General features: G+C 43.4%; 2 protein-coding genes across 2 annotated transcripts; both read right to left on the reverse strand.

Annotated features, from left to right (window-relative positions):
- Positions 1 to 5,073: 5,073 nt before the first annotated feature.
- gh1 (growth hormone 1) lies at positions 5,074 to 6,554 on the reverse strand. The gene is made up of 6 exons (XM_076083420.1): positions 6,545 to 6,554; positions 6,286 to 6,416; positions 6,030 to 6,146; positions 5,490 to 5,633; positions 5,261 to 5,407; positions 5,074 to 5,136 (listed from the first exon to the last, which is right to left on the reverse strand). Exons 1-6 carry the CDS (start codon positions 6,552 to 6,554, stop codon positions 5,074 to 5,076), a joined length of 612 nt encoding a protein of 203 aa, XP_075939535.1.
- A 3,623-nt stretch (positions 6,555 to 10,177) lies between these two features.
- On the reverse strand, positions 10,178 to 54,362 carry scn4ab (sodium channel, voltage-gated, type IV, alpha, b). Its single transcript, XM_076083406.1, has 31 exons — positions 53,484 to 54,362; positions 43,482 to 43,665; positions 42,809 to 42,946; positions 42,372 to 42,490; positions 42,166 to 42,255; positions 40,851 to 40,979; positions 40,359 to 40,450; positions 39,929 to 40,204; positions 39,168 to 39,231; positions 38,945 to 39,086; positions 38,364 to 38,564; positions 38,194 to 38,287; positions 37,550 to 37,788; positions 27,111 to 27,182; positions 26,806 to 26,907; positions 26,359 to 26,715; positions 24,793 to 24,991; positions 24,333 to 24,577; positions 22,726 to 22,831; positions 20,445 to 20,599; positions 18,853 to 19,026; positions 18,178 to 18,300; positions 17,622 to 17,906; positions 17,077 to 17,130; positions 13,818 to 13,955; positions 13,629 to 13,733; positions 13,266 to 13,536; positions 12,410 to 13,031; positions 12,190 to 12,334; positions 12,006 to 12,083; positions 10,178 to 11,892 (listed from the first exon to the last, which is right to left on the reverse strand). The coding sequence occupies exons 2-31, from the start codon at positions 43,611 to 43,613 to the stop codon at positions 11,548 to 11,550; spliced, it is 5,292 nt and encodes a 1,763-aa protein (XP_075939521.1). The 5' UTR covers positions 43,614 to 43,665; positions 53,484 to 54,362; the 3' UTR covers positions 10,178 to 11,547.
- Between the last annotated feature and the right edge of the window lie 17,727 nt (positions 54,363 to 72,089).

The raw sequence follows: 72,089 nt of genomic DNA on the forward strand, positions 1-72,089 counted from the left end.
TTCCTCTAATGTTTCCTCTAATGTTTCCTATCAATGTTTCCTCTAATGTTTCCTATCAATGTTTCCTCTAATGTTTCCTCTAATGTTTCCTCTAATGTTTCCTATCAATAATTCCTCTAATGTTTCCTCAAATGTTTCCTATCAATGTTTCCTATCAATGTTTACTCTCAATGTTTCCTATAATGTTTCCTACCAATGTTTCCTATAATGTTTCCTATCAATGTTTCCTATCAATGTTTCCTACAAATGTTTCCTATCAATGTTTCCTATCAATGTTTCCTATAATGTTTCCTACCAATGTTTCCTATCAATTTTTCTATCAATGTTCCCCATCAATGTTTCCTATAATGTTCCCTATCAATGTTTCCTACCAATGTTTCCTGACAATGTTTCCTATCAATGTTTCCTATCAATGTTTACTATTAATGTTTCCTATAATGTTTCATATCAATGTTTCCTACCAATGTTTCCTATCAATTTTTCTATCAATGTTCCCCATCAATGTTCCCCATCAATGTTTCCTATAATGTTCCCTATCAATGTTTCCTACCAATGTTTCCTGCCAATGTTTCCTATCAATGTTTCCTATAATGTTTCCTATCAATGTTTTATATAATGTTTCCTGTCAGTGTTTCCTATAATGTTTCCTATAATGTCTCCTACCAATGTTTCGTACCAATGTTTTCTATCAGTGTTTCCTATAATGTTTTCTACCAATGTTTCGTACCAATGTTTCCTATCAGTGTTTCCTATAATGTTTCCTATCAATGTTTCCTATCAATGTTTACTATTAATGTTTCCTATGTTTCCTATCAATGTTTCCTATAATGTTTCCTATCAATGTTTCCTATCAATGTTTACTATTAATGTTTCCTATAATGTTTCCTATCAATGTTTCCTATAATGTTTCATATCAATTTTTCCTACCAATGTTTCCTATCAATTTTTCTATCAATGTTCCCCATCAATGTTTCCTATAATGTTCCCTGTCAATGTTTCCTACCAATGTTTCCTACCAATGTTTCCTATCAATTTTTCTATCAATGTTCCCCATCAATGTTTCCTATAATGTTCCCTATCAATGTTTCCAACCAATGTTTCCTACCAATGTTTCCTATCAATGTTTCCTATCAATGTTTTATATAATGTTTCCTGTCAGTGTTTCCTATAATGTTTCCTATAATGTCTCCTACCAATGTTTCGTACCAATGTTTTCTATCAGTGTTTCCTATAATGTTTTCTACCAATGTTTCGTACCAATGTTTCATATCAGTGTTTCCTATAATGTTTCCTATCAATGTTTACTATTAATGTTTCCTATAATGTTTCCTACCAATGTTTCCTATCAATGTTTCCTCTAATGTTTCCTCTAATGTTTCCTCTAATGTTTACTCTCAATGTTTACTCTCAATGTTTCCTATCAATGTTTCCTATAATGTTTCCTACCAATGTTTCCTATCAATGTTTCCTCTAATGTTTCCTCTAATGTTTCCTATCAATGTTTCCTCTAATGTTTCCTATCAATGTTTCCTCTAATGTTTCCTCTAATGTTTCCTATCAATATTTCCTCTAATGTTTCCTCAAATGTTTCCTATCAATGTTTCCTTTCAATGTTTACTCTCAATGTTTACTATCAATGTTTCCTATAATGTTTCCTACCAATGTTTCCTATAATGTTTCCTATCAATGTTTCCTATCAATGTTTCCTACAAATGTTTCCTATCAATGTTTCCTATCAATGTTTCCTATAATGTTTCCTACCAATGTTTCCTACCAATTTTTCCTATAAATTTTTCTATCAATGTTCCCCATCAATGTTTCCTATAATGTTTCCTACCAATGTTTCCTATCAATTTTTCTATCAATGTTCCCCATCAATGTTTCCTATAATGTTCCCTATCAATGTTTCCTACCAATGTTTCCTGACAATGTTTCCTATCAATGTTTACTATTAATGTTTCCTATAATGTTTCCTATCAATGTTTCCTATAATGTTTCCTATCAATGTTTCCTATCAATGTTTACTATTAATGTTTCCTATAATGTTTCATATCAATGTTTCCTACCAATGTTTTCTATCAATTTTTCTATCAATGTTCCCCATCAATGTTTCCTATAATGTTCCCTATCAATGTTTCCTACCAATGTTTCCTATCAATTTTTCTATCAATGTTCCCCATCAATGTTTCCCATCAATGTTTCCTATAATGTTTCCTATCAATGTTTTATATAATGTTTCCTGTCAGTGTTTCCTATAATGTTTCCTATAATGTCTCCTACCAATGTTTCGTACCAATGTTTTCTATCAGTGTTTCCTATAATGTTTTCTACCAATGTTTCGTACCAATGTTTCCTATCAGTGTTTCCTATAATGTTTCCTATCAATATTTCGTACCAACGTTTCCTATCAGTGTTTCCTATAATGTTTCCTTTCAAATTTTCCTATCAATGTTTCCTATAATGTTCCCTACAATGTTTCCCTACAATGTTTCCTATCAGTGATTCCTATCAATGTTTCCTATCAATGTTTCCTACATGATTTCCAACAGCTTATTTTAGTTTTTGTCCTCTCTGCAGCTTTAGGACTTTACATTTCTCATCTCTGGAACGATTAATTTATCTTAAACATGAAAAAATATGACAAAGGTTTATATGACAAATATTAAGTTAAATGTTTGAAGTATGGAGAAATGTCTATGTGATGTATATTATTTACTGTTATTTATTAATGTTGATAATGTATTGTGTTTATTAGCAGTTTTCTATATTTGCCATTAATCTTATATGTTATTCTTTTTTTGTTTTTTACTTATTTGTTTCAAAGTAAATAAATATGAAGACAATAATACCAGATGGTTGTCAGTGTCAGTCGATGACTATGAAAAAAATTGCTAAATCTGAGCAAGGAATTGTGGGTATTATATTGTCTCCTCCTTTCCTTAAGGATCGTCCAGTGTTTCTGTTAGGGCCGAACTTTTGAACACAGAGAGAAATCGCCCCCCCTCCTGCAGCCATGTGCTCTCAATCGCCTCCAAAACACTACAGCAAGTTTAAGTCAAAATCAAATGGATTTATTATCCATACAAACATAAAAACAGTTACAAACCGAATCACACTATTAATAACAAAACAAACATATATATATATAATGAAAGTGAGTCCCCATCCGGGCCACACGACAGACAGTTGTGTCTGCCCCATGGTCAGGAGTTGGTCTGAGGATCTCCTGCAATTCGAAGATCCTTTGTCCCTCCAAAGTTACATCTCTCAGCTCATCGATCAGCTCATTGATTGGCTGAAGTCCAACAAGCCCCTCCTTGACTCTTGACCTGTTGACACCTCTAACACCTCACACAGCCACTTTCGCCCAACCCCCGCTCTCAGCACATTCCTTAACCTGATGACACAGACACTCAAACACACTCCTTGGTTTAAAACTTCCTAAGTAAATATACTGTTTCACATAACATCCATAATTAGGAGCGCTTTAAAACTTAAATTCCTCACATTTCCTAAGCTAAAGGAGATAAGAAAGGCAGCATTGAAGCACCTTTCCTTTCACTCCGTTAGGAACCCAATGAGCAAACGGTGTCACATGATGTCATCCAACAATACTTTCCCCATAGACTTAGAATGGGAAAGATCATTTGATGTGAATGAACTTCCTGTATGAACACTTGAATATCTCTTATTTAAATTATCAGCTCCTAAGAAAGAACGACCGGGTTTAGAGGAACATCTGGCTCATTTTACACTCTGGAGTCAAACTGTCTTGTTTTTAAGTCTCTGAGCATCTTTCATAGGAATCAATGGGGAGCTGCCTCAAGGCGTCATCCAGTTTCACAAAGAAACAAAGATAATATTCACTTTTTCACTATTTCCTCATTCTAAAATGTTATCCACATTTTATAGCTGATATTACATTTTTATTTTCATTTTCAAATTAATTGAGTCTCAATAAAAAGTATATAACCATAAATACTGTTGTCCAGTTCAGCTGATATCTTTATTCTTGTTTTTTTTTCTTGAGTTATTGAAAAGGTCTAAAATTACTCATTCAACCTGTACTTGTGTCGATACCCTGAAGGACAGCTGGTGCTAGCTTTGGTGCTATGAAAGGATGCTAGCTCTGGTGCTATGGAGGATACTAGCTCTGGTGCTATGGAGGATACTAGCTCTGGTGCTATGGAGGATGCTAGCTCTGGTGCTATGGAGGATGCTAGCTCTGGTGCTATGGAGGATGCTAGCTCTGGTGCTATGGAGGATACCAATTCTGGTGCTATGGAGGATACTAGCTCTGGTGCTATGGAGGATACTAGCTCTGGTGCTATGGAGGATACTAGCTCTGGTGATATGGAGGATACTAGCTCTGGTGATATGGAGGATACTAGCTCTGGTGCTATGGAGGATACTAGCTCTGGTGATATGGAGGATACTAGCTCTGGTGATATGGAGGATGCTAGCTCTGGTGCTATGGAGGATACTAGCTCTGGTGCTATGGAGGATACTAGCTCTGGTGATATGGAGGATACTAGCTCTGGTGCTATGAAAGGATGCTAGCTCTGGTGCTTTGGAGGATGCTAGCTCTGGTGTTATGGAGGATGCTAGCTCTGGTGCTATTAATATTACCTATTAATTCATGCTTATTACAGGGACCTTAATGTTTTTAGTGGTGTTTGTCATGAGGAGGAACTGTTCCCTCTTTAAAGTGCAGTTTAATTATCATGAGGAAAAACAACCACATAAACCTGAAGACACATGAAAAAGATACCGTGAACATCAGTGAGTTTACGAATCATCGACACGCATCTGAATGCAACAAAACACTTTATTTCACATGCTGATGGTATGACATCACTTCCTGTTTACAACTGTCAATATAATAACATCAGAAAACATTTCATCATCAGCACAGAGACACTCAATCTGCATCAACAAACCACTGAACTGAGGCCAACACTAATGCTAATGCTAACGCTTGTTAACAGAGTGATATGACATGGAGGCTGAGCTACAAAAAACACAGGATTACATTATCCACAAGGGGTGTGGCCTCACAGTAGAGAGGCGGGGCTACAGGGTGCAGTTGGCTTCTGGAGAGAGTCGACATTTAGCCACCGTCAGGTAGGTCTCCACCTGTAAACACAAACTTCATCTTTATTACATCATTATGACATCATTATCATCATCATCACATCATCATGACATCATCATCATCATGACATCATCATCATGACACCAAACCTCCCCTTTTCCTCACCTTGTGCATGTCTTTCTTGAAACAGGCCAGTAGTTCGTAGGTTCTTCTCAGCGACTCGTCGGCTCCCAGACTTTGATAGTAGTTTCCATACGGAGCCAGCTGGAGGGCGGAGCTATCAGGGAAGAGCTCTGCTCCATCCTGATTGGCCTGCAGGGTCAGGTGGTTAGTCATACTGGTACACTGTTTTCATTAGATTAGTGTTCACGATATCATTTATGTGTGTTCTTACCTTGATCAGCAACAGGATTCCCGTCTTCAGTTCGGACAGTTTGGGGGAAATCTGGATTCTAGGAGCAGAACCTCCAGACAGGGAAAGACTGGGAAACTCCCAAGACTCAACCAATCGATAGGAGATAGATAACAGCTTCAACACCTAGAACCAATCAGATGATAGGAGATAGATAACAGCTCCAAAAGGGAATCAATGTTAAAATAAACAACTTCTCAGCAGAGATAAACATGTTTAAAGTTTGGTAGAAAACCGGCTAGCTAATATCTTCGTTCATGACAACTGCTTAAATTAAGTCTTAGTCTGACACAAGTATAGTGCAGTATTGTGTAGTAGTATAGTGCAGTATTAGTCCTGTAATGTGTAGCAAAGTGCAGTTTAGTGTAGTATAGTATAGTGCAGTATAGTGTAGTATAGTATAGTGCAGTGTAGTATAGTATAGTGCAGTGCAGTATTGTGTAGTATTGTGCAGTATAGTGTAGTGCAGTGCAGTATAGTGTAGTATATTATAGTACAGTGTAGTAGTGATAGTACTCTCACAGAGCTGCGTTGGGTCTCATGCTTGTCGATTGGGGTGATGATGTAATCAGAGTTGCAGAAATCTTGCAGGAAGATTTTGTTGAGTTGACGTTGCTCCTCGGTTTGCAGAGAACTCTCCTAACAAACACAAATACACCCAGTAATACCCCCAGTAATACACACAGTAATACACACAGTAGTACACACAGTAATACACACAGTAATACACACAGTGATGGTTCATATTTCCGTCTCTGTTGAGCTGCTGTTGACTTACAAAGTCGGAGAAGAGTCTCTGAGCGAGCAGGTGGAGGTGTTGAACTCTGCCAACAGCGATGGAGAACAGACGGCTGTCTGTGATTGGCTGAGAGGAGACGCCAAGACACACCACCGACAGCAGGAGGACAACTGAGAGACAGACAGGTAAGAGACAGACGGGTGAGACTTATAATAAAGTAAAAGAAAACATTACAAAATAAAAGAAAATGAGTTCTGTCTCAACAGCTCTATTCAAACCACTGATCTTCATGTCTTACCTCGGTCCATGGCTGGTCTGGGATCAGTTCTGGTTCAGGTTCTGCTAAATTTGATCTAAGGTCAGTTGTTCTGTGTGTTCTGTTTTCAGCTCAGAGTTTAGTGGTTTTATAGAAGAAAACTTGATGATTATATTCATCAACAGAAACATGAAACGAACAAACAACACTGTGTGTGTGTGTGTGTGTGTGTGTCTGTGTGTGTGTTGACCTCTAATAACATTAACGCCCTAATAATAATATTTATTGAACATGAAAAACTGGGTGGTGACGTTCAATTGATTTTAAGGTGAAAATATTTCAATATGAAGAAAAAATCGAAGTGACGTTACAAGGAAACTAAATAATAATAATTATTATTATTATTATCATCATTAAAATAATAATAATAATTACAATATTCTTTATATTATTATTATTATTATATATTTTATGAATGGAAATCAAGATGTTTTTTGTAAGGGTTAGGTCAAAAAGAGGCCGAAATGATCGTGGAGCTACCAGAAAAAAACTATTCACATACTGGTTCTAATTTTCTGAAACAATGTAAAAAAAAAAAAAGAAACGTCCCTGAAAATGAAATAGCAGTTGCTACTGAGACTAATACCTGAAGGACTGAGAGTAATAATAATAATAATAATGCATTTTATTTGTGACGCACTTTTCATTTAAAAAATCTCAGAGTGCTCAGAGTAATACCTGAAGGACTGAGAGTAATCCCTGAAGGATTGAGAGTAATCCCTGAAGGACAGAGTAATACCTGAAGGACTGAGAGTAATCCCTGAAGGACTGAGAGTAATCCCTGCAGGACTGAGAGTAATATCTGCAGTACTGAGAGTAATATCTGGAGTACTGAGAGTAATACCTGAAGGACTGAGAGTAATATCTGCAGTACTGAGATTAATACCTGAAGGACTGAGAGTAATACCTGAAGGACTGAGAGTAATCCCTGCAGTACTGAGAGTAATACCTGAAGGACTGAGAGATGAAAAAGTACAATACAGTACGTTAGAGTACAGGAGAGATCAATAAAGGTAGGTAAAGTACAATAGAGTACATTAGAAATCAGACGAAATTGATAAAGTACAATGGAGCACAGTAGAGATCAGTAGAGTACAATAGAGATTGTGTTATTTAAGAGGAATCATTTCAGTATTATATATATTATAAGTTCTTTATCTCGGCTGATTTACAGAAACTAGTTGCTGATGTAAACATTTAAAAATGTTCTGTTCTTTCAGAAAACAAAATCAGATGTTTGATGTTTTTGTCCTCAGAGATGTGAATTTATTCACAGGTGTCACTGATCTGAGGTCAGACATTCAGCAGAGAGGAGTGACATCACACTGGAAACTGAGTTTATTCAACGCTCCGTGAAACTGATCCGACCAGAGAGTTCAGCTCAGATACATGAAACAGGAGAAGTGACACAACAAAGATAACAGTTTCATCTTGTTATCCTCGTTCACGAACAGCTCGATAACAAACAGCTCGTTAAATAACAGCTCGTTAACAGACAGCTCGTTACCTAACAGCTTGTTGATAAACAGCTCGTTAACAAACATCTTGTTAACAAACATTTAGTTAACAAACAGTTTATTATAAAAGTGTTTCTGTATAAAGGTGTACACGTATAAATGTGTACAGGTATGAATCTGTTTAGGAATACAGGTGTACAGCAATAAAGGTGTACAGGTATGAGTGTGTTTAGGCATAAAGGTGTACAGGTACAAAAATGTTTAGGTATTAAGGTTTACAGGTATAAAAGTGTACAGGTATGAAGGTGTACGGGTGTAAAGGTGTACGGGTATAAATTTGGTTAGGTATAAAGGTGTACAGGTATAAACGTTTTTATGTATTAAGGTGTATTGGTATAAAGGTGTACAGGTATAAAAGTGTACAGGTATGAAGGTGTTATGTCACAGCTCTGCCCCTTCTCTCCTGTCTCTTTATTTCTCACCCACCTCACTCACCTATCAGCTCATTCAGTGCACTTGTCAGCCTCCCTCATCATCAGCCTAACTCCCTTCACCTGCCTCTATCCAGCCACTATTTAAACTCCTGTCTCTCAGTCACTCCTTGCCAGATCATTGCCATGTCTACCCGCCCGTTTGGCTCGTCTTGTTCCCGGTTTCCCCGTCTGCCTGCCCTGCCTCGTCCTGCTGGATTTCCCCCCTCATCTCTTGTCTCGTCCGTGGATTCCCTGTTGTGTTCCTGTAAGTTTCCTGTTCTGATTTCATTATTCATTAAATACCTGCTTCACTCTACTTCTGGTCTTGTCTGCCTTTGAGTCCTCCACCACACCCCGTGACAGTTTAGGTATAAAGGTGTACAGGTATAAATTTGGTTAGGTATAAAGGTGCAGGTATTAAAATGTTTAGGTATTAAGTGTAGCCCACCTTCTCAATTCCAATTTTAGTTCAGGATCTTCAGAATATACCCCTGTTGCATGAGAGGTGAATTGGAGAGGGTCTATGAAATGATAGAATTTAGGAATGTGCCTACAATAGCCAAATTTAAACGAATATACTCTGACTAAGGTGCAGAGAGGCCTGGTTATCTTAATACAGCTATACTGTCCTGTGCGTTCAAACTCCCATGCATTCATATGTAGCCCTGTTTAGCCCTTACTTGCTACATTGACATACATCACTTCAACAAATTAATATTTAAACGATCAACATTTATTATAACATCAACATTGTGACCCACAGAAAAATACAATATAACACACAATAATGATACCCAAAGATGTGATAGTCAGTGTGACGGTACCAGGATGTTGGCGCGCTTGTTGGAGCTCAGTTGAAATCCTGAAGGAACATTTGTGGTGTACTCACTGTTCCTCGGTTACCCAGAGAGCGGCACGTCTAGTCTCCACAGATCCAACATCTTAGCTAATAGACTCAACAATTCAGACTTGATGTCTTAACCTTGCAAACAGGCTACTGCTTTGAAATCCTCTTTTGCTCCGTCAGTTGAAATCACGAGCAGAAAACTACCATGAAAACAGCCCACTTTATTCCTCTTCAGAGCCGCACCGTTACTCCACGAACATCCGTTTTGATCCCTCGACGGACTGTCCTGTCAGCCTTTGTGTCTCCCCGAAAGAAAAACTCACCTCTAAAGTTAGAGCGTCGTGTTAAACAACTTCTATATTATCCTTTCAGTTCTCCTCGGTGCATTAACATTGTCTAGTGTCCGTGTTTCTGAAGTTAAAACAGTGCCCTCTGTCATTCCTCTCGGCTCCCCTTTGTCCACTTCCCGCTTTCCGGTCCTTAGTCCCGCCCCTCTAAAAACCTGGCAGGCCACCAAAAACTCCCATCAGACTCTTCTGATTGGCTGGCAACACAACGACACCTGACCAACCAATACGACAAGGACACGGGAGGTTCAAGGGCAACTCGAACCGTAGCACACATAAGCACTTCTCCAAACCATGAACACAAATGCAAAAGTACTGTTTTACAGACATAAAAAAAAAAAAAAACACACATGTAAACAAATTAGCAGGGCGCTACATAAGGTTTACAGGTATAAAGTTGTACTGGTATAAAAGTGTTTTGTTATAAAGGTGTGCACGCTCAAACATTCAGAATCGACCAATCAGCAGGATGATGACAACACACCAATCCATTAAGTTTAGTTTTTTTATTAACGACAAGCCACAGTTTGACAGTCTCTAATTGAATTATTTAAAGAAAGAAAAGATGGACAAAGATTACTGCACAGATTAATACAAATAAATAATATAATAAACACTGAAATTCCACAAATAATACATGAAATAGTAAAGAAATAAAAAAAAAGATCAAAGTAAAAGAAAACAGAAAAGAAGGCTGCAGATTAATTCGATCATTAATGGTCAATATTTATTTCAACTTTTCTCAACGTACGTCCTTGATCTGATACGAAGTATCGATCTGATACCAGTGCATCATAATTCATCTCTATGTAACAACTGCATTCATTCAAGATTCTGACCAAAAACTACATTTTAAAAGATTCAATTTGAACACATGATAATAACGTTATTAACCCTCGCCCAATCCTCAATTTTACTAAATGGACTTTGAACGCCTCATAATGTAACTCAATGGAAGCCCCATTAATAGCTGTTAGCTTCGTTATTTAGCCGAAATAACGACAATCAGGACTGTGCTGCTAGCAGCTAACGCTAACTAGCTCTTCTCCCGATTTCAACACAGATCTGTTGTTCACAATGTAGCATAATCAAAGTAAACAAAAGCTTGCAGGTCTGTATTTCCTGCAGGAGAGACGTCATAGACAACAGTTACATGATGTCATCGTCATAAGGAAGTACTTCTGTCTTCACAGTCACGTCCGTGTATGGCGGGGGCCTCACTTACTGATCTTTCAGTTTTATTTCAGACTGCAGCAGAAGGTTCACAAAATGTAGCTTGATTCTGAAAATGTAGATACACTCTACACTACTGCCAACACTGATAACATCATAACTGTTACTAATAACCTCAAGTTGACCTCAAACCTCAAAGTGTAGGTAGCACTTTATTTCTACTAGATTATGATGTATTTCAGATGATTAACGGATCATCTTTGATCTAATTTGTTTGTTATATTATGATGAAGTACATGTTAAGCTAATAATTATATTTTAAAGACCATATTTCAGTTACCTTTAATGGAAATAATTTGGCGTGATTTGAAGGCTGACTTTATGATTTAAACAAGATGTTGTAATCTCTTTCTTTCTTTGTGTAGAACCATAGCAATCAGAAGCAATCACCTTCCAACCAACGTCTTGGCTAAATAAACGGCACAAGTGATTGTAACCTTGTTTCCTGGTGGTGTGTGGCTCCAGTTTGAACATTAAATCCGTAACAAACACAGTGATAAAACATTTGGTGAAGAGCCATCTATTGTTCAGGATCCGTCATCAGTTTTTATAGAAGCTAACAGAGAGATTAGTCCACTGCTCCTCCAACGAAGGAAAACAGGAAGAAACAGGAGACACGTGGTAAACATCAGACAATAGACTCCCTCAGGTTCTCATCCAGCAGGAAGTTGGAGGTGTTGAGAGGAGGAGCAGCGTGGAGTAGAAAGTCTCTCTGAAGCTCCACCCGGGTGGGTGAGACAGGCTCCTCTGTGTCCTCGCTGTCTCCGTACAGCTGATTGATGCGTTTACAGAGAAGTCCTTCTGTCTCAGGTGACAGCTCGTCTCGCCGTCCCTCCGTCTTCTCTCTGTATTTGTAGGAGGCCAATCTGACCGTCCGCTTTAGGAGGTGTTTCCTGTACACTCTCTGGATCACCGTCGCCGCCACCTCTTCCTGTTTCCTCCGCAGAGTGCTGCTGATTGGTTCATACGACACCTGTAGGTAACAATGGTTATCTGTGACTTCAGTATACTTTGATAAAGGAAACAATATCCGACCCTTTTAGAATATGACAATCGTTCAAACTGTCTAAAATAACAGAGTGAAACCTTGGAGGGATTGTTGGCCATGAACTTCTCCTCCATGCTGGCTTTGAGAGCGTCCATCTCTCCTGAATCACCCAAAACCTACACACATATAATACTAATAATGTGATTTAATATAACACAACATCCAACGAGACAAAACATGAAATAATGTAACATGACATAACATGTGAGCAGGTCATCTGACCTGTGCAGTGAGAGCCAGCAGGATGTCCAAACAGTGGATCTTGTCCCCAGGAACCAGAGGCAAATCCATGTGGATCAGTTTAATGGTGTTTGGTTTGGAGATCCTCAGAGGATCCTTCAGAGTGTCGCAGAAATCTGACAGCTTACTGTGGAACACAGGAGAGTCTATCAGAGCTCCGTAGAGTCCGATTAGGATCCATCACTACCAGTTGAAGACTCACCTGTACTGAATGAATTGAGAAGCATCGGGGTCAAACTTCTCCCAGGTTTCATAGAACATCTCAAAGTCGTCCTCACACAGTGGGTCAGCGCTCTCCTCTGTAGCCACGTTGAAGTTCTCCAGGATGATGGCGATGTACATGTTGACCACCACTAGAAAGGACATGATGATGTAGGTGGTGAAGAAGACGATGCCCAATGCCGGGCTGCCACAGTCCCCCCTCACCATGGATCCGGGGTTCTCTCTGTCGGGGTCGCAGTCCGGCGGCGTGTTCATAATGGGGTTCAGCAGACCGTCCCATCCGGCTGACGTGGTGATCATAAACAAACAGATCATGCTGTTCCCAAATGTCTCAAAGTTAAACATGTCGTCGATCATGGCCTCCTTCCTCACGTACGCAAAGTTAGACATGCCGAAGATGGAGAATATAAACATGATGAGGAAGAGGAGGAGGCCGATGTTGAAGAGGGCAGGAAGTGACATCATCAAGGCGAACAGCAGCGTCCGGATCCCCTTGGCTCCACGAATGAGACGAAGGACTCGGCCGATTCTAGCCAATCGGATTACACGGAAGAGCGTGGGAGAAACAAAATATTTCTCAATGATGTCAGCAAGGAGGAGGCCTGAAGGGAACGAAGTAAGGAAACAAGACAAAATGTTTTTCTTCTGGGTTAAAGAGAACATGGTCGCTTCATCTCTGATCATATTCAATACCCCATAAATTACACCAAAACTTTAAGACATTTAAAGACATTTGTTGGCCTTAAATGTAAATAGAAGACACTTCGAGACAGCAATGAATGATGACATCACTTGATGAGACAATGACATCACCAGACACCGATTCACTGACTCACCTACAATAGACAGGATGACGACAACAAAGTCAAAGATGTTCCAGCCAACAGCAAAGTAGTGCTGCCGCAGAGCGATCATCTTCAGAGAGCACTCCGTGGTGAAGACCACGATGAAGACCAGGTTGACCCAGTACAGGATCATCTCTTTGTCCTCGCTCTGCTCGTCCGTCTCCACCATCATGGTCACCATGTTGAGGCAGATTAACACCATGATGAAGATGTCGAAGAGCTGAGTCGTCACCAGGTCAAAAACCAGAGCCTGGAACTTGTTCTGGTGAGACGGAGAGACAAGAAACAGAAGACGGACTGAAAGCTTTTCACACCTGGATTTAACGAAGTCTGGCAGGAAGGACCTGGACTGACCTCCGGCCGTGGAACCGGTTTCTGAGGTTTTTTAGAGCCCAGTTTCTTCATGGCGTTGTAATATTTCTTCTGCTCCTCTGTCATGAAAAGATCTGTTCCTCCCAAGTAAAGACAACAGAACAGAGGAACAGATTAATGTCTGTTATCAGACATCAGAGTTTAAAATAAGGTCAGTGAGTAGAAACATATCTTTGATTTCTGCTGGTTGAAGTTGTCGATGATGACTCCAATGAAGAGGTTCAGGGTGAAGAAGGAGCCGAATATGATGAAGATGACAAAGTAGAGGTACATGTACAAATTGGCCTCGTACAGCGGCTGGAACTCCACCTACACAAGGTATAGTAATCATGGTAACCATGGTAACTAGAGTCAAGTCACTATGAAGGTAGTTTTGTTCCTGTACCTGTTAAACCAGCATCTACACCACTATAGTACCTGTTAGTACCAGTACTAGTACCAGCATCTGTACCACTTTAGTACCTGTTAGTACTAATACCGGTACTAGCACTAGTAGTACCGGGATCAGTATTAGTACTTTTATCACTATCATTAGGAGTACCTGTTATTATCAGTACTAGTACCGGTATTAGTACTTGTTCATGTATCAGCGTCAGGTCCAGTATTAGTATCAGTATTAGTACTAGTATTAGTATCAGTGCCAGGTCCAGTATAAGTATCAGTATTAGTTAGTGGTGTAACGGATCACGGATCGATCCGTGATCCGTTCAGATCAGCCCTCACGGTTCGGATCACTTGTGAACCGCGGATCAATTGAGTATTTTTTTTCTATTTTTTTTTTTTTACAGTTTAATTAAAACCTTTTGGGCCCTAGCCCTATTTTTAGGCCTCTTCGCGGAAATTGCATAGCCATACGCAAAAGAGTCCTGAGCTCTAACTACAAGGTCTATTTTAATAATTTTGATGCTAGAATACTGGTAACACTTGTGAGATGTGTTTAATTGTGTAAATATGGTGTATATGTTACTGGTTAATAACTGATATACTTATGGCACAGCTCAAATTGACAAATTTCTAGGTTCGCCTGGAAAAAAGCACTTGTATTGAACATTTTTTTATTTAAATAATGCAGCTGTAAATCTAAAACCACACAAAAGTCATAGAACAACACGTGTTACATGTCCCCACAACATATTTTACTTCGATTGAGTGAAGAAAGGCCAGCATAAATGGTCATAAAAATCAAAATTATGATTTTCGGAACCAGCTGTTGCATTGCTGTATACTCATTTTATATACTATATAACTACATATTAACTATATATTCACTTTTCTTATCACTAAGAGTGTTCAATAATCCTAATAAATCAGTTTGACACAATTTTGAATAATTTTGAGCAGTTATGATTTTTCATATCTGTCATTCATAACAATAAATGGCTCATAATGTGTGTCATGTGACCCTGGTAAGGCCTATTTACTAGTGTGAGACATTTTTAGATGCGGGATAGTCCAACGGGAGCCATGCAGGGGTGTTTGATCGTATCCGGGTCTGTTTACTGGCTAAAAATCGCAAAATGCTGGGCGAACCCCCCTCTCTACATGGATTGCTCCACCCCACAGAATCGTCTGCCATTTTGTCATTCATTCCGCCAGCGCATTGATCTCACTCACAGGCATGCAGCACAACATGGAGGAAAGAGCTGCACCGAAATCCGCTGGAATAAATCCGTTTTTCGTCGCCAAAACGGTCAAAACGTAAGTTTTTTTTACCCAAATTTTTTTCTCGTGACCTGTGGCTGATGTTGGCATGCATACCCATAACGTTTGAACGGTTTGAAAGAGAGTAATTTGGACGCCGCTGTGCGTTTCCGGGTCGAATCGTGCCCCTGCTGCATGTGTTCAGCCGCCATGTGCGATCATGCTCCGTGATGAGAGAGCCATAGAGTGAGCATAGATCGTCGATTTTTGGCCAAAATTGTGGCAAATCTTCCAGATATCGTCCAGATATGATATTAGTTCATGTATAATTGTGTTTGCAGTGTTTACAATGGCTGGTATGATGATGTTGCTCGGACTTTTCACGTTAATTCGATATGTATTTTGTCTGGAGCAATAATCATATTTCTTTATGAAAAATGCTTTCTACGACACGCTGAATGCTGCACACTCTAAAAAAGCCCCCCACCGGGGGCTCTCGGGTCCAAAGGGTTTTAATCATCACTGCGTGTAATAATGTTTTACTGCTGCTGTTCCTTTTCAAGTAACAAGTCCCCGAATATCAATGCAGAGTGTCAGTGAACAGATATAAAGCAGTAGTGTGTTCATGTGAACGGAGCAGGTTAGAAGCATTTAACGGTGAAAGTCATGGCGAGCAGAGGAACTTGAGAAGCCCCCGGCGTCATTTAAGTGGCAAGTTTGGGAGCATTTTGTCTTCCTTGTAACTTATAATGACGGATAACGGTGGTGGACGAAACCGTTACGGTATGTAGGTGTTATTTAAAGAGAAAGACACACAACACCGGCAATACATCGGCATGTCCACACATATGAAGAGACCATCCCGTCTGTCAGCGACGGGGGACACTCCGGTGTGGAAAACAAAGGATTTCAAAATCTGGTTAAAATGCTTGAGCCACGCTACGAAATCCACTCACGCACCCACTTCAGTATGAAGCTTGTTCCAGGCCTCTATGAAAAGGAAAAGACTGTGACTGCTTTCACCATGGCGGAGTGGAGATTCATAGTCCGGTGCTGCAGACGCTCCCTCTGTGACAGTCACACAGACACACACCTGGGGCAGGTGCTGACAGAAGCAGCAGAGTGGAAGCTAGACGGGCCCAATAGCAATATCACAGTCACCACAGAAAGGTCTCCCCTCACTCCAGACAATGGAGATATTCTCATCTTTTTGAAAATAATGTCACAGTAATGGTAAACATTATTGTGTATTTGAATGACATAACCTGACAGGAAGTAAACATAGACCCAAGTTGTTGCCAAGCAGTTCAGTTCAGTTGAAACAGTGGAAGCTAGCTCACAGGCTGTTTCTTTCTTTGAGTATTGATCAAAGGACGAGGGTATCAACATACCTCATGTTGCACTTAAACTTAACAGAATTGAGTATATTTGAATGTTTTATTTATTTCATTTTGTTTCAAATTGGACATCTTCAATATTTTTGTTTTTATGTAAGATTATAGCCCAAAATTCTTTTCTTTAAGTGTTCTTGAAGTTCTTTAATTAATAAATGGAAAGCAAATATTTGTCTGCTCCCCTTTACTTTGTTGATCTGGAAAATGATCCGAACCGTGACTCAAGAACCGTGATCCGAACCGAACCGTAAGGTTTGTGATCCGTTGCACCCCTAGTATTAGTACTAGTATTAGTATCAGCGCCAGGTCCAGTATAAGTATTAGTACTCGTATCAGGGTCCAGTATTAGTACTAGTAGGAGTGTACATAGTAAAACTACTGGACGGTGCACTGACGTCTCTGGAGTCCACGGCTGCGTACATGATGTCCATCCAGCCCTTAAATGTGGCCTGAAAGAGAAACATTGAGTTCAGCTTTAATCAGACATCTGGATGTAAAACATCCGGTCATCTGCAAACAGTGAAACTAGAAACAACCAGAAAACACCAGTGAACTCAGATTCAAACAGCTGTCATGACTATTATGAGTATGGATATGGCTGTGATGTTATAGTGATGTATAAGCTGTTATAGGGTTGATGGGTATGGATATGACTGTGGTGTTATAGTGATTATTCTATAAACTGTTATAGGGTTGTTGAGTATAGATATGACTGATGTTATAGTGATGTATAAGCTGTTATAGGGTTGTTGAGTACAGATATGACTGGTGTTATAGTGATTATTCTATAAGCTGTCACAGGGTTGATGGGCATTGATATGACTGTGGTGTTATAGTGATTATTCTATAAACTGTCACAGGGTTGATGGGTATGGATATGACTGTGGTGTTATAGGGATTATTCTATAAACTGTCATGTCTGATGATTTTAATGACTCACCACTTGCAGCAGCGACAGGTAGCCCATCCCCACATTGTCGTAGTTGACCTTTATGTTCTTCCAGCGGACCTCGGTGAAATTCACCTTCATCAGAGCGAAACACTCAGTCCTGTTGTTGACGACTTCAGCAGGAAACGTCTCCTCAGACGTCTCGTTGAAACAATAATAAAACTTTCCTGCAAACAGATTCACTCCCATGATGCTGAAGATCAGCCAGAAAATCAGACAAACCAGCAGCACGTTGAAGATGGACGGGATCGCTCCGACCAGGGCGTTCACTACTACCTGCAGACAGACAGACAGGTACAGGGAGAGAGACATGTAGACAGGTAGCCAGGTCAATGCACTGATACAATAATAACTAATACACATTCATGTGGAGCTGCCTTCTATTGATGGGTTCAGGAATTCTGGACCAGTTGAAGCTTGGACAGGTTTTACTGGCTCAGACAGACAGACAGAGTAAGATAGATGGTTAACACCCTCTGGTGACAGAGAGGTTACATATTGATAAACCTGTCTGTCTGTGTGTCAGTGTTTAAAATGCCTGTCTCACCCTCATGCCCTCGAAGCGAGACAGGGCCCTCAGGGGCCTCAGAGCTCTCAGAGTCCTCAGAGACTTGATGGCTCCCAGCTCAGAGTATCCCAGGATGTTTGCTGTCAGAGACACCAGAGACACCTGGAAGACAAGCACACCTGGCGATGACATTACACATCCAAACGCCAGAGACCCGACGGAGACTCCTCTGTAATCTATAATAATAACAACAATAATAATATTAATAATGATATTAGTGGAGCCTGATCTTTATCTGCAACCGTGCACTAATCTGGCTTCAAACACAATTTTTTAAAAAGCCTTTTGAATGTTGATTTACAAATCAAATGTTAACTTTATAAATGAAGCTTCGAACTATTCGGTTCAGTCCAACTTCATTTTGTGTTTACTGATCAGGATGCGTTTAATGTTGCCGTGTCACTCTTTATACTACAGTATAAGTATAAAGTGTATATATATATATATATCTGTAGTATAAAGTCTAGTGATGCGGATGCTTCTCATTGGTTCTTTCATACGATGATAAGAGCTGCGTCATATCAGACGCCACAGACCTAGCGTTGGTCTTTGAACAGGTTATTACAGTGTTCCTCTCATCACTTCCCTGTTAGGTGAGTTCACTTAAGTATCATTACTGTAGCTATGGTTACCGACAGGCATTACTGTTCTTACGTCTACGATGAGGAAGTCGAGCCAGCACCAGGCGTTGGTGAAGTAGGTCTTGAATCCGTAAGCGACCCACTTGAGGATCATCTCCACCACGAACACATAGGTGAACACCTGGTCCGCGAACTCGAGGACCGTCTTTATGACCCGCCGCTGCTCCAGGTAGACGTCCTCAAATGCCTGTTCACACACAGACTAACGTTACCACATGGAGAGTCTACCCTGACCCACACGTCAGAACAGGAACAACTCCCCCAAAAACCCTTTAACGAGGATAAAAACAGAAGAAACCGCAGAGATCATCAGAAGAGGATCTGAAGAGTGATAGATGTTTTATTTATAAAAACTAAAGTCCTGAGTCATAGATTGAAAGTGAGGAGACATGGAGATGAACTTTTGGACAACCATCTCAATATGTACAGCAAGTTCAGAAGTGTGATTTACTCCAACCTCAGTCTGGAGGTTCTTCTCAGGTCTTTGTATCCACTCTAGTCCTAAATCTAAGTAGAGTCAGATACATTAAGTTCAACTCTAACTCAGAGCAGATAGTTTCAGAAGAGCTCTTCTAGTTTACAGGATTATCTCGTAAAGTCAGATAAATTTTATTTATTCTATGATTAAGATCAATCTATTGAGCCAATCAGAGTCAGGGGCAGAATCACATGTAACAGTTAAAATGATGAATTCATTTGTTTCATGTTGGTAAAGTTAAAAACCAGGATCTGTGAACACAAGTGTTCTTTACATAACCATGATGACAAATCATTGCTGTAACAGTCTGAATGGAGACGGTAAAGATCAGCTGATCGATTCCACCGGAGATGAAGACGCAGAGATGAGAGAAATGGAAAGAAGAGCAAAGCAGATTCAAACTCTGCAGGAATGTGAGGTCACTGGAAAATAAGGCGGACGAGCTGAAAGTCGCTAGAATCTTAAAGTGTAGCTTCCTGTGTTTTACTGAGCCGAGGCTCCACAAACAGATACCAGACTCAAAGGTGACCCACAGAGACCTGAGCAGGTGTCAAGGGCTTCACAACACTGCTCTTCTGATCTATTATCTAATTCTCACAATCTTATCACGCTGGCCCGGAGGATTGTACACCGGCAGCTACAACAAACAAAAACAACAACAAAGATCATCGGCGATCAGCAATTCTGATCGAGACATCTGAATTTATGTTATTGTTTACTAAGTCATTATTATTCATCATGATAATACTGTTTATTAATGGTTAATAAACAAAACAAAAAAAAGAATAAAAATGGAATGGGCTAATAAGGGTTAATAGGGGTTATTAAGGGGTGATAAGGGGTTATTAAGGGTTAATACGGGTAAATAAGGGTTAATAATGGTTAATAAGGGTTAAAGATATTCTCACCTGGGTAACATGTGGCGGCCATGTTAGTAGTCCTATGGTCAGTTTATCAGCCTGCTAATGTTGGCCATGTTGTCTCCACAGGTTAGTACTCACACCGCATGCCTTTTTGAGAACCAATCAGATCAGACCTACACGGTCACGTGATCACATTAAACAGACATTATGGGGACATTATTATGTATAAATAAATAACCTATAAAAACATATAAGAACATTTACCAGAGCTCCACTGCTCAGCAGGATCATGAAAATGATGAAGGACTCAAAGTAGTTGTGTTCTACGATGGAGAAACAGGTTCTCCTGATGTTAGACCACACCTTTCCTCTGCTCTGGGACGTGTCTATGTCCAGGAATGGACAGCGTCGGTAACACTCTGAAACGAATCAGACAGTTATATAATAATGTGTACAGACGGGAACAACATGTCACCTGCTGTCTTCTTCTTCTGTTAACCTGACGATATCTTTTCACTCTCTTCTTCTGTACATTCATATCCGGCTCTGACACACTGACCTACAACTTGATTTCTATTCATTTAAATTAAACTTAAATGCTGAATGTACATCTCTTCCTGTTTTTCATGACAATAATCAAACATATTCTGGTTCTGATTGTTACAGGAACGAACAGTTCATTTAAACACTTTGTCCTTGGTCACCGCCAGCTGCGCTTCTTTGAGCTTCAACTTTATTCAACTTCTTCCTGTTTTTGGCCGTACGGAAGCCTCTGTAGGACAAGCCTCTGGCACCATGCGTATATATATATATATATATATATATATAGTGTTGGGCAACGATTACAATTTTTTTTTGCGATCAATCGCATCGCATGACTGTTATGCGCAAAATTCAATAATGAATTCAAAAGTAGTGTATTGTGCACTTTTATTTTGAAAGTACTGCTATATGAACAAAAGGTCAATAACATTTGGTTTGTAAACACTTTAAACACATCAGGTTCTTGTTAGCAGCAGTATTCCCTTTACACAGCAGTTATAACACAGTTATAATGATTCTGATCATAGATATTCAGCCGGTGTTCACAACTTTATCTTCATGTGTGTAAGAGATGCAATTTAAATATACACCTTGAAAACTGCAAACCTATCTACGTCACGTTTTTTTCCTTTTTCTTTATGTTTGATAAATTCTCAGTAGCGATAACTAAATGATGCTTATTATACATATTACAAACAAAACACTTTAAAAACTCTAAAACAATAATTTAAATTAATCATTTATTTTTTTGGTATTGTGGTCAGACACATATGCAACGCTGATTACCGTAATATGTGTGGTATTTGTTATAAATGTACGTTGGTACATAGAGGGTGATAAGAAGCTATGCCTGGAGGGACTTAGGACCCAGGGGAAAGTAGGTGAAGCATGGAACCTGTAGTCTGTACCGGGGCAGTAACCTGCATGAGGAAGTTATGCTCATAAAGAGTTGCAGTTAAGAGCAGTTTGTTCTCACGTGTGTGTGTGTGAGACAGAAGGGACCGACGGTGACGGAGTGACGGGGGGTTCCGGACCTGGCATGTCACCCGGGGGGGGCAGCAGCAGCAGGAAGTGACGCCACACAAACACAGCTGTTCACCGCTTGCTGCCTGGTTCTTGTGTTAAAAATGTCCGCTTAATAATAATAACAAAAACTGCGTTAACGCTCGATAATATAATTGTCGGCATTAATTAATTAATGCGTTAACGCGATAATAACGCATTAACTTGCCCAGCACTAATATATATATATATATATATATATATATAAAGTCAGTGATGGACGTACAAACAGGGACCGCCTCCCAGTGAGAGCTTCTGAATGGCTCCTCAGCAGCTTCATTACGAAGGAAAACTGAGACTCAACAGAGCTTTTTATTGATCATTGATTGGTTCCTTTTCTTCAATACTTTTTTACAAGTTATACAAAGGTGTATTCGTATTAGTTTGTTTCTGCACTACTTCTGCTCTGGTTTATGCTCTTAGATGCTTGTGTAAACAAGGACATGCACTTATGACTTCTGGTGACTAGACCTCAGAGAGGCCGGGTTAGAGTCCCAAGACGGGGTTGGAGTCCCGCGTCTAGACGGGGTTAGAGTCCCGCGTCCAATTGTCCGGGTTAGAGTCCCGAGGCGGGGTTGGAGTCCCACGCTAAATAAGACCTCAGGGAGGCCGGGTTAGAGTCCCGCAATGTGACAAAACTGTATTGATAAAACTGTAGTGATAAAACACAACTTTTCTTTTTTCTTTTTTGTGTTTTAATGACTGTTTTTATTGTTTCAATGTATGTTTTAAATCTCCTTTACTTTTGCCTTATGTTTTGATGCTTTTAATGGTTTTAAATGGCTGAAATGTGCTATACAAATAAACTTGCCTTGCCTTGCCTTACCTAGTAGTTCTCTTGAATACCGATGTTGAATACACTTATTGTAAGTCCCTTTGGATAGAAGCGTCTGCTAAATGACTGATGTAATGTAATGTATGTGTGTGTGTGTTTTCGTACGGTCACTGAAGCAGTCCTCAGGTGTGTTGGCTTCGTGCTCTTCTTCTTCGTCCTCAGGAGCTTCAGGATTTTTCTGTACGGTGCTGCAGACCGACGACTCGTCACACTGAACAAACACATCAGACATCGTTGATATTCATGTTCAGATCTCACAGACAGTCCAGTACTAGTTTCATCTAATTAAGTTTCCTGATCTGGTCAAACTTGTACTGAATGCTGCCTCAGACTAAATGTATTTTATTCTCCAGAATCACCCATAGACTTGAGAATTTAACCTTTTTTTCACTCTTATTAATACCTGAATTCGGCTCTTTGACTTTTTGAACAGCAACTGGCTCTAAACGTCTCAACACTACATCCATCTCTCTTTGATAAACAGCTCACAGTATGTGATGAGAGATGAGTGCATGTGCTCTCACCATGCACTCATCTCTCCTTTAGAACGGTCATGGGTTTGTCTTCACAATACTCACAGTATAAGAGTGTTGTGTTTCAATATGCCTCCTCCAACCTTCACCTTCTTCTAAATACTAATAAAACTAAATAAACTTAAACTTTATTAGAGTCATCATTAAACATGAAATTTGACCTCTGCATTGAACCCATCCCTAGCATATTGTGAGCAGTGGGCTGCTGAGAAGTGCCCGGGGAGCGGTTAGGGGCTCAGTATCTTGCTCAGGGACACTTCGGCACAGGACTCATAGTAGCCGAGGATCGAACCATCAACCATGCGGTTGCCGGTCGACCCTCTCTACCCGTTGAGCCACGGCCACCCCAATGCATGGTCTCCACCTATAACTCACCTTAAGTGGCCTTCTCCCCTCTAAATCTCCTCCCTCGATGGGCCAGAATTATAATTTGTCCTCTCCAATAGATACCTGGGTATCAAACTCTACATTTCACTCTCCTTTCAAACGCTAGTGTCCAAAGTCAGAGAAAGAATTGGTTTCCTGTACTGAAATTGTGGCGACTTAATCTACAGATTTACCAGCAAAAGTCTTCTCAATAAACCGGACGTCATCTTACATCCAGCCATTTGCTTTAACTTTCATTCTCTAGACAACTGGCTATCAGTTATTTAGAAGACTATCATTATCAAAACCCTCCATATCTCCGCTCACTGCTCAACATCTCCAACAGTAACCACAATTTATGTTCTAGTAAAATCCTTAGTATGGTCTTTACTAAAGTCTGTGATCGTCTCTTTCCTTTAATAACTCAGTGTAAGAAATAGTTTATATATATACAGTCCACATCTCTAATGTTGTATGTATTGTGAAGTTTTAATGTTGTCTCATGTTGTTTTATTGCAATAGTTGTATTTATGTTCTCTTCTATTGCTGCTTCTTGGCCAGGTCGTCACTGTAAATGAGAATTGGTTCTCAATTGACTCACCTGGTTAAATAAAGGTTAAAAAAGAATAATAATGAATATAATGCAAGCTGATATTTGGACTATTCAGTCTACCACTAACTGAAGGTTACATCAATATCTGTTTCTGAGTTTCATCTGAACTTGACACTAGAGTTCAATAGAATAGAATAAAGTAGAAAAGAATAGAGTAGAAAAAAATGAAATGAAATGAAATAAAATAGAATAATGTTCACATGGGACTGTGTTTCTTCCTCCTCATCTTCTTCTTCGTCCTCTTCATCATCTTTGTCAGGCGTCTCAAAGTCGGACTCGGCCTCGGCGATCGGGACCCTCGGGCAGGGAACGTTGTCGTAGTTGCTTGTCAGGTTGCCATGGTTACAGTAGAGGGACTTGACCTCTGACACCGGCTGGCTTGAGGTCACAAAGGTCAAAGCTAAAATCTCCTTCGTCGTCCTGTTGTCTTCTTCACTGTCGACCACTATTGATGAAATTCACAAACATGAAAAATCAGTAAGTCACACAAAATACATCCAGACATGAAATCTGTGATTCAATGAACTTCATAGTGAACATTTAATTTGAACATAACGACCTGGAACACTGAATAAATACTGAAACGCAACAAATAATACCAAGAAAAGAACACATAAATAGATACATAAGTCTTTGCTGTAGTTTCAGGTCTGGTCCTACCGGTGTGGTCTGGGTTGATATTGTCCTTCTTTCCAGTGATGGTCCAGATTTGTTCCAGGATCCATTTCTTTGTCCAATCCACAGCCCTACTGATCCGGTTTATGGCGATCTGCAAATTGTTTTCTCCTTCTTCTTCTGGAGCTGCAAGATTATCACCGCTGAATGAGCTCAGCAACAAGGCCAGGAACAGATTCAGGACCTGAAACAAGACCAGGAACATATGAAACAGATTCAAGACCAGGAAAATTGCTCCTGTAGCTGTGCCTATGGTATGATAGAATCTGAATTGTAAGTCGCTTTGGATAAAAGCGTCTGCTAAATGACTGTAATGTAATGTAAATGTAATGAACAGATTCGGGACCTGAAACAAGACCAGGAACATATGTAACACATTCAAGACCAGGAACATATTCAGGACCTGAAACAAGACCAGTAACAGAGGAATCCTCTACTGGACTCTATGGGTTATACTCTCCTCCAATCACGAGCACAAGCTCATTGAAAATTTGAATAAGCGTAGCCAGCAGTCAGGAAGTGCCTACCTGAATATATGTGCACCCCACAGTATATACGGCTACGCCTGTGCTTTTAGAACTAGGGTTACAATATCGTAACCTTCATTCTAACTCACACAGTCTCCACCCTCTACTGGCCTCGATGGGTACAGCAGATGAAATATGCCCTGCCACCACGTAACATCGATCCCAACCACACTGATCCTGAATTAAAGGTTAGCCGCCACAGCCCACCTACTTCTAGGCTACCTAGGCTGCTATAGCTGAGTAAGGCGCCCCTGCCAATCCAGGTAGTATGAAACTGAACTGGGTATAGCCATGGCCCAAATCTGAATGTGTCTGAAAGCCAAGCCACAGCCACCTTGCACTTCACAGTACCTGGGCTATCAAGGAGCACTGGGACATGTATCAAGCCCAGAGGGCGGCTCAGGTGCAACACAACCGACACACACTAACTGTTTTCACCAGTCCTGTGTTGTTCCAGTGAGCACAGACCCTGTTTCAGGGGTCTGAAGTGCTGGAGGAACAAAAACACTTCCTGTACCTCAAGGAGGTTGATGTTTCTGTCCACACCACCAAACGTTCTCCCAAGTTTGGCCCTCCCCCAACCTGTCATAGATGCATACGTCAAAACTGTTATGTAGGAGTTCCCTCATCCCAGCAGAGATAAAAGACGACCCCTATGCCACGGTCCTGCAGCGCCGTGTCCACACATCTGCTGACACACCACATTTGTCATCACAATTAGGAAGTCATGAAAATGAATCCATCGATTCTTGGGCAGCAATCGGCGGACCGGGACACGACAATCACTGATGAAGTTCTTGAAGCGGCGACTCCATTTTTGGAGAAAGGCAGTCTGGATAGCTTAGCTTAGCGTGCTGCCTTATATACTGAGGGGTCTGCAGGTATTCGGGTCGGCACGTCCTGATTGTCCGGCTACATTTATTCATAATTTCAGTGTGTGAAGGTATGCTAGTGATTGGAGGAGAGTGTTACCCGTAGAGTCCAGTAAAGGTCAAAGAGTATCTTTGTGCCTACAGGGACTCACCACCAGGTTTCCGATGACGAGGACCATCATGAAGACAATCAGACACATGGTCTGACCTGAGACCTCCATGCAGTCCCACATGGTCTCAATCCACTCTCCACATAGGACCCTGAAGATGATGAGGAAGGCGTGGAAGAAGTCGTACATGTGCCAGCGGGGAAGTTCGCAGTCGAGTGCGATGCGACAGACGCAGTCTTTGTAGTTCTTCCCGAATAGCTGCATGCCGACGACCGCGAAGATGAAGACGATGATGGCCAGGACCAGAGTCAGGTTCCCCAGAGCACCCACCGAGTTCCCAATGATCTTTATCAACATGTTGAGGGTCGGCCACGACTTGGCCAGCTTAAATACTCGCATCTGGACATGAGACAGGCAGGGAGACAGGTGAGAAGACAGACATATAGACAGACAGGTAAAAAGTAATTTGAGTGATGAGTTCACACCGACCAATCGGAAGGAGCGCAGCACAGACAGGCCCTGAACGTTAGCCAATCCCAGCTCCACCAGACTCATGGTGACGATGATGCTGTCAAAGATGTTCCAGCCCACCTGCAGCCATGGCAACAGAACAATGACAGACACGTGTTACCATGGCAACAAAAACAATGACAGACACGTGTCCATGTATCATGTGCCATGTATCCATGAGAATAGCTGTCATGAGGTAAACGAAAGATGTGAATGAGGATGCTTAAGACTTCAAGTCATGGTGCTGGTTAGAGAACCACCAGTCAACAAACAAGAAGTCTGACCTGGAAGTAGTAGTACGGGTCCATGGCCAGAAGTTTGAGGACCATCTCAGCTGTGAAGATCCCTGTGAAGACCTGAGGGGGGTCAGAGGTCAGCAGAAGAAGCTATTAAATTAATGGGGTTTGACAGATGTTGGAGGTTTACAGCCGATGGCACAAATAAACGGAAGCTGTCCGCTTTGGATTCTTAGCTGACAGAACTTTTGAGTGAGAATATACAAAAGAACATTTTCAAATATAAAAGCATTTTTTTGTTTAAGATCTTTTCAATAATTGCAGAATTTAAATTGTCAGCCAGTAAGTAGGCAGCTCTGACTTCTTTTGGTTGCCTCAGTGAAACAAATCAATCATCAATCCTCATGTTCAGCTAGTGAGGCTTCCAGCTATATGACGGTACACACGTGGACAAAATTGTTGGTACCCTTCCGTTAAAGAAAGAAAAACCCACAATGGTCACTGAAATAACTTGAAACTGACAAAAGTAATAATAAATAAAATTGTACTAAAAATTAACTAATGAAAATCAGACATTGCTTTTAAATTGTGGTTCAACAATCATTTTAAAACACAAACAAATGAAAATGGCCTGGACAAAAATGATTGTACTCCTAACTTAATATTTTGTTGCACAACCTTTTGAGGCAATCACTGCAATCAAGTGATTTCTGTAACTCTCAGTGAGACTTCTGCACCTGTCAACAGGTATTGTGACCCACTCCTCGTGAGAAAACTGCTCCAGCGGTCTCAGGTTTGAAGGGTGCCTTCTCCAGACTGCATGTTTCAGCTCCTTGCACAGATGTTCAATAGGATTTAGATCAGGGCTCATAGAAGGCCACTTCACAATGGGCCAATGTTGTGCTCTTAGCCATTCTTGGGTGTTTTTAGCTGTGTTTTGGGTCGTTATCCTGTTGGAGGACCCGTGACCTGCGACTGAGACCAAGCTCTCTGACACTGGGCAGCACATTTTGCTCCAGAATGCCTTGATGGTCTTGAGATTTCATTGTACCCTGCACAGATTCAAGACACCCTTTGCCAGATGCAGCAAAGCAGCCCCAGAACATAACCGAGCCTCCTCCATGTTTCACAGTAGGTACAGTGTTCTTTCTTTGTATGTTTCATTTTTGCGTCTGTGAACATAGAGCTGATGAGCCAAAAAGCTCCAGTTTTGTCTCATCTGTCCAAAGGACATACTCCCAGAAGGTTTGTGGCTTGTCAATATGCATTTTGACAAATTCCAGTTTCAAAACTGGAGCTTTTTGTGCAACTAAATATTAAGTTAAGGGTACCATCATTTTTGTCCAGGCCATTTTCATTAGTTTTTTTTTTTTTAATTATTCTGTTGAACCACAATTCAAAAGCACTGTCTTATTTGTATTAGTTAATTTTCAGTATATTTTTATTTATTGTTACTTTTGTCAGTTTCAAGTTATTTCAGTGACCATTGTGGGTTTTTCTTTCTTTAACGGAAGGGTACCAACAATTTTGTCCACGTGTGACATCTCCTCTTTTAACCCTCCTTCATTAGCAAGTAAAGTTGTACCTTTTACTTTCAATTCTTTTATTTATTCATTATTGTATGTCTTTCTGCACATTAAGAGGCTGGTGGTCTGCTGATCCGAGGTCAGCTTCATAAATCTTCAGTACATCAGAGAACTGACAGCGATCTAGAAAATACCTCCTGATGTCTACACTGAGTGCACAATTATTAGGCAAGTTGTATTTTTGAGGATTCATTTTATTATTGAACAACTACAGCTCTCGTTCAATCCAAAATGTTAATAAACCTCAAACCTGAATATTTAAGAAAGTAATAGTGAGGTTTTGGCGTGTGCACAATTATTGGGCAACTATTAGTGTGCACAATTATTATGCAACTAAATGAAAAGCGAAAATTTTCCCATATCACTTGTTTATTTTCATCTATTAAAGTGAGAATAATAAACAAACAACTCAAAATTTATAAATAAACATTTCTGACATTAAAAAAAAAAATCAGTGACCAAATATAGCCCCCCTTCTTTTCAATAACAGTAATACGCCTTCATTCATGGATTCTGTCACTTTCTTGATCTGTTGACGATCAACCACAGCCTCCCAGACACTGTTCAGAGAGGTGTACTGTTTTCCTTCACCGTAAATCTCCCGTTTAAGAAGGGCCCACAAGTTCTCAATAGGCTTTAGGTCCAACTAGCTGGTGTAATGTTTCTGTATTGTAATTATGACCCAGACGAACAACGACTTGATGCACTGCAACAGGCTTTTATTCCGAGCTTCATATATACGCTGTTCATGCGGTCTTGCTGACTGACCGTATATATCCTGTTCCGCCCACCAGGTGGTATGGTTCTACTGTGAACATCACATTGCCCTTTTTTTATTTTTAAAGAAATACCTAAAACTTGACATTCTTAAACTAGGCTTGCTCTTACATATTACTCAAACTTCAACAACTCTATTTACTGTACTGAACATTTTACTCATCTAGAGGTATGGCAGCTCTGTATTAACTGTATGCCTTAAAACATTAATTTTACACTCTGTCTTATAGAAATGTTTAACAAACACTTAACTTCTCAAACTTGGCTAAATCAGTACCTTTTAAGTTCACAACAGATCAAATTAGTGTCCATGTCCCTGAGCATATTTATTGTATGCAGCCAAGAGATTGTCCACATTTAACAGTCCATAATCTACCTATAGTCCTGTTGGTAGGCGGGAGGACATCTGTTGTGCCTTGAGGGGTATCTCGGTGTTGTTGATGTATTAGAGGCATCACTGTAATCACAATCCTCATCATCGGGATCTGGTGAGATGTCCATTACTTCTGGAGTGATCTTCTTGAAGAATGAAGAATTCCTGACAATGAAGTGTCCACTTCTGGCTGCTGTGATCATGGAGCCTTTGACTTTGGTCACCGTGTATGGCTTACTGTTATACGGTGCAGTGAGCTTGTTGTGCTTGGGCTGACGATGAAGCACAGCGTCACCTGGAGTGAGAGTGTGTGGTGTAGCATTACGATGAGAGTCTGCATGAGTTTTCATCTTGGCTTTAGCCTTGTTGTCCCTTGCTCTCACTTCAGAGTCTGAACAGTTCCTTGCAGTTTGAGTGATTGAATGAATCTTCGTGTACATCTTGCGTTGGAACAACAGTTCAGCAGGTGATCTTTCTGTTGTGCTGTGAGGTGTGGATCGATACTCACGTAGAAAGATGTTCAGTCGTTGTTTCCAGGGAATGCCTTGTGTTTCGGCCACACGAATAGCTTTGCCTAGGATGCGCATGAATCTTTCAGCTGTAGCATTAGCTTGAGGCCACAGCGGTGTGATCCGGCGGTGGTGGAATCCTAGATGCTCTGCAAACTGGGAGAACTGGTCACTGTTGAATGGGGGACCATTATCAGTTTTCACAACTCTGGGGATCCCAAACATGGAGAAAACTTTGTCCATGACCGGAATGACTGTGTTAGTCGAGGTTGACCTTATGCTCTCTACAACTGGGTAGCGTGTGTAATCATCCGTGATGACAAGCAAGTACTCTCCAGTTGGAAGTGGTCCATAGAAGTCTGCACTAACACTATGCCAAGGAGGTTCTGGCAGAACGGACATTTTTAGTGGCTCAGTATGTGCAACTGGCGTGTTGGCTTGACATGCAAGACAACTGCGTACTACTGCTTCTGCTTTGCGATCAATGTCTGGAAACCAAACCTTGGTTCTGAGTAGGGATTTGGTTTTGACAATGCCCTGATGTCCTTCATGGGCTAGCTGTAACACTCTATCTTGTAGGGCTGTGGGAATTACTATTCTAGTGCCCCGCAGTACAATGTCTGATGCATGTGATGTTGTTAGTTCACTGCTAACTTGTCTGAACTGCTTTACTATGTCAGCATGTCGTGACTTGTCACCCTGGTGCCATGTGTTGTGTCTGATGTGAGCACTAATCTCTTGAAGGATTGGGTCTGCGAGTGTCTCTCTCTTGATCTCCGTGAGTGTCATGGCTTTAGGTGTTGCATGACTTGCGATGAAGTTCACATACTCCTCTGCTACCTTTGCTGCACGTGTACTGTCAGCTGTCTGAGACAAGATAGGATGACGAGACATATAGTCAGCTGGGTTGTCGGCTCCCTTTCGGTATTCCACCTTGAAGTTGTAGGGCTGAATCCTCAGTCCCCACCTCTCAATCCTGGCGGGTGGTTTTGACCTGGGATTGTTCCATATGATTTCCAGTGCTTTGTGATCTGTCACTAGAGTTAAAGGATGACCATAGATATACAGGTGGAAATGCTCACAGCTCCACACAATGGCCAGCGCCTCCTTTTCTGTTTGGGAGTATCTCCTCTCCACATCGCTGAGAGACCGACTAGCATATGCTAGCATGTACTTCACCCCTTTTTCATCTTTTTGGCAGAGGATTGCACCCAGTCCAACAGGGCTAGCATCCACAATCAGTTCTGTCTCTCTACCTAGGTAAAAGTATGACATAGTAGTGTTACTGGTTAGACTGTCTTTCAGTGTCTGTAATGCAACTTGCTGTTCTGGGCCCCATACCCAGGGTGTGTCTTTTCTGGTGAGCTTGCGCAGTGGTTCTGAAATGGAGGAGAAGTCTTTGATAAATCTGGAGCAATAGTTGGCCATGCCCAGCAGACTCCTGATTTCACCTGGATTCTGGGGGTCTGCAGCTTGCTGAACTGTAATGACTTTCTTGGGACCAGCCAGCTGAGACACCCTCTGCAGAGAAGATGAAACCAAAGAACTCGAGCCTGGACTTGTTGAACTCACATTTGTCACAATTGAGTGTGAGACCGCTTTCCCTGAGTCTCTGGAACAGTGCTCGGAGGTTGTTGTCATGTTCAGTCTGGGAGGCACCGTAGACGATGATGTCATCGCTGAGGTTTTTCACACCAGAGAGACCTTGCAGTGTTTGGCATATGGCATTTTGAATTACCTCAGCAGCAGACGATATGCCAAAACTCAGTCTCTTGTAGCGTCTCAATCCAAGGTGAGTGGTGAAGGTAGTGATGTATCTGCTGTCTGGATGAAGCTCTAGCTGGTGGTATCCAGCTCTCAGATCCAGTTTGGAAAACACAGTTGCTCCATTCAACTCATGTATCACATCGTCCATGGTGGGAGTGATGTGGCGTTCCCTCTCTATAGCCGTGTTAGCTTGGCGCATGTCAACACAAAGTCTTACTTTGTCAGGGTCTTTAGGCTTGGGAGGAGCGACAATAGGTGAGACCCATGGTGTCGGGCCAGTGACCTCCTCAATGATGTCATCTGCCTCCAGTTTCTGAAGCTCATCCTCAACCTTCTGGCGGATGTGGAACGGCACACGTCGATGTGGTTGGCATGTAGGCTTAATGTCAGGATTTATGTGAAGCTTTACCTGAACGTCTTTCAGTTTTCCGATCCCTTGAAACAATTCAGGATGACTCTCCACTAGCTCATCTGCGACTGTGCAACTCTGTGGTGTGGATGATACTGCTGTGACTATTTTGATCAATCCCAGTGCTTTGGAAGTTTTGTAACTGAGAATATTGAATCCGTCCCCTTTAATTACAAAGAATGTGCACCATGTCCTTTTCTGTCCTTTTTCCACGCTGCACTTGAAAGCACCACTGACAGGCAATGGAACCTTGGAGCAGAAGGGGTAGATCTTGGTGCTGGTGGGGCTTAGTTGTGGACATGGAATCAATTTCTCGAAACTTGTTTCACCGACACAGTTTGCTGTGGCTCCTGAATCAATTAAAACTAGCATACTACTGCCATTTAGCTTGATGTGAGTCTGTGGCAGCTCAGAGGTTTTATCAGCATCAACTGCAAAAACATAAGCATCATCACTGCTGGAAGAGTTGTGCTCTTTTTCCTCACCTGTCGTCTTTGTTATGTGATGTATTTTTTTAGGGCGTTGGTTAGCCTTGTACTGCGTTCGTTTTGTATCACCGTCTTCGGCTTTAGAACGGCATTGCTTTGCAAAATGGTTTAGTTTACCACAGGCTCTGCATTGTTTGTTTCTAGCAGGGTATTCACCATCATGAGGATATCTACCTCCACAGTTCCTGCAGCTGTTGTCAGAACGTCTTCTTTCCGACCATCTGCTGTTGTTTGGATGCGTCTGCTTAGTCTTTTGATCCAACCAGTTGACTGTAGCTGTTGAGCCTCTTTCTATGCCAGTCGCTTGCATTTCAGACAGTTCCAGTGTTCTTCCATGATCAAAAAGCTCATCTAGGCTAAGGTCAGGCTCCCTTAGCGCTTTCCTGCGTAGCCTGGATGATGTACAGCTTTGTATGATTTGCGTTTTAATCTCTGCCTCGACACTTGCAAATTCACAGTTCTTAGCTAACATCCTCAGCCTAGTGTGATAACTGTCCACATTTTCTCCTGGTTCCTGTACAGTTTTTCTGAAGATGTACACTTGATACTGTACGTTTTTCTTAGGAGAGAAATATCCAGATAACTTCTGCTTTGTGTCTGCATATTTGTCATCTTCTGCCGCTAATGTGTCGTAAATATCATGCACTCGTTCTCCTGCTATATGTAGCAATAACGCTTTGAGCCTAGCATCTCCGCCAATGTTCATTGCAGTGGTGTAATTTTCAAACCTTTGCACCCATTTATTCCAGCGAGGTCCAACAGAGACGGGGTCAGTTTCGGTGTCGAAAGGTGGGAGAGCAGCGGTGTTTCCTGCCATTCTTGCTGTGGTGTGCCAACGACCATCCACGTGTCTGTGTTAGCTTAGCTAGCTTGGCCTAGCCGCACTCATCCGCATGTCTGTCGTTCTTTTTTTTTCTTTCTCTCTTTGAGTTCTTCCGTTTACTCCTCGTCGCCAATATAATGTTTCTGTATTAGTAATTATGACCCAGACGAACAACGACTTGATGCACTGCAACAGGCTTTTATTCCGAGCTTCATATATACGCTGTTCATGTGGTCTTGCTGACTGACCGTATATATCCTGTTCTACCCACCAGGTGGCGTGGTTCTACTGTGAACATCACAGCTGGTATTATTAAAGATGAGCTAGTTGGACTGTTTGTTTATTATTCTCACTTTAACAGATGAAAATAAACAAGTGAGACGGGAGACGTTTTTCATTTAGTTGCGCAATAATTGTGCACACTGTGGCATCACACGGGGCCAGGTGGTAGATGGGTGCTACTTCCCCTTTAAGGATCAGCAGCCACACTACAAGATAGCCGCTGAGGCAACAACTAAAGCTCCCAGAAGGCCTCACCACTGTTTAGGCTACCTGATTGAGGCCGGACTTAAGAGAGCTGCAGGAGGAGAGGAGAAGAGAGAGAGCGCACGGCGTGAAGGAGCTCCGAGACCTACATGGAGTAAAGTTCCGAACCAGAGGGAGGAGGATTTGAACTGAAGAAGACCGGGTTGTCGGAGAAAAGCCAAGGACACTCTAAGTTGAGTTTTGTCTAACATAGTTCTGCTTAACGAACTATTATCTCTGCTTGGACGCTTTTTGTTTGTTTGTTTTTGATTTTTTTATAAAAAGACTACCCTGAGTGGCATAGCCAAATCAGAATAAAACATGATCTTATTCTGAGAACCTTTTGATTTTGTCTGTTTTTGTTAGTTTCCCTTCCACCACCCCACCCTAGCCGGCCCTAGTGACCTCTCATGACGTTACAACACATAGTTATTCTCCTAATGCCGTGTTCACACAAATACGTATTCGCGTCATTCGCGCCGCCGGTCTCGCCGGGGACTATTTGTGTTCATTCGCGTGAATCACGCTGGACGCGCTGGAGAGGGGGCGTGGCTTATCACCCTGAAAGCCATTCAACTTTCCGCCATTAACCATGGAAAAAATAACCTATTTCTGCTTAGTACGTGTTGTGGAAGTCAAAGATATCCCGGGAAACTAAACGCCGTCATGTCTGGGTTCATAATATTGTCCAGAGGAGCTCTGTGGATTTTATCGGTGTATTCACTGTGTCTAGCAAGCCACACGTTGCTGTTTACTACAGCTGTATGAACACAAAATAAACTGATTTGACTGTGATTTAACGGCAATAAACCGACAAAAAGGGACTCCGAAATAACTACGTAATGATGCCGATTTGTACTCGTCTTCTCCGACAAAAAGGGACTACAAAATAATTACATAATGATGCCGATTTGTGGAACAGTGGACCAGCTCTTTACCCTCGCAAGACTACTGGAGGGGCTCTGGGAGTTTGCCCAACCAGTCTACATGTGCTTTGTGGACTTGGAGAAGGCTTTCGACCGGGTCCCTCAGGGGGTCTTGTGGGGGGTGCTGCGGGAGTATGGGGTGCCGGACCCGTTACAACGGGCGATCCGGTCTCTGTACGACTGCAGTAGGAGCTGTGTCCGCATTCTCGGCAATAAGTCAGACACGTTCCCAGTGGGTGTTGGCCTCCGCCAGGGCTGCCCTTTGTCACCAGTCCTGTTCGTGATTTTCATGGACAGGATATCTAGGCGCAGCCTGGGGGCGGAGAACGTCAGTTTCGGGGGTCTCGGGATCGCCTCTCTGCTATTTGCAGATGATGTGGTCCTGTTAGCCTCCTCGGATCATGACCTCCAGCATTCACTGGGGCAGTTTGCAACCGAGTGTGAAGCGGCGGGGATGAGAGTTAGCACCTCCAAATCTGAGGCCATGGTTCTCTGCCGGAAACCAGTGGATTGCTCCCTCCAGGTGGGGACAGAGTGCCTACCTCAAGCGAAGGAGTTTAAGTATCTCGGGGTCTTGTTCACGAGTGAGGGTAAGATGGAGCGGGAGATCGACAGGCGGATCGGTGCGGCTGCAGCAGGAAAGCAGGCGCTGCACCGGACCGTCTTGGTGAAGAGGGAGCTGAGCCGGAAGGCAAAGCTCTCAATTTACCACTCGGTCTACGTTCCTACCCTCACCTATGGTCACGAACTCTGGGTCGTGACCGAAAGGACAAGGTCGCGGCTACAAGCGGCCGAAATGAGTTTCCTCCGTAGGGTGGCCGGGCTCAGCCTTAGAGATAGGGTAAGGAGCTCGGTCATCAGGAGGGAACTTGCCGAGTCGAGCCGCTACTCCTTCGCGTCGAAAGGAGTCAGCTGAGGTGGTTCGGGCATCTAATTAGGATGCCTCCTGGACGCCTCCCACTGGAGGTTTTCCAGGCACGTCCAACTGGGAAAAGACCCCGGGGAAGACCCAGAACACCCTGGAGAGATTACATCTCCCAGCTGGCCTGGGAACGCCTCGGGATCCCCCAGAATGAGCTGGAACATGTTGCCGGTGAGAGGGAGGTCTGGGTCAGCCTGCTTGGCCTGCTGCCACCGCGACCCGACCCCGGATAAGCGGTGGAAAATGGATGGATGGATGCCGATTTGTAGGCTACTTGTCTTCTCAATGGAGCTCGGATGGATCGGTGCTAGGCTATGCTGACATTGTAGCAGCTCCACCAACACTCAGAATAACGTCATCTAGACGTAAATACGGCAGCGTCCATTCATTGTTTGTACCATATGGTTTACACACACACATTTATACACATAGTTTGGTCTGGTCTCTACTGATATGAGGTATCGTAGAGCTCTGGGTGAACACAGACGGCTACAGTATTTATTTCCTGATTCAACAACGGCAGGAAGTCAGTGATGACAGGAGAAACATCTCAACGCTGAAAGGCTATCGCGCTGGGGCGTAACGCGAATATTTCGGCGAAGTTGAAAAATTTCAACTCACGCGTTTGGGGCGATTTAGCGTTTGACGCGAATTTGCGTCAATCGCGCCGCGCCATCGCAAATTCGCATCACTCCAGTCTCATCGCGTCTGTGCATAGACTTTGTATGTAATCTACTCGGGCGAATAATTCGCGCCGCGTTTGGTGTGAACGCACCATAAGAAAGCCAAAACCTAACTTTTACTTTCTTAAATATTCAGGTTTGAGGTTTATTAACATTTAGGATTGAACGAGAGCACTGTAGTTGTTCAATAATAAAATGAATCCTCAAAAATACAACTTGCCTAATAATTGTGCATGCAGTGTATAACGTTCTGTCTTAGTGACAGTACCCATTTAAAAAAACTTCTGTCTTTGACTAGTGGTTGTTCAAGAAACTTTTGATAAGAAACAAAAATAAAATGAATAAAAATGCTTTTTGTGTCATATGCTGGTGTTGCTCAAAGGATATTCACACAATCACCTCATCATCTCCTAATGAGCCTGATGGTACGAACATGAGTCATCTAATCTTAGACATTAGATAATAGAAACATATATCTATACTGAGATGATTGAGGACACTGTAACATGTTGACATGTTGAGTTTATAATACATTATATAGACATGGCGTCATAAAAAGTGCTACCCGTAGTTTGACTTTGACTTGAGTACTTGTTTTACAGATCAACAGTACTTTTACCTCACAGATGCTCAGCCTGTGTTGAAGCTGTGATCTCACTTGAAAAAAAAACAACTCTCTGACTTCTCTTCATCACTGACCAGATTTCCGATGCTCAGAAGCTCCTCAAACTCCTCAGTCATCGGGTAATGCTCCATGGCCATGAAGACGGTGTTGAGGACGATACAGACGGTGATTCCCAGGTCAACGAACGGGTCCATGACGATGAGGTAGAGGTACCGTTTAATCCACCGCCAGCAGCCACAACAGTTCCACTTCAGGAAGATATCGGCAAAGACATACCAACACGGAGGACACGGTCTCTGGTCGTCTGCAAAGTCTGAAACACACAGCGAGTTAGAGACGATGCAAATAGAAAGTTGTTTTTGAGATGAAACTAAGTCTGTCGATCATTAGTGTAGAAACGAAGCAGAGATCCTCAACAGGAATATTACGTCATCAGTCTGTGAACAGAACGTTACGTCATCAGTCTGTGAACAACGTTACGTCATCAGTCTGTGAACAGAACTATACATCATCAGTTTGCCTCCTTTCTTCATCCGTTTTATCTCCTCGTCTCGTTCCAATAAACGATCAATACATTTGGCGGATCGATCGTTGGAGATTCACATGTTGCTCTCATGTGTTCAGGAACACTGTGGTGGATCTGTTGTGTGTTTTCGAATTAAAATGTATACCTTCCATGTCTGTGTGTACATGTATGTGTGTACATGTCTGTGTGTACCTTCAATGGCAGTGTGTTCTTGCTCGTGGCCATTTATTTCTGCAGATGAATTCTTCTTCTGTGGTGCCGTACCTTGTTCCCTGCAGGCCGCCTGCTGTAACAACAAGCAGAATAAATGTTGAGTGTGTTTTCACTGTCAGCTGATTGAATGTAGTTTCATCATGTCAGACCTCCTCCTCTCTCATCTTCAGCATCTCCAGGATCTGAGCGTACTCCTGCTCCTTCTGTTTGGCCTCGGCCATCGTGGCCTCATTCTGCTCAGCGTACGCCATGGCGACCACAGCGAGAATGAGGTTAATGAGGTAGAAGGAGCCGAGGAAGATGATGACCACGAAGAAGATCATGTAGGTTTTACCGGCGGCTCGCAGTGTCTGCAACCCAGGTGGATGAGAGACAGACAGGTGATATAAAGGCAGGTGAGAGACAGTCGTGTGACATACAGACAGGTGAAATAAATCAAACTGTTTCTGTTCATGTCCTCCTCTATGATTGGTTGTCTGTCCTCTCCATCTTTAACCTGTCTACACAAAGAGAGCAGATTTATTCCCACAACGTTCACTCTAACTAAAAAGTCAAACTAAGAAATCATCACAATGTGAGTGAAAGTCAAAGACCAGTTAGGACCAGTTAGTACTGGGACCAGTTAGTACTGGGACCAGTTAGTCCTGGGACCAGTTGGTAATGGGAGCAGTTAGTAATGGGACCAGTTAGTCCTGGGACCAGTTAGTCCTGGGACCAGTCCCTTACTGACCAGCTGGAACAGGTTCTCCCAGAAGTCCTGAGTCATCAGTCTGAACAGAGACAGGAACGCCCAACCAAACGAGTCATAGCTCGTGTATCCGTAGTTTGGGTTTCTCCCTGCCTTCAGACAGACGTAACCCTCAGGACAGACCCTGAACACATCATCATCTTCGTCATCATCACCATCGGTATTATTATTATTGATCACTGATCATTGATTGTTGTGAACTCACCCGGCATCAGAGCTGTTTCCACACAGCAGAGCATCAAGCTGACCTGGCTGGTAGTAGTAGTTCTCTATCAGACAGGCAGACAGACAGGGAGAGGGACAGGCAGATGGACAGAGAGACAGACAGGCAGAGAGAGAGAGACAGAGTCCGTCTCAACATGTGTAGATGTCTTCAGGATTGGACAGATTGGATTTAGTTACGAAGGTTACGATATTGTAACCCTGGTTCTAAAAGCACAGATGAAGCCCTTCATTGGTCTCTATGGGTAATACTGTCCTTCAATCACAAGCACACATTCACCAACAGAAAATTATCATCATTCAATTCAACTTTATTTGTATAGCAGTAATATTTAAAAAATCACAAATTTTCCTCAGAGGGCTTTAAAACCTGTAAAACAGACCAAATCCGTATTTTTACTGCCGTCACACTCTTTTAATAAAACAATCCAACAGCAATGTAACATGAAGTTATTGTCCTGTTAGTAGTAGCAATAGTTATTGTAGTATTAGTGGTAGTAGGAGTAGCAGTAGTATTTGTATCATGGAGAGGTTGTCGATGAGGTATTGTAGTATTAGTGGTAGTAGTAGTAGTAGTATTTGTGCCATACCTGGGTTGCTAATGTACTTGGAGTATTAATAGTAGTAGTATTTGTATCATACCTGGGTTGCTGATGTACTTTGAGTATTAATAGTAGTAGTATATGTATCACACCTGAGTTGTTGATATACTATAGTATTAATAGTAGTAGTATTGTATCATACCTGGGTTGCTGATGTACTTGGAGTAATCAAAGCCGCTGCTTTCTGTATTGTTGCTTTGGGTGTCGTTGCCATGGTAACCAGTACCGAGGTCGGACGTGTTAGATGTGTTGTTGCCGAGCAACAGCGGTGGTATCAGAACACATTTCTGACGCAGGTTTCCCATGAAGAGCTGCAGACCAATCAGAGCGAAGACGCTGAGACAGAACACCGTCAGAATCATGACATCAGCCAGCTTTTTCACTGATTGGATGAGGGCTCCGACAATCGTCTTCAGACCTGGCGGGTGGGGGGGGGGGTGGGGAATTAAAAACTGACCGACCAATCGAAATCGGAATCGTAAACTCACACACACACACACACACACACACACACACACACACACACACACACACACACACACACACACACACACACACACACACACACTCACCAGGGATGACTGTGATGGTCTTCAGAGCTCGAAGAACCCTGAATGTTCTCAACACAGAAAGATTTCCCAAATCTACAAACTCTGTCAGGTATCTGAAACACAGAGAGACATCATCATCATCATCATCACCACCATCACCATCGAGAAAAATCTCAATACCAAGCAGACAATTTCTAGATTAGAAAGTTGATCTTAAGTTTTAAATAGAAAGTCATCTTTTAACCCTAGGTTCTTTATAAAGTAGTAATAAAGCATTTATAATTTCAATTAAAGCGATGAATAACAATAATAATGATAATAATGACGATTATAATAATGATATTAAAATAACACTAAAAAACAATAGGTTCTCTTGTGCTAGAGCTCGAAATAGGTTAAGTATGTGTATTATTGTGCATGAAGTATGTGTATTACTGTGTATAAAGTATGTGTATTATTGTTTATAAAGTAAGTCTATTATTGTGTATAAAGTATGTGTATTATGAGTATTACGCCATGCTGATGACCATGAAGTCCAACCAGTTCCAGGGGTCTTTCAGGAAGGTGAACCCACCAACACAAAATCCTCTGGACACAACTTTGATCGTTGCTTCAAACGTGTAGATGAACGTAAACACGTATCTGTTCAACGACAGAAAAATACGTCAGACATTGACACACAAAAAAAAGCTTAAACTACAGATGGAGAGAGAGCAAATATTTGTCTGGACTTTTAGTGCTTCATAAAGGCTGCAGCAATCAACACACATTTATAATTAAATAACTTATAATACAAATGACATCCTGATGGTGTTTTTATGAAGCCTGCACAGTTAAACTATTAAACTATTAAAAACAGTTAAACTATTGCTAAACTATTACCACTGATAAGCTCTCCTCTCCTGATGGGACGTCCTCTAGCGCCCCCTTCAGGACAAACACACTGTAGTGCCCCCCCCCCCCCCCCCCCCCTCAATACAAATACTCTGTAGTGCCCACCCTCAGGACAAACACAGTGTAGTGCCCCCCCCTCATTACAAACACAGTGTGGCACCTCCCCCTCAGAACAAACACAGTGTGGTGCCCCCCCTCATTACAAACACAGTGTGGCACCTCCCCCTCAGGACAAACACAGTGTAGTGCCCCCCCCTCATTACAAACACAGTGTGGCACCTCCCCCTCAGAACAAACACAGTGTGGTGCCCCCCCTCATTACAAACACAGTGTGGCACCTCCCCCTCAGAACAAACACAGTGTGGTGCCCCCCCTCATTACAAACACAGTGTGGCACCTCCCCCTCAGGACAAACACAGTGTAGTGCCCCCCCCTCATTACAAACACAGTGTGGCACCTCCCCCTCAGAACAAACACAGTGTGGTGCCCCCCCTCATTACAAACACAGTGTGGCACCTCCCCCTCAGAACAAACACAGTGTGGTGCCCCCCCTCATGACAAACACAATGTAGTGCCCCCCCCCCCTCATGACCAACACATGTGTCCATGTTGGTAAGAGCTGCTACACATTTAATCGACTCTTTCTAAATAACATTCTGGTTTGGTCAAACTATTTTTTTACAAACAAACCAAGAGGAAAAAAAATGACGTCACATGGCGGATGCCGAGGTCACTGATTGGACAGTTTTGATGTTGTCATCCAGCATCGTCAGAGTTACATGGACCCATAGAGGAAACCCTTATGTGTTTCATTATTACCCACCGCTGGCTGTGTGTATATTTGTGTGTATTCTCGTGTGTATTTGTGTATATTTGTGTGTATGTGTGTGTATTTGTGTGTATTTGTCTGTAAACTTTGTGTGTGTTGACTCACTCCACAGTTTTGCTCCACGCTGGAGGATCACTCAGAGTCATGAACGCACAGTTGGCCAGAATCGTTACCATGATGAACAAACTGAATAACGTTTTTAAGGTTTTAAGGAACAAAAAACATCATCAGCTGATTGTTTAGCAATAACATGCAAATCAAAGCAAACCGGCCAATGAGGGAGAAGCACAGTGTGATATCATAAAGGATATGAGTGAATGAGGATCTTGATGGCGATGGTCCTCAGCGGGTTGAACGGACTCAGCAGGTAACACGCCGACTCAGCATTAAACCTGTAAATGACGTTTCCTTTACCGAGCACGATGAACGTCTGCAGAGAAACAGACAGGTCAGAGACAGACAGGTAAGAGAGACAGAGAGAGACAGACAGACCGTTCAGAGGGACAGACAGGTAAGAGAGACACTCAGGTGAGCGAGACAGACAGGTCAGAGACAGACAGGTATACTGATTCATTACATTACTTAGCTGATGACTGAGACAAACAATCTAAAAATGAATCAATGATCAGATTTACTTTCTAATGTGACTTCTGCAGCTGAAGCTGAGAATAAATTGATTGATTTATTGATTAATACTGATCAGTCCCTGGGTCACAGGGAATATCATTTGTCAAAGAGAGAGAGAGACCTTCTGTGATTGGTAGAAGGGATCCAGCTCCTCCAGTGGGGTGTTGAGAAGCCCAGGGGGCGGGTCTCCGTAGATGAATGGGAGGGGTTTCCCGGCCTCTAGGTCACTGGCTGGTTTAGGAAGATCTTCCTCCGCTATCTGTCATTCAGAGGAACAATTTTTCATTCATTCATACTATTATTAAATTGTGATCAACCCTTTGCTAAACCCCGCCCCCTGCTGATACTCCATCAATCTACACTGGAGTCCACACTGTTATTAACTGCACTCCCTGAATAAATGTTATCTAATGTTGGAAAAAACATCATTACAATCATTAAAAAGCAGCATATGTATACATTTAGTATACCTTCTAGCGTAGCATAGACAAACTAATACATCCCGTCTCCAATGTTAGCTCTACAGGTCATCTGTGTTATTTACAATGTTAGCTCTACAGGTTGTTATGTAGAAACGTATCGTTTCAAATCCACAAAACCAGCCAGAAAATGAAGAAAATCTACAATTCTTGCATGAGAGTCTTTGGAGCCGGATAGTTGTCATGAGATGATTGGCCGATCTGCATTTGAGTGAGGAACTTGAAGGATTAATTGATTACTTATTCTCAGAGAATTAATTGCTAATTTTCAGTGTATTGATTAATTGTAACGATAGCTGATCAATGTTTTTGTACCTCTATGTTCTTCTCCTTCCTCCCCTGTTGCTCCTTCTCCTCAACTTCATGTCGTCGCTGAATTTCCTCCAGCGAGGACGGCGTGAAGTGTTTTAAGACCTCCGAACCAACAGGGGGCAGTAGAGGCGCCATCCTGGCATCATGCAGCGCTGCTTGAGCTCCACCGTCTTCTAGCAATCACCTCCTGTAGGAGAAGAGCGGGGATGATGCCTGTTTGTGAAATAATCACCAAATGCAATCTATTGTTTTTTTCGTGTTGCTCAGGATGCAGACAATGGCAACGGAAAGTCAATTGATGATGGACACACAAATTGAAGCCATCCGTGTGACTATGCAATGATCATAGCTAGTGACTTTGTATTCAATTTATATATATATACAGTCCTGTTTATCTTTACGACAACATAAAATACAACAAATTAGTGCTCAGTGTAGAAATAAAATATTGAAATAATAAATTTACGACAGCAGCAATTTGAACTTGTAAACATGAACTGAATTGAATGTAGAAACATTCAAGATAAAAAACAAATAATATTGGGGGAATGTTTTTAATGAATGCGGTTTGAAGAACTGTGAACGGCAGAAAGTTTGATCGTCTTTAAAAACTACAATAACAAAAGCAACAATGACGTTTGTAGAGTCCAGCCGTGGATTATTCAGCTGTGTGCAATGGCTCTTTTATTTGTTTACGTATGAAAAAAAAGTCCTCCACAAAGGAGACACCAGTGTTTCCTGTTTCCTCTTATAGCTCTTCCACAAAGGAGACACCAGTGTTTCCTGTTTCCTCTCATAGCTCCTCCACAAAGGAGACACCAGTGTTTCCTGTTTCCTCTTATAGCTCTTCCACAAAGGAGACACCGGTGTTTCCTCTTATAGCCCCTTGCTCCTCCAGATGCTTTGCAAGAATCGGAACGGACTTCAAGATGGAGGACTGAGATTGATTTCTGGGTCACAAGATGGAGGGTCGTCATCGAGACATCGAGGAGACACAACACGGGGGGGGGGGGGGTCAAAGTCAAAGTCCTACTTCCAGATGGTTCACTTTGTTTTTATCTTCATCTAGTGTGAATTATATTTTGTCTTTTATCATTATTTGTAAAGTCCTTTGTAATCTGTGGTTTTGATAAAATGATGATGATGGTGACGATGAAGATAATGACGTCACAGCTCTGTCACTTCTATATAGTTTTTTCCACCTTTCACTCACCTAATCAGTTCATTCAGTGCACCTGCCAGTCATACTCACCTCATCAGCTCATTACACTCACCTGCTCACTCTGCCTCCTCCACTATTTAAACCCCTGCCTCACACACACTCACTGCCAGATCGTTCTCTGCTTTCATGCAATACTTTCCCGCCTTCACCCATGGACTGATTCCCTGTTACCAACCCTGCCTGTTTCGGACTACCTCGCCTTGCCTCTGCCCTGGTAACTCGCTCAGCATTCTGTCCTTGACCACGAGAACCTGTCGCTGTTTTCCTGAGAATATTCTTCCTGTCGTGTGTGTCGAAGAAAATAAAGAATTCAAGTCAAACTATTCTTGGTGTTTGACCAGTTACGACAACTCACGGCAACCGTAGCCCCGACCAACATGGCGGCGTCGCCGCTACTTGCTCCGGTTTGCTCGGGAACGGATCCAGCAGCATCTACGGCGGTCTCAGAACCCCGGGTGGGGGAGCCCGAACGTTACGCTGGGGATCCTGAGGGTTGCAACGCATTCCTGACGAACTGTTCCATCCTGTTTGCGTTGCAGCCCCGCACCTTTGCGTCAGAGGATGCCAGGGTGGCGTTTACCATCAACCACCTGACAAGGAGAGCTCGCCTGTGGGGAATGGCGGAATGGGATCGTCGTACTCCTGCCTGTGCTTCCTTCCAGTCCTTCTCCGCCGAACTATGCAAGGTTTTCAGAGCGGTGTCCGGAGGACCGGATGTCACCAGAGGGCTAATGAGGCTCCAGCAGGGCCACCGATCTGTCATGGACTACGCCATTGATTTCCGGACCCAGGCTCGATTAAGCTCATGGAACATGGACGCCCAGTGTGATGCGTATCTGCTCGGGTTAGCGGATTACGTCAAAGATGAACTCATCTCGATCGAGCTACCCACATCCCTGGACGGACTTATTGAGGCAACCTCCAGAGTGGATCGCCGTATCCAGGTCAGGCGGCTGGCAAGGCGCCGGGAACAGTCACGCCAGGGGCAACCTTCTCAATTTCCTCGTGCTACAGCTCCGGAGTACACGCCGACGCAGCCGCTTCCTCAGGAGAGTGAACCCATGCAAGTGGAACGTACTGAGCTATCCATGGAGGAACGTGAGTGGCGCAGACGGGGAAATCTCTGCATGTACTGTGGTCAGGCGGGTCATTATGCTCACAATTGCCCGTTAAAGGGCCGGGGCTCGCCAGTAAGGAAGGAAGTACTGGTGAGCCGAGCAGATTCCCGATCCTCCGTCTGTCAACGACCACGCCCAACTACTATTAACCGGGGGCTCCCATACGATTTCCACCTTCCTGGATTCTGGAGCAGACGCGTCCATTATGGACGAGGACCTTGTTACACAGTTGGGGATCGACCGGATACCTCTTCCCCAGGCTGTTTCAGCTAGCGCCCTGGACGGTCATCTTCTGGGAACAGGGACTCACTAAACCGTCCCAGTACACATGCTGTTGTCCGGCAACCACCACGAGACCATCAGCTTCCACATCCTGCAAACCCCTCGCATTCCCCTCATTCTGGGATACCCCTGGCTACGTTGACATAATCCGCACGTCGACTGGACTACGGGAGCTTTTCGGCGTTGGAGCCAGTCCTGTCACCTAGTCTGCCTGAAGCAAGCCGCCGTTCCACAAGGTGCCGCGCTCACCCAATCCACGCCTGAACTTACGGGAGTTCATGCAGAATACTTGGACTTTAGGGAGGTTTTCAACAAATCCAAGGCCATGTCTCTGCCTCCCCACCGTCCGTATGATTGTGCCATCGACCTCTTTCCTGGTACGTTCCCACCTAAGGGGCGCCTTTATTCCCTGTCTGCTCCTGAAAGAGAAGCGATGGACAGTTATATTAATGATTCCCTGGCTTCCGGTATCATACGCCCCTCGTCCTTTCCCGCAGGGGCTGGATTTTTCTTTGTGGAGAAGAAGGATAAGACTCTCAGACCCTGCATCGACTACCGGGGCTTAAATGAAATCACGATTAAGAACCGGTACCCTTTGCCACTCATCGCAACGGCCTTCGAGCTACTTCAAGGAGCCACCATCTTCTCCAACCTCGACCTCCGCAATGCCTATCACCTGGTCCGGATCAGAGAAGGGGATGAGTGGAAGACGGCATTTAATACACCTAAAGGACATTACGAGTACCTTGTGATGCCCTTCGGCTTAACCATCGCCCCTGCCATCTTCCAGGCCCTGGTTAACGACGTGCTCCGAGACATGTTGGACCGGCACGTATTCGTCTACCTCGATGACATCCTGATCTTCTCCAAGAACCAAGAGGAACATGTGTACCACGTCCAGTCTGTGCTTCAATGCCTACTGGAGAACTCCCTGTTTGTGAAGGTGGAGAAGTGCGAGTTTCATGTTCCTACAGTCTCATTCCTGGGTTATATCGTTTCCCGGGGCAGCATCCAGATGGACCCCGTTAAGGTCACTGCTGTCACTACCTGGCCTGTCCCAAGCTCCCACAAGCAACTTCAAAGTTTCCTGGGGTTCGCCAATTTCTACCGGAGGTTCATCAGGAATTACAGCGCGGTCGCTTCCCCACTCACCGCCCTCACCTCCTCCAAGACTCCTTTCCTGTGGACTTCTGCAGCTGTAGAAGTCTTCCAGAACCTGAGGTCCAGGTTCACTTCTGCACCCATCCTCCGAGTCCCGGATCTGGACAGACAATTTGTGGTGGAGGTGGATGCCTCCGACATAGGAGTTGGGGGTGTCCTGTCCCAGCACTCAGCCACTGACCAAAAGCTCCATCCCTACGCCTTTTTCTCGAGATGGCTTTCCCCCGCCAAGAGAAACTATGACATTGGTAACCGAGAACTACTAGCAGTGAAGCTGGCCCTGGAGGAGTGGCGGCATTGGTTGAAGGGGACCAAGCTCCCATTCCTGGTTTGGATCGACCATAAAAACCTTGAGTACATCCGCACAGCCAAGAGACTCAATTCTCGAGAGGCCAGCTGGTCTTTATTCTTCACCCGGTTTCACTTCACGCTCTCCTATCGCCCCGGGTCCCAAATGTCAAGCCTGATGCCCTTTCCCGTCAGTTCCAGGAGGAGGAAACCACCTCTGGCTCCTCGTCCATCCTCCCTGCCTCCTGTCAAGTAGCCGTTCTCACCTGGGAGATTGAGGAATCGGTGAAGGCCGCGACTAGGGGTCAAGCCGGTCCCAGCGCGTGCCCTCCTAACCGCCTGTTCGTCCCTCAGGCCCTTCGGTCCGACGTCCTCCAGTGGGCACACTCCTCTCCGCTTACCTGCCACCCGGGCATCCAGAGGACCCAGGACGTCCTGCGGCAGCGCTTCTGGTGGGTCTCGCTCAACGAGGACACCAGGGAATTCATCAACGCCTGTCCAGTGTGCAACCAACATAAACCTTCCCACCAGGCTCCGGCCGGCCTCCTGCAGCCTCTCCCGGTGCCTCATCGTCCGTGGTCTCACATCTCCCTGGACTTTGTCACCGGATTACCATCATCTGAGGGCCACGCCGCCATTCTGACAGTGGTCGACAGATTCAGCAAACTGGCCCATTTTATTCCTCTGCCCAAACTCCCATCTGCTAAGGAGACGGCAGAACTCATCTCCCTGCATATCTTCCGCCTGCATGGAATTCCAGTCAACGTTGTCTCCGACCGAGGTCCTCAGTTCACCTCCATCTTTTGGAGGGAATTCTGTACTCTGCTGGGGGCCACCGTCAATCTGTCCTCGGGGTTTCACCCTCAACCCAACGGTCAGACGGAGAGGAAGGAATCAGGAGATGGAAACAGCCCTCCGCTGCATGGTCTCCCGGAATCCTGCCTCCTGGTGCCGCCAGTTGATGTGGGTGGAGTACGCCCATAACACCCTGACCAGCTCCGCCACAGGCCTGTCACCTTTTCAGTGTGCTTATGGGTTCCAGCCACCTCTGTTCCCTGCATTGGAAAAGGAGGTTTCCTGCCCATCTGTTCAGACATTCATCCGCCGCTGCCACCAGACCTGGGCTAGGGCCCGAGCAACCCTGCTCCGGTCTGCGGACTGCGCTGCTACAGCGGCTAACCGACACCGCACTCCAGCCCCTATCTACCAGGTGGGTCAGAGGGTGTGGTTGTCAACCCGGGACCTACCTTTGCGGGTGGAGTCAAAGAAGCTGGGCCCAAGGTTCATCCGGCCGTTCGAAATTGAGAGGATCATCAACCCGGTGGCAGTAAGGCTCAAGCTCCCCAGATCCATGTATCCAAGTTCAAACCGGTCCGGGAGAGTCCTTTGGTGCCGGCTGCTCCGCCTCCTCGCCTCATCGAAGGAAGTCCGGTTTACTCGGTTCATCGCCTGCTTGCGCTCCCGCCACTGGGGGCGAGGGCTTCAATACCTGGTCGACTGGGAGGGATACGGTCCGGAGGAGAGGCAATGGGTTCCGGCTCGGAACATCTGCGACCCCCGACTCATTGCCAGATTTCATCGGCAGCACCCAGAACAACCATCTAGGACCAAGACGACTGCCAGGAACACCCAGCAGGTCCCCGGTGTGGACTATGAGGGACCTCCCTCCGGGCCCAAGAAACCCTACCACCTGAACCCCTCCACCCACCCGGCTGGGGATTCTGACTCTGCGGCCTCTGAGGAGTTTTATGTTTTGGACTACCTCGCCTTGCCTCTGCCCTGGTAACTCGCTCAGCCTTCTGTACTTGACCACGAGAACCTGTCGCTGTTTTCCTGAGAATATTCTTCCTGTCGTGTGTGTCGAAGAAAAGAGTTCAAGTCAAACTATTCTTGGTGTTAGTCGTACTGCTCCTGGGTCCTTACTACACCCGTAACAGATGATGATGATGATGAAGATGATGATATAACCATCATTAGTATTTGTGATGGTTTCATCTTGTTCTGCAGATATTCATTAGTGGAACCTCGAACATCTGCTGCTCTTAGTTTGTCTCAGGTCATTTCAACTTGTTACTAGCTGTCTGTCTGTCTGTAGTACAGGGTTATCAGAATTAGTGATGGGCAAGTTAACGCAATAATAACGGGTTAACGCATTAATTAATTAAGGGCAACAATTATTTTATCGCGTGTTAAGGCATTTTTTTTTTTTTATTATTATTTTTAAAGTCCGTTGCTCACTGGCAGCGGTGGAGGAAGTCTTCGTGAGACTACGTTGATGCAGCGTGTGGGAGAAGTATATATAAACTAAAGCAAGACAAGCTAACAGATGCTACAGAGAAGTGGATACAAACTGCAGCCGATTAGTATTGTGGAAGATGTCGGTCTGAGGAACGTTCTCAAGATGCGTTCGCGTCGCGTTTGGTGTGAATGCACCTTTAGGATCGCAACGAATGAAGTCACGTATGAGCCTCAAGACGCACGGTCACAAGAAGAATACACGAGTTGTATGAAAAGGAGAGGACTACTAAAGCGACGGCGTTACAACCAGCAGCTGTTGCTCTCACTGGAGACTACTGGACATCGCTGGGTCACCATCATCACCTCGGAGTTACAGCATTATATTGAACAGTAGAGCTGCATTCACATGCTCTAACTGTCATGAAGACACAAGACACACATTTAGATGAAACGTGCTGAAACATGTTATTCATGTTGCACAGCAGTGGAATGTTTCACATAAAGTCAGCACACTGAGCACAGATAGTACAAGAAATATAACTGCTACTGTGTAAAGGGAATACTGCTGTTAAAAAGAACCTGATTTGTTTAAAGTGTTTGCAAACCAAATGTTATTGCCCTTTTGTTCATATTGCAGTACTTTTAAAATAAAAGTGCGCAATACACTATATTTGAATTCATTATTGAACTTTGCGCATAACAATTTTATGCGCAAAATTTTATGCGCAACATTTTTTTTTAATCGCGATTAAATGCATTATGCGCAAAATTCAATTAATTCAATTCAACTGATCTACAGTCAGTTTGATAGCCAATCAGACACACAGCTGCTCCAAGAAATAAACACACACACACACACACACACAGTCTCTGGTGTCTTCATCGTTGCCAGGGATGACCCCACCCTTGCGTTGCCATGGCAGCAGCAGCTGTTGCAAGTCATCAGTTTGACCCTCTGGTGTAAAGTTGCAGTCGCTACGATGACCCAACTCATTCCAACACACACACACACACACACACACACACGTTTACTGAGGGAACTGTTGGGGACATTGCATAGACTTCCATTCATTTCCTGGAGACTTACTGTAAGTGTGAAATGTGTCACGGAGCTAAACAAACTCTTCAGGGGTTGTAGTAACTGGAAGAGATGGAGATTCACTTCTGTACATGACTGAGTAACATGAAAGGTGAAAGTCTAAACTCTAAAAACACAGAAAGAGTTATTGCTCAAAACAAACTCATAGAAATGGTAAATGTAACGCGCTCTAACACCACTTGTCATTCAACCATTACCACCTAATACCACCCATTCACACCCATTACCAACCTGATGGCACACAGGAGCTACTACGGGTTAAGTGTCTTGCTGAAGGACACATCGACATAGACTGGAGGAGCCGGGGTTTGAACTTCCGATCTTCTGAAGGATCTACTGGTCATCTGTCACAGCTATCGTTGGTGGTGTCGTATTTCATAGTAATTATATCACAAATAAGAAGTAGTTACCTTCTTAGATCCAGAACGAAGACAGACAATGACTTCACTCCTGTCCTGCTCATTTTAAATCATTTGAGTTAATAAAATGTTTAAAAATTATTTGTGTAAAGAATCCTCCTGAAAACCAAACAGACAGTTTTTTATCTAACTGTCTTCATCAAAATGAATATTTTCACAACAAAACAGATTATCTGCATTCTCACTGTTCATTACTCTCAGATAACATAGAGTTCACCTGTCTGTCTGTCTGTCAGATCGGCTATCAGCTCAGTGACTCTGCTGGTTCCCACAAATATTAGGCTTCAGGCAGCTAAATACAGCAGCACGCACACATGCACACACACACACACACAGTAGAGGTTTTACAGCTGTCCCACACTGACTCCACGTCTCCACAGAGCAGCATCAGTGTTTCATTACTTTGACCAGAATACAGTAATCTTTTAAACTTCACTCAATTTACATTCATAACAGAACGGAAAATATTACATTCTGCTACAAATAAATGAAAAACCAAATACATATACTGTTCAAATCTGATTGCAGTGTTGGAGGAAATAAAAGACTGAAAGACGAGAGAGATCTTAAGAAGTTTATAGTACCATATTACTCTACTAGAGAGCACTATCATATAGTATATTATCCTACTAGAGAGCATCATCATATCGTAAGGAGCTTATAGTACTTTTTTTGGGTGATGTCAGAAAATATGACAACAGACTTTGAAAGCGAACAAGATCAGCTCTTCAATCATTGATATAAAATCTGATCACCAATCGCTCAAAGCCCAATGAACACCATCCATCCAGCAGTCAGAGCACATGCTGGGACATGACTCCTCCACATTCATCCAACATCTGGAATCACCAGGCTACTTCGCTTCTGCTCTTCTTGTTGACTTCAGCTCTGCTTTCAATCCAACGACATCAAATGATCAAGAAAGTTCACCATCATCACCACCATCATCACCAACGCCGTGTCCTCACCCTCCCCCCTCCCCACACACACACACACACTAATGACCGGGCCAGCACTTCACTCATCACCAAATACTTCAAATACTGACACTGCATTTCTCACTTGACTTAATGGACAAGACAAAAGAACACAGCCAACACCTCCATCCACAGCTTAAAATATCTTGGCCTCATCATAGACAATAAACTCAGTTTCTATCAACACATCACTAACATCCAGAAAAGATCATCGGGACACTGAAAACACTTTCTGTTGTGCTCCCCCTCCTGTTCTTGTTTTAGGGTTAGCATCACCACAGCATCACCACAGCATTATCTACTGTGTTGTTCCCCTGTAATCTCCAACAAAAACAAACTCACAATCTCAACTGACAAGAATCACACCTTGAACACTTCACACAGTTTCTGGTCTTCTTCCATCACTTAGATGGAGAAGAGCTTTCTTTCCCCTGAACCTCGCAGGGGGGTCTCACTGGGCGATCAGAAACCTTTCTGGTACACAGGTCCGACCGAGCAGCTCACTGTGACCCCTGACACTGGGGGTTACATTACAGTCATTTAGCAGATGCTTTTATCCAAAGCGACTTACAATTCAGATTCTATCACATTTCTACACCGTAGGCACAGCTACTGGAGCAATTTTGGGGTTAAGTGTCTTGCTCAAGGATACATCGACATGCGACTAGCAGAGCCAGAGCCGGGGATCGAACCGCCGACTCTCTGATTGAAGGACGGCCCTGCTATCCACTTAGCCACAGTCGCCCCCGGTTGAGTGGCAACAGCCAGTAAATGAAGGTCTCTCCTGTGAAATACTTGTCTCATCTTTGGTCTGATAAAGTCCTCAGATTCAATGAACCGTGCCACTAAGCTACAACTGTTGCTCTCCTATGTCGCACTGATTAGAGACAGGTTTTTATATGAATAAATGGATTGACATTGGTGGCTAAAACAAAGCTAGCTAACACTTTGGATGACGTTAGCTGGATGTGGCTAACGTTAGCAGAGCAAGTACCGCAGCGCTTTCTGTGATTATGAGCATGATGACAAACATCGACAGTAGTTTGTATGAAGTTAAGAGTGTAAAACTATTAATGACCAAAACAAATGCATGAGACTCATGAGCCAGATGAAGATCTTATATAAATACATTTGTGAAGATACAACTGACTAAATATGTAACTAGAGAACCGTTAATGATGTTAGAAAACATGAGTCTTACTGTGTCCAGTAGCTGTTGGTTTGTTCACTGCTTTAAACTGGAGGTGTGTGTGTGTGTGTCCATCACTCACATGTCGTTCAGCCTCTTGTCTTTGTGATAACAGGCGCCACACAGAGTCTGAGACAAACTGCATTAATGTCACAGAGTTGTTTTTCACCACAAGATGGCTCCAGCGAAAATTTGAATTAATACAAATAGTAATCAGCGTACAAATTTAAAGCTGACAGGTACGAGTTTCCTACTGCACAACATTCAGGTCATACTTTGATACGCATTTTATTTCTCATGTTGGCTGGTTTAATAACTGTTTATACATGTAATGACAAACATGTGTTAACCACTGTAGGTCTTTTAATGATTTATCCACTATAACAAAGGTTTTTTAAATATTTCCTTCCTCATTAGGCCTGTTCTTAATCTGACGATCAGCTGACTATTCGTTTGAAAGCTTCTGTTTCCTGCTGAAATCTAGTCGGTCAGTCAGAGTTCCTCTTAGCTAGGCTAATAGTTTACCTCTGCTCCCAGCCTTTGTGCTAAGCTAGGCTAACAGTTTCCCTCTGCTCCCAGCCTTTGTGCTAAGCTAGGCTAACAGTTTCCCTCTGCTCCCAGCCTTTGTGCTAAGCTAGGCTAACAGTTTCCCTCTGCTCCCAGCCTTTGTGCTAAGCTAGGCTAACAGTTTCCCTCTGCTCCCAGCCTTTGTGCTAAGCTAGGCTAACAGTTTCCCTCTGCTCCCAGCCTTTGTGCTAAGCTGGGCTAACAGTTAACCTCTGCTCCGAGTCTTTGTGCTAAGCTAGGCTAACAGTCTCCCTCTGCTCCCAGCCTTTGTGCTAAGCTAGGCTAAACCTGTCATCTATCCTGGAGTAACAGGGATGAAAATGATCGCAGTCTTCTTTTCTCTTAGAGTCAGAGGCAATGCTGTCTGCCTGCCACACACACACACACACACACACACACACACACACACACACACACACACACACACACACACACCTGTTATCAGTGTTCCAGCAGTGTGACGCTGTGTCACACTGATAGAGAAAAGTCATTCTGGTTTTATGCGCACACTGTGTGTGTGTGTGTGTGTGTGTGTGTGTGTGTGCAATTGCGTGTTGGGGTGTGTGTATGTGCAACTGTAGACTGCAGAATGTTGTTGGACGCAGTCAGAGACGCCAGGCATTTCCTCTCTCTGTTAGCTCTCCACGCTAAAATAAAACGCTGTGTGTGAGAGAGAGAGTCCATATTAACACTGTGTACTTTTGTATTTGTCAACATTATTTTTTTTAAACTTTCATGCCAAGAAAGTGATATAGAATTGAAATTTGAATTATCTGTGTGTGTGTGTGTAGGTATGTGTGTGTGTGTGTGTGTGTAAGTATGTGTGTACGAGTGTCCTTCATGAAGTTCAAATGATTTCAGTTAGTATGGACCATAAACAGCTCACTATCCATCAAATATGGAAAAAGGGTATGTGTATAATATATATATTAGTGCTGGGTAACGATTAACATTTTTAATCGCGATTAATCGGATGATTTTTTTGCGATTAATTGCGATTAATCGCATTGTTATGTGCAAAAATTCAATAATGAATTCAAAAGTAGTGTATTGTGCACTTTTATTTTAAAAGTACTGCTATATGAACAAAAGGTCAATAACATTTGGTTTGTAAACACTTTAAACACATCAGGTTCTTGTTAGCAGCAGTATTCCCTTTACACAGTAGCAGTTATAACACAGTTATAATGATTCTGATCATAGCTATTCAGCCGGTGTTCACAACTTTATCTTCATGTGTGTAAGAGATGCAATTTGAAATATACTTCTTGAAAACTGCAAACCCATCTACATCACGTTTTTTTCTGTTTGTTAAATTCTCAGTAGCGATAACTAAATGATGCTTATTATACATATTACAAACAAAAAAAATTGTTTAAATGAATCATTGCTTTTTGGCTTTTTTTGGTATTTTGGTCAGACATGTGCAACGCTGATTACCGTATTATGTGTGGTATTTGTTATAAATGTACGTTGGTACATAGAGGGTGATAAGAAGCTGTACATGGAGAGACTTAGGACCCAGGGGAATGTAGGTGAAGGAAACAGGAAGAGACAGAAGAGACGCCACACAAACAGCTGTTCACCGCTCACTGCCGGCTGGTCAGCCGGCCGGTTCTTGTGTAAAAGATGTCCGCTTAATAATAAAAAAAAAACTGCGTTAGCACGCGATAAAATAATTTTCGGTGTTAATTAATGAATGCGTTAACGCGATAATAATGCGTTAACTTGCTCAGCACTAATATATATATATATATATATATATATGTGAAAAAAATGCTCCCATGGGTTTCACATTTTTTAATTTTGATTCTGTTAATCATTGAAAAAACGTTTTATTAGTACACTTTTGGCTACTTATCTCTACTTTCGAATGTTAAATGAATAAATCTGTAAAAAAATGGCTTCCAAGATGCGTTAAGAATAAATAGTTATAGATATAATTGGTCTTACCTTCAAACTCCTGGAGAGGGACTGTAGCCTTGTTACTCTGGAACCCCCAGCTAAGGTTTGTGGTTACGGTGGAAGGAATGGCTGAGATGATGGAGACAGACTTGCTGCTGACTTCTAGCAAATCGTTAGACGTCTCAGAAATAGAGAGCAGGGTTTGCATCAGACTGTGTTCAGGAGGGGAGGAGAACTGCAGACCCGTACTGGGGATATTTTAGAGCTTTGGAAAGAGCACTTTGAACTCCTGAACCTACATGTTCTCTGTGACAGAGGTGAGGACTTTAGAAAGAGCCCATATCTCTGGCAGAGTTTGCTGAGTTAGTCCAAAAGCATCTGGGGTTGATGAGATTCTCTCTGAGATGCTGAAGGCTCTGGACATTGTAGCCGTCTTGGTTAACACACATTTTCTGTGTCGCATTAATGTCAGGATGGAAGTTTCCATTTTTAAAAAGGGGAAAGGGAGAGGGAGCTCTAACTATCGGGGTATTACACTACTTTCCCTCCCAGGAAAAAGTTAATTATAAGTTATGAGAAAAGAGGCTCCATCCAAATGTCAAACCTCAGATTCCGAAGCAGTAATGCCAATGGAACAGTGGACCAGATCTGTACCCTTGCAGAGCAGTTGAGGGGTCATTGGATTTTGCCCATCCAGTCTACATGTTTTGTAGACTTGTAGAAATCTTATGACCGTGTCCCCCGGAGTATACAGGTACTGTAGGAACACAGTGAACTGGGGTTGTTGCTTTCGAGCCATCCAGTCCTTGTATAACCAAAGTGAAAGATATGTCCAACTACCCGGCACAAAGTCAAACATGATTCCAGTGGGTGTTAACCTCCCTTGGGACCATTTTGTTTGTGATTTTAATGGACAGGATCTCAAGGCACATCTGGAGGAAGCCGATTGTCTAGTTTGGAGACCCCGGATTTGTGTCTGTGCTCTTTGAAGATAGGCATGTGGAGGTAGCTCAGAGAAGAGCAGCTGCTCCTTCACGTCGAAAGGGGACAGCTGAGGGGTTTCTGATCAGGACTCTCTTCTGGGAAAGCCTCAGGGTTCCCTAGGAAGAGGTCTGGAATACCCTCATAATACCCCTCCTGTACCAACATAAGATACTAGATGGATGGAGGAATGGAGGGGTGGATGGTCTGGTCTGTCGATGGACAGAGAAAATAAACTCTTCCTTCCATTTGAAATGAAGTTGTAGGTTTTGCGCTTTTTTAATATATTTTTCGTGATCCTTACTTTATGTAACATCCTAAACATAGTGCTGCAAAACGTGTTTTGGGGTTTAAATGAAGGCAATCATGTTAAAGAATTCTCTTATTCTAAATTATTGTTGTTTGTCCATTTGTATTTGCTATGCGACCTGTATTTGCTATTCGCATTTTATAGAAGGTTTGGAGTGTTGTAATCCCAGGGGGTTAAAAAAAACACAACGAACAGCAGAATCCCAAAACTGAAAACAGAATGCCAACTCAACGAACGAATAACCAAGGAGTCAAATATTCAGACCCAGCCCTAAATTTTAGTGACAGAATGTTCTGAAGATATGTGGTTTAGGGTCCATGAGTGTCCTCACAAAGATAGGAGTACAAGGTTGTGTGCGTGTTAATGTGTGTGTGTGTCTTTTGAGGATCACATTGCGATTCAGATGCCAAGTAACTTGTAACTCTAAAACCTCCAAATGTGTTGCAATTACATCTGTGTAGGTGTATGAGTGTGTGGTTGTGTGTGTGAGAGAGTGATCTCTGAGTCTCTGCAGCAGCTTCATTCAGTTCCATTTAAAAATATCCTGATTAAAGCAAATTCAAGCATTACAGGTTGAACTGAAGGAAAGTGCTACTTTTGGGTAGCCAACTCCTACACCATCAACTTTACTGACGACATAGTTGTGGTGGACCTGCACACAATGAAAAAGCCGACCTGAAGGAAGTAAAAGACGTGATCGGCTGGTGTCAGAATAACAACCTACTCCTGAAGTCAGCAAGACTACGGAGCTGATAGAGGACTTTAGGAAGAAGCAGGGAGGACTCTCCCCCCTTAAGATCTGCAGGTTGTTGGTGGGGAGGGCAAACAGCTTCAAGACAACAACGTTATGCTGGGAGGATATCATGGCCATAGTTTTGCTCTATATAATGTGGCAACCCGGGGGACGTGGAGTCAAGGATCTGAATAAAACTCAGGGGCAGTTGGTACGAAACAAAAAGTGTCCCTTAATAAAGAGGTAGGGGTCAAACTTAATTAAAGATTCTTTCATCTACTGCCAGTGCAGTTCTTCTGTCCTGTGTGGGACGAGCAGAGGAGAGAGGTGAGTCTGCTGGATTACCTCCTGTTTCATGCAGCTTGTCTCTGGTGGTTAAGGAGGCCGCTGCTGCTTCTCAGCTCTGTGAACATGTGCTCACTCTAATCACCTGATGGGCTGCAGGTGTGACCAATGCCTCGTTTCTAGTGGCTGCAGCACCTGAACTGGATAAACCTGATATACCTGTTATATATATCTATATGATATACCTGAATTGGATAGAAGACTCCCTCTATCACCTCCTCCAACCTGAGCTTGGAGATCCGCCCCCCTGTGCTGGATCTGCTGGGTTCTCCTCCTGGTTTGCCACACTATCTAATAAGATGTTGAAGCAATTTTTGAGTTGATACCATTTGTTACACAGATTTGGTGCTACATTTCACAATTTCTTGCAACTTAAGAATTCATAAAAATGATTAAAAAAATCCCTCCAAAATACCACATTAAGATTACAAGACCTTGAGGAGAACCATAGAACAATACTATGTGATTTGGTATCTAAGGTTTTTGGGCTTGAAATGGTGTAAATACGAATGGGACAGCACTTTGCTGCGATATATGACGTTACCATGACAACGGTGGAAGATGTCATGAGATCAAAGAAATGTGTGAAGGAGAATTCTTAAGGACTAATGAATCATGATGTGACATGGATATAATAGAGTGCTGCAGGGAGGGCATATTTTTGTAGGCCAACCCAGAAATTAGCAGCGCAGTGGTTCTCTCGACAAAAAGCCAATTGGATTTTTCCATTGGATACTGGATTATTCCAGAAAATAAACTGTCATCAAAGAGTTTGTGTTCCTTACACGTTTGTGAGTTTGCCTTAGTGCTGTCACAAGGAACTGTGGACATAAGACATACCTGTACCCTGCACATGCCTGTACATAAGGTATGTACAGTTATGTCTCACCTGTGGCTCAGGTATGTGAGACCTTTAAACTTTTAACTGTTTTTATACTGTGTCTGCCGCTTGTCTTGCTAATTTAAAGTCCACTACTGTTTTAAGCCCATTTTAATGTGTTTTCCTGTTTTATCAGACATTTTAGATATTGTAGTGTTTTTTTGCTTCACATATCATACACAGGCTAAAAACATGGTGATCACCTCCCAACCAGGATCCCTTTCACCTCTGTAAAGGTGCTTAGCTCTCGACCACCTGAGCACTGCAGTGCGCTCCATTCATAATAAGCCAGCCCGGTCTCTGTAATTTGTATAAATGACACAACAATTTGTCATTTTGTGTGCAATAACAACATCTTGCTTTTTGCCTGTTATTTGAAGGCAATGTAGTAGACTACAATGTATACGTATAATATGCTGAACAAGTGACTGCTTCTGGTGGTGATGGATCAAACCAACATGGTGGTTATCAACAAGTCAACCCAGTTTTCTAATCCTGGCTATAAGTGCGTTCACATGAAAAGTGTTTGTAGCACCAATCACAAACAGTCTACAGCCAGCATAGCTGCATAGTTCACAAACTAAGACAAAAATATAATATTAGACAAATACAAAGAAGTTAGGAACTTAATCCATAAACCACAGGAAGCACCAGATTACAGACTGTTTGAATGTGTAAATGAAAATAATTCAATATCACTGCGCCATCCAGGGCACGACTAGATGTGATTATAATTACATTTGTGTATTCTGTTACGTTAATGTGCTGCTTGGATGTAATCTAATAGAATAAAATATTAGCCTTCCGCTGCAACACCAGCGGTGTGAAAAGGATTTGGGAGTGTCATGTTTTGGGTTTTGTTTAGTTGTTTTTTCTGTTTGCCTCTTGTGTCCTGTGTTCTCTTCACTTCCTGCCTTTGTATGTTTTCCCGCCTGTGATTGTTTGCCCCGCCCCTGATTGACTCCACCTGTGACCCTGATTATGGTATGTTCCCTGTGTTGCTCCTCGTCCTGTTCCGCTCTGCTGTGTTTAACCCTAACCCTAATCAGTTTGAGAGAGTATCAGTTTAACAGCAGGTGTACAACACAAACACACACACACACTCACATACAAGATCACGGTGCGTTACAGAAGAGTGGAACGGTGGTTTGCTGCTGCCTTTAATTGAACCTTATTCAAGGATATTAATCAATTTCCTGCATTTCTGCATTTTACTCCTGTATTTTATTTCTTACACTGCTTTTTAGTGTTTTAATGACTCTTTAATGTTTCAATGAATGTTCTTAATTGTTTTTAAATCTCCTTTTCTTTGCCTTATGTTTTGATGTTTTTAATGGTTTTATGTGAAGCACTTTGAATTACCTTGTTGTTGAAATGTGCTATACAAATAAACTTCCCTTGCCTTGCCTTAATGATACAATTAAAGTCAGTTTAGACGTATGATTTGTGATTCTTATTTCATTGTTTTATTTACCGTTTCTTTAATTCAGATTCTTGTAGTTGTAGACCTAAATGGTAAATGCACTTTACTTGTATTGTGCTTTTCTAGTCTTCTGACCACTCAAAGAGCTTTAACACTATGTCGTCATGTAGACCTGGACCCATTTTAGACCTGGATCTGACCTTTTGATCAAGACGGGTGGAGACATAAACCAGAAATCTCTGGATTAAAACTCGTCACATCATAGTGAACACAGAGGTCTTAATATCTACACACACACACACTCATATAGACACAGGGTTCATGACATATGTCAATGTCATCAAACATCAAAGACTTAACACATACACACATACACACACACACACACACTATCAGTTGTGGAAAACATATGATGGTTCAAACTTACCTGCTTCTGTTGTTAATTTATAATTCCAGAAAACATCAGTTTCCGCAGAGTGTCTGTCTGTCTGTTTGTCCGTCCGACTGTCCATCCAAATGTCTAACTGTCTCTCTCTGTCTTTCACCCTGTCTCTCACTCTGTCTGTCTGGTGTCTTCTGGCCTCGCTTTGCTTCGCCTCTCTGACTGAAACTTGAGAGGTCAGGTACTGTGTCATCTCACTCACACATACACACACACGGTCACATGTTCATTTGTTCTCATTAGGCCTTTTCAATTCAGTAGTTCATTTTAGAAATTAATTATCCAAATATTTAAAACGCTTATAAAATAAACAATTTGAAGTCCAAATTGTGATATTTAATTCAGACTTTAATTAATTAAAATAAATGGTTTGTTCATTTTTCATCAGATCAAGAGTTAGAGGGTTAGGAGTCAGGGGATTGTGATCTGTGGTTAGGGTTAGGGTTAGGGTTAGGGTTTAGGGTTAGGGTTAGGGTCAGGGTCAGGGTCAGGGTTAGGGTTAGGGTTAGGTAATAGCAAGGATACCAGACTTTTGGCGTGATGATCGTATATAGCTGTTGGCTACTTGGTGCTAGCCTCCTGAAACTTGGTGTGTGCATTCCTAGCACACCAGAGCACCTTTGTATTAAGTCTGGCATCTGTAGCTGCTTCCTGTGGTATGGCTGCCATAGAGCCCCATTGGATTATTTTGGTGATGATCGTATATAGCTCTTGGCTACTTGGTGCTAGCCTCCTGAAACTTGCTGTGTGTGTTGGTATTAAGCCAGAGCACGTGTGTGTCAAGTTTCTGTGGCTCTAGCTTGTTCCTTTAGTATAGCTGTCATAGACTCCCATTGCTTTAGGGTTAGGGTTAGGGTTAGGTGAGGGGAAAAAGGTTTATCTGCCTACCAAAGAGGCAAGCAGAGAGCACGGGCACACAAGGTCCATCCTATTCCCTCTTCCGTCTCCAAATACATGACTGTTCTTTGTTTTTATTCCACTTCATTCTAGGTTGCTGGACAGCATTTTCATTTTTAATTCCAGCGTCCATCCGCGGATAACCCCAACCCAGACTCCGGTCCTGAGATCAGGTTTATTTTGCGTTTTCCCGAAGGTGAGTATTTTTTTATTTTGCAGATATATACATTTGGTGTTTTATGTGAAAAAATGTTCTGTTTGTCCCATCCAACAGTCTAAAATCTCTAGGGCCGTCCTCTTTGTCCAGTACTCTGGGTGATCCGACCGTACCCTAAAGAGTTGTTCCTCCACACCCTCCAACACGCTAAAAGATTCTTCCAAGAAGATGTTTGTTTGCGCTATTAGGTGTTTTGCTGGTGACGGGAGCTGTGATGAGAACTGGATCAGTGGTACAGGGTTAGGGTTGGGGTTGGGGTTGGGGTTAGGGTTAGGGTTAGGGTTAGGGTTGGGGTTAGGGTTAGGGTTAGGGTTAGGGGGTTAGGGGGTTAGGGTTAGGGTTAGGGTTAGGGGAAAAAAGGTTTATCTGCCTACCAAAGAGGCAAGCAGAGAGCACGGGCACACAAGGTCCATCCTGTTCCCTCTTAGGGTTAGGGTTAGGGTTAGGGTTAGGGTTAGGGTTAGGGTTAGGTAATAGCAAGGATACCAGACTTTTGGCGTGATGATCGTATATAGCTGTTGGCTACTTGGTGCTAGCCTCCTGAAACTTGGTGTGTGCATTCCTAGCACACCAGAGCACCTTTGTATTAAGTCTGGCATCTGTAGCTGCTTCCTGTGGTATGGCTGCCATAGAGCCCCATTGGATTATTTTGGTGATGATCGTATATAGCTCTTGGCTACTTGGTGCTAGCCTCCTGAAACTTGCTGTGTGTGTTGGTATTAAGCCAGAGCACGTGTGTGTCAAGTTTCTGTGGCTCTAGCTTGTTCCTTTAGTATAGCTGTCATAGACTCCCATTGCTTTAGGGTTAGGGTTAGGGTTAGGTGAGGGGAAAAAGGTTTATCTGCCTACCAAAGAGGCAAGCAGAGAGCACGGGCACACAAGGTCCATCCTATTCCCTCTTCCGTCTCCAAATACATGACTGTTCTTTGTTTTTATTCCACTTCATTCTAGGTTGCTGGACAGCATTTTCATTTTTAATTCCAGCGTCCATCCGCGGATAACCCCAACCCAGACTCCGGTCCTGAGATCAGGTTTATTTTGCGTTTTCCCGAAGGTGAGTATTTTTTTATTTTGCAGATATATACATTTGGTGTTTTATGTGAAAAAATGTTCTGTTTGTCCCATCCAACAGTCTAAAATCTCTAGGGCCGTCCTCTTTGTCCAGTACTCTGGGTGATCCGACCGTACCCTAAAGAGTTGTTCCTCCACACCCTCCAACACGCTAAAAGATTCTTCCAAGAAGATGTTTGTTTGCGCTATTAGGTGTTTTGCTGGTGACGGGAGCTGTGATGAGAACTGGATCAGTGGTACAGGGTTAGGGTTGGGGTTGGGGTTGGGGTTAGGGTTAGGGTTAGGGTTAGGGTTGGGGTTAGGGTTAGGGTTAGGGTTAGGGGGTTAGGGGGTTAGGGTTAGGGTTAGGGTTAGGGGAAAAAAGGTTTATCTGCCTACCAAAGAGGCAAGCAGAGAGCACGGGCACACAAGGTCCATCCTGTTCCCTCTTAGGGTTAGGGTTAGGGTTAGGGTTAGGGTTAGGGTTAGGGTTAGGTAATAGCAAGGATACCAGACTTTTGGCGTGATGATCGTATATAGCTGTTGGCTACTTGGTGCTAGCCTCCTGAAACTTGGTGTGTGCATTCCTAGCACACCAGAGCACCTTTGTATTAAGTCTGGCATCTGTAGCTGCTTCCTGTGGTATGGCTGCCATAGAGCCCCATTGGATTATTTTGGTGATGATCGTATATAGCTCTTGGCTACTTGGTGCTAGCCTCCTGAAACTTGCTGTGTGTGTTGGTATTAAGCCAGAGCACGTGTGTGTCAAGTTTCTGTGGCTCTAGCTTGTTCCTTTAGTATAGCTGTCATAGACTCCCATTGCTTTAGGGTTAGGGTTAGGGTTAGGTGAGGGGAAAAAGGTTTATCTGCCTACCAAAGAGGCAAGCAGAGAGCACGGGCACACAAGGTCCATCCTATTCCCTCTTCCGTCTCCAAATACATGACTGTTCTTTGTTTTTATTCCACTTCATTCTAGGTTGCTGGACAGCATTTTCATTTTTAATTCCAGCGTCCATCCGCGGATAACCCCAACCCAGACTCCGGTCCTGAGATCAGGTTTATTTTGCGTTTTCCCGAAGGTGAGTATTTTTTTATTTTGCAGATATATACATTTGGTGTTTTATGTGAAAAAATGTTCTGTTTGTCCCATCCAACAGTCTAAAATCTCTAGGGCCGTCCTCTTTGTCCAGTACTCTGGGTGATCCGACCGTACCCTAAAGAGTTGTTCCTCCACACCCTCCAACACGCTAAAAGATTCTTCCAAGAAGATGTTTGTTTGCGCTATTAGGTGTTTTGCTGGTGACGGGAGCTGTGATGAGAACTGGATCAGTGGTACAGGGTTAGGGTTGGGGTTGGGGTTGGGGTTAGGGTTAGGGTTAGGGTTAGGGTTGGGGTTAGGGTTAGGGTTAGGGTTAGGGGGTTAGGGGGTTAGGGTTAGGGTTAGGGTTAGGGGAAAAAAGGTTTATCTGCCTACCAAAGAGGCAAGCAGAGAGCACGGGCACACAAGGTCCATCCTGTTCCCTCTTAGGGTTAGGGTTAGGGTTAGGGTTAGGGTTAGGGTTAGGGTTAGGTAATAGCAAGGATACCAGACTTTTGGCGTGATGATCGTATATAGCTGTTGGCTACTTGGTGCTAGCCTCCTGAAACTTGGTGTGTGCATTCCTAGCACACCAGAGCACCTTTGTATTAAGTCTGGCATCTGTAGCTGCTTCCTGTGGTATGGCTGCCATAGAGCCCCATTGGATTATTTTGGTGATGATCGTATATAGCTCTTGGCTACTTGGTGCTAGCCTCCTGAAACTTGCTGTGTGTGTTGGTATTAAGCCAGAGCACGTGTGTGTCAAGTTTCTGTGGCTCTAGCTTGTTCCTTTAGTATAGCTGTCATAGACTCCCATTGCTTTAGGGTTAGGGTTAGGGTTAGGTGAGGGGAAAAAGGTTTATCTGCCTACCAAAGAGGCAAGCAGAGAGCACGGGCACACAAGGTCCATCCTATTCCCTCTTCCGTCTCCAAATACATGACTGTTCTTTGTTTTTATTCCACTTCATTCTAGGTTGCTGGACAGCATTTTCATTTTTAATTCCAGCGTCCATCCGCGGATAACCCCAACCCAGACTCCGGTCCTGAGATCAGGTTTATTTTGCGTTTTCCCGAAGGTGAGTATTTTTTTATTTTGCAGATATATACATTTGGTGTTTTATGTGAAAAAATGTTCTGTTTGTCCCATCCAACAGTCTAAAATCTCTAGGGCCGTCCTCTTTGTCCAGTACTCTGGGTGATCCGACCGTACCCTAAAGAGTTGTTCCTCCACACCCTCCAACACGCTAAAAGATTCTTCCAAGAAGATGTTTGTTTGCGCTATTAGGTGTTTTGCTGGTGACGGGAGCTGTGATGAGAACTGGATCAGTGGTACAGGGTTAGGGTTGGGGTTGGGGTTGGGGTTAGGGTTAGGGTTAGGGTTAGGGTTGGGGTTAGGGTTAGGGTTAGGGTTAGGGGGTTAGGGGGTTAGGGTTAGGGTTAGGGTTAGGGGAAAAAAGGTTTATCTGCCTACCAAAGAGGCAAGCAGAGAGCACGGGCACACAAGGTCCATCCTGTTCCCTCTTAGGGTTAGGGTTAGGGTTAGGGTTAGGGTTAGGGTTAGGTAATAGCAAGGATACCAGACTTTTGGCGTGATGATCGTATATAGCTGTTGGCTACTTGGTGCTAGCCTCCTGAAACTTGGTGTGTGCATTCCTAGCACACCAGAGCACCTTTGTATTAAGTCTGGCATCTGTAGCTGCTTCCTGTGGTATGGCTGCCATAGAGCCCCATTGGATTATTTTGGTGATGATCGTATATAGCTCTTGGCTACTTGGTGCTAGCCTCCTGAAACTTGCTGTGTGTGTTGGTATTAAGCCAGAGCACGTGTGTGTCAAGTTTCTGTGGCTCTAGCTTGTTCCTTTAGTATAGCTGTCATAGACTCCCATTGCTTTAGGGTTAGGGTTAGGGTTAGGTGAGGGGAAAAAGGTTTATCTGCCTACCAAAGAGGCAAGCAGAGAGCACGGGCACACAAGGTCCATCCTATTCCCTCTTCCGTCTCCAAATACATGACTGTTCTTTGTTTTTATTCCACTTCATTCTAGGTTGCTGGACAGCATTTTCATTTTTAATTCCAGCGTCCATCCGCGGATAACCCCAACCCAGACTCCGGTCCTGAGATCAGGTTTATTTTGCGTTTTCCCGAAGGTGAGTATTTTTTTATTTTGCAGATATATACATTTGGTGTTTTATGTGAAAAAATGTTCTGTTTGTCCCATCCAACAGTCTAAAATCTCTAGGGCCGTCCTCTTTGTCCAGTACTCTGGGTGATCCGACCGTACCCTAAAGAGTTGTTCCTCCACACCCTCCAACACGCTAAAAGATTCTTCCAAGAAGATGTTTGTTTGCGCTATTAGGTGTTTTGCTGGTGACGGGAGCTGTGATGAGAACTGGATCAGTGGTACAGGGTTAGGGTTAGGGTTAGGGTTAGGGTTAGAGGTTAGGGTTAGGGTTAGGGTTAGGGTTAGGGTTAGGGTTAGGGTTAGGGTTAGGGTTAGGGGTTAGGGTTAGGGTTAGGGTTAGGGTTAGGGTTAGGGTTAGGTGTTAGGGGATTGTGATCACTATGCTGGAAGCCAGCAAGGTGATCTGTGCACTGTCCATCACTACCTCACATCCTGAAGCACCTACCTCTCATTCAAGCCTTTAGGATGTCTTGTATCCAGTCTGGCAATCCAGATCCTTTCAGCCCTTTTCCTCTGGGAAATGTTCCACCTGGGGTTACACTCAATGACAGTCGTTAAAACAGATTTCCATCCATGTAATAGGAAGTGTTTCACAAAAGGTGTCTCCATCTTTTTCCTCTTCAGTATGTTGTATTTGTGTTGAGTGAATCGAGTAGAAATGGTGTTCCCCGTTTCACCCACATACTGTAAACCACACTTTTTACAAGAAATCAGATATATACAATTTTTGGACTTTAGACTGCCACGGGTCATTGTCTGAAAGACCTCTTTTGTGTACCGATTAGTGAACCAGTTTTGGTGTTTAAAATACTGGCCCTGTACTCTGGTTTTAGGGTCAAAGAGGGGTTTAATTTTCGCTTTTACCAGGAGATCCTGTAAATTCTTGTTTTTCCTGAATGCAGCAATAATGCTATAGTTTTGTAATGTTGATGTTCCTGTAATGTGTTTTTGAAAGTTCCTCTTACTTTGTCTAATTAGTTCAACAGTTGACGGGGAAAATGTCGTCACAAATGGAAGGTTACAAGTTACTACTGGTGGTCTAGTTTGCTGAAATGACCTTCTGCATTTTCTAAGGAAGGTCCTAGAGTACCCTCTGGTGGACAAAGCTCGAAACAGCACTCTGACTGCCGAATTAAAATCTTCCTCTTCAGTGCAAATTCTGTGAAACCTCAACAATTGTGACTTAATCAAGCCTGCATAGGTGTGCTTTGGGTGGAAGCTAGTTTTATAGAGCAGAGCGTGGGTGTCTGTCTCTTTAAAGAACACTTTGATCGCTAGTGTGTGGGTCTCCTTGAACCTGTCGTTCTTAAAAGTGGTGGTGTCCAAGAAATCGACAGAGGTCAAACTGCTGGTTGATTTTAGCTTGATTGATTCACTGTGATTATTCAGCGTGTTCAAAAATGTGTCAAAGTCCTCTCTCGTATGAGGCCACACCCCCCAGATGTCATCTAAAAACCTGTAGTAGTACAGAGGTTTTTTAGGACATGTTTTTAGGGCTGACTCCTCCCATTCAGCCATAAAGATGTTTGCATATGCGGGAGCAAATTTCTTCCCCATAGCTGTACCTTTAATTTGCAGGAAAAATTCTCCATTAAATGTGAAGTCATTTTTGGTCAAATTAATCTCTAATAACTGTAATAATTCTTTTTCTGGTCTTTTTTTGTTTGGGTGTTTCCGAAATGCATTTTTTATGGCTTGCATGCCTTCTTTGAAGTCAATATTTGTATATAGACTGTCTATGTCAATTGTAAAAAGAATGGAGTTGTCAGGAATGTGCAGTTTTTTTACTATGTTGATAAAGTGGTACGTGTCCTTAATGTAACTGGGGTGTGTGGTCGAGAGAGGATTGAGGAAGAAGTCCAGGTATTCTGCAGTGTAATATGTTTCACTGCTGCAGTCAGACACAATGGGTCTACCTGGAGGGATTTCATGTGGTTTGCTCCACTTAGTTGGATCCTTGTGGATTTTGGGCAGCATGTAAAATAATCTGGCTCTGGGTTCCGAGTTGCCCATTAAATAATATTTTTGTTTTGCCTTAATAAACCTTTTCTCATAGAGAGTTTGGATAATTTTGTTCATGATTGGAATCGTTTCTGGATAAATAGGTTTGGTCAATTTAGTGTAGTATTTGGGGTCGTTGAGTTGTCGATAACCCTCCCATACATACTGTTCTCTGTCCATAATGACCATAGCACTGCCTTTATCAGCTGGCTTGATGATGATGTGTTTGTTACTGTTCAGTTCTGTCAGTGCTCTAACCTCTTCAGTACTCAGGTTTGGTGGTACACGATGGACCCTAAACTCAGCATCCAAATATTGAAGATCCGCCTTGATGAGAGCCGTGATTTCACTGGGTGTTTGTCCCTGGGGGGGAGTCCAGACTGATTTCTGAATGAAAGGCAGCGGTTCAGAGTCTTTTGCATGTTCATAATAAGCTGCCAGTTTCAGCTTCCTATGGTATTGCTGAGTATCATAACGGCTTTGTTCCTTAATGTCTTTGTTTGTGCCCTTTGTGGGGATAAAGTTCAAGCCTTTGTTAAGCAGAGCAAATTGTGGTGCAGTTAACTTAAAGTTTTTTGTTAAATTAATAACAGTCTTATCCCCCTCCTGTGGAGGCAGGTTTATGGGGACAATTAGTTTAAGTAAGTGCACCAGTGGTCCAGCATGCGCTGAGCTGTGTCATAAGTCCAGTGCAGGTTATCTGGTCCTGTTTTAAAGTCAGTGCTTGGTAGAGACGGAATATACTCACCCAGGTCAGAGATGTACGCGTTCAGGTGTGTGAGACGCATTTTCTCTCTCGTTGGAAGATTGGGGGAGAAGTTGATCTGTGGAATGAAAATTTCCGCCCACGGAAACTTCTCTTGGGCCAACTTAAGCGCTCTCTGCAGCTGTTTGATAGCTGTCTCTTTGGTCTTTTGGACACGGTTGTTTAGGCCAAAGGCCAGGATGATTTTTTCCACCGTGGCTGTGGATCTGGCTTTGTCCAGTAGCTCTTCTGCGTTTCTGAAGGTGGCACCTGGGAAGGCGTCAATTTGTAGATCTGGATTGTTGTGTGGTGGGAATCTGTTGGTATTTGAGTCACCCATGATTAGCCATTTTTTGCCAACCGTGAGGCTCCAATCTTGCAACTTTCTCGAAGTGGTGAGATGTTTCGTAGGTCGGTGTAACATCAGTGACTGTGGTGTGATGACCGTCCCTCTTGGAGTCGAATCCAGTCGAGTCTGCACCGCTGTTTGAAGACTGCCGGTCGTCGGTCTGGTGGACTGCACGCTGTCTGGAACAGGAGGGTGCGGCTCTCCGTCTTCCTCATCCACTAGTGGATCCAGCTCCTGCTGTGAGAGCTCCATGATGGAGCTCGTTATGGAAGCCACACATCCATTGTGGTGTGGGGGGGCCCGAAGAAGAAGCAGGGGGGCCGGGGGGGCCTCTCGTGGACTAGCTGTCCTCCTGGTAAACAGTCTTAGTGGTCTTTGTGATTGTGGATGGAGCTGTTGAGGAGTCGGTGTAGGTGGAACTATGTTTTGTGTGTTCTCACTATGTTGTGAGAGGGGCCAAATGTCTGACAGGGGCATCGGAGTAGTGTCCAGAACCATGTCAGTCCCTTGTGTTAGGCTGTCTGCAGGTCTACTAAGGGCCTGTGTTTCCTGGACGGATGGGACCACTCTGTGTGGTGGTGTAACGGGCGTCAGAGGAACCGTGTTGGTTGGTGCCCCATGTACCTCCGCTGTGACTGAGCGTGTGACGTCAGCCACCGACGCATTTGTAGCTCCGTTAGGTGGAGCCTGTAGCTCTGGGTGCAGCACGGTGCCATTTTGGACCGCTGCAGTTCTGGTCGTCGGTGAAGGACTGTCCCCCGCATGCAGGATGAGAAGTGTCTCCCCAACAACGCCTCTAGCCTCGGCCAGTGTGTCGGGTGCTAATCTGCTACCGAGGTTTCTCTTCGCCCAGGCTGAGGCTACTTCAAAGGGGCCGCTCCAATCGTGAGGTGAGAGTTTATAAAGTTTATCTATCTCACTCTTTATGACGTTTTCATAATGGTCCTGAAGTATAATCAGTGTGGTGTGGGCCCAGTTTTTAGCATTTCCTTCAATTAGCCTCTGGGTGTCGGCATTCGGTACCGCGGGTTTAATTAGCGTGGATAGCTGATTAATCACTCTGTTAATTGTGCGGGGCGGCTGGTCTGCACTCACATTTGTGAGGTGATGCGCTGTTTTAATCACTCTGTGTAGAATGCGGCATTTAAGCCCAAAGTCTGGATCATCGGATCTGGGTCTATTCTGATGGCTTTCATTGTGTTGTAGCTGTTGCTGACCTGTGTTGTGTGTGTGGTCGATCTTACGTTTATTACGTGGCATGTTGGACCGGTACTCCGCCGGTCTCTGGACGGTCCTGCGGTCCACGAATTGTGTCTTATAGTTTGCTTCTCTGCCATTATAGTTACGGCGCCGAGAAGGGCGGTCCCCGTCGGGTCCGAGTCCGGTCCTCGTGACGGAGGCATACGTCCTGCGGCGGCCGTCTGATGGATCCCTCCGGCGGACGTCTGGTGGACACCTGCGGGGGACATCTGATGGATCCCTGCGGTGGTGGACGTCCGATGGATGCCCGTGATGGCGGACGTCCGATGGATGTCTGCGGCGGACGTCTGATGGATCCCTCCGGCGGATGTCCGCTGGATACCTGCGGCGGACATCCGCTGTATATCCGCGGCGGCGGACGTCTGATGGATCCCCGCGGCGGCGGACGACGTCTGATGGATCCTCGCGGTGACGAACGTCTGATGGATACCCGCGGCGGCGGCGGACATCTGATGGATCCTCGCGGTGACCGACGTCTGATGGATCCCCGCGGCTGCGGCCGTCTGCTGGGTACCTGTGGTGGTTGTATGAAGGGTCCCGACGTCGGCGAGGGGACGCAGGTCTGGTGGGTGACCTCGGGCGCTGGCTCCGCTGTCTGCGGCCTCTCCCGTAGTTGACAACCGTCCACTCCTCGCCGCGGTCACGGCCGTGGTGGAACATGGTGAGGCTAGGTTAGCTTAGCTTAGCCTCGTTAGCATGTGGCTCAGAAAAAAGTTTACAAGAGTTGTTTTACCTTTTATTTTCTGTTCAGGTGAACCATATTTTGAACAAGTAAATTAATCGCGACGTTTCGGTTCTAAGAAGAACCTTCTTCAGGCTACTTGTTCTTTGTAGAATAACTGTATAGTTACGGAACGATGTCGGACGCTGTTGTAGCATCGGCCATGTTGTGGAAAAGGGAGGATGGGCTGTGATGCGAAGTTCCTATGGTCTGGCGCCCCTGGGCTCAGCCATTTTGTTCCAAGGACCAATCAGTAGGCCATCTGACTAAGCAGCCATGACATATTTGATGCCTAACTGATTGTCCAGTGAGATCTGATGAGTCATGTTCTCTGCACTGTTTCAAATGTACACAACTATTATCATACACATATGTATACACTTTATGCATTAAACCGTGGCATGTTTGATGCCTAACTGATTGTCCCGTGAGATCTGATGAGTCATGTTATATGCACTTGTTTCAAATGCACACAGCTATTCTCATACACATATGTATACACTTTATGCATTAAACCGTGGCATGTTTGATGCC

Source organism: Anarhichas minor, unplaced genomic scaffold, assembly GCF_050575085.1.
Source record: "Anarhichas minor isolate MPS153535 unplaced genomic scaffold, ASM5057508v1 ptg000129l, whole genome shotgun sequence".
Lineage (NCBI taxonomy): Eukaryota > Metazoa > Chordata > Actinopteri > Perciformes > Anarhichadidae > Anarhichas > Anarhichas minor.

Excerpts from the sequence above, each read along its gene's own strand:
- gh1 (XM_076083420.1), bottom strand. Across the intron at positions 5,634-6,029 it reads ATGAGACCCAACGCAGCTCT|GTGTTGAAGCTGTTATCTAT; the intron begins GTGAGAGTACTA and ends GATTGGTTCTAG. Across the intron at positions 5,137-5,260 it reads TCAAGAAAGACATGCACAAG|GTGGAGACCTACCTGACGGT; the intron begins GTGAGGAAAAGG and ends TTGTGTTTACAG.
- scn4ab (XM_076083406.1), bottom strand. The coding sequence starts at position 43,613 with ATGGCGCCTCTACTGCCCCCTGTTGGTTCGGAGGTCTTAAAACACTTC. Across the intron at positions 37,789-38,193 it reads AGAACACACTGCCATTGAAG|ACTTTGCAGACGACCAGAGA; the intron begins GTACACACAGAC and ends TGTGTGTTTCAG. Across the intron at positions 13,032-13,265 it reads CGTCATCCTGTCTATTGTAG|GCCTCCTCCTTGCTGACATC; the intron begins GTGAGTCAGTGA and ends CGTTCCCTTCAG.